Source organism: Hyla sarda, chromosome 6 (assembly GCF_029499605.1).
Source record: "Hyla sarda isolate aHylSar1 chromosome 6, aHylSar1.hap1, whole genome shotgun sequence".
Taxonomy (NCBI): Eukaryota; Metazoa; Chordata; class Amphibia; order Anura; family Hylidae; genus Hyla; species Hyla sarda.
This window is the reverse complement of record NC_079194.1, coordinates 137,772,986-137,845,074: the sequence shown is the minus strand read 5'-3', so window position 1 is coordinate 137,845,074 and position 72,089 is coordinate 137,772,986. Positions and strand designations below refer to the sequence as shown.

At 44.1% G+C, this 72,089-nt stretch overlaps 1 protein-coding gene across 1 annotated transcript; it reads left to right on the top strand.

The window, feature by feature from the left end:
- The first annotated feature begins 39,813 nt into the window (after positions 1-39,813).
- GNAT1 (G protein subunit alpha transducin 1) lies at positions 39,814-65,549 on the top strand. The gene is made up of 9 exons (XM_056525191.1): positions 39,814-40,289; positions 55,928-55,970; positions 58,738-58,879; positions 59,040-59,197; positions 59,388-59,516; positions 59,724-59,853; positions 60,196-60,349; positions 60,438-60,632; positions 64,679-65,549. Exons 1-8 carry the CDS (start codon positions 40,184-40,186, stop codon positions 60,626-60,628), a joined length of 1,053 nt encoding a protein of 350 aa, XP_056381166.1. The 5' UTR covers positions 39,814-40,183; the 3' UTR covers positions 60,629-60,632; positions 64,679-65,549.
- Positions 65,550-72,089: the final 6,540 nt, after the last annotated feature.

The window sequence follows — 72,089 nt, the reverse complement described above, 5'->3', positions numbered from 1 at the left end:
TGTATTGCCCGTCATTACATGCAGAGCGAACTTGCTCTGTGCAGTAATGATAGCGTGGTGCCGCAGCAGCGATCCCGGGGCTCCCCAGCAGCGGGACCGCGGAGATCTGATATCTTATCCCCTATCCTTTGAATAGGGGATAAGATGTCTAGGGGCGGATTACCCCTTTAAGGACAAAATGGGCTGAGTCCTTAAGGGGTTAATGGTGCTCACAAGCCTAGAAATCCAGGTCACAGGTTCATCAAATACGTAGTTGAAGATGAATGCAGTACACTTAAATCTAAGTGAAAATGAGGGAAGTTTTATTCCATTACTAGTGTTTCATAGGGCAATGTTTCAGCTGCATCCCACAGCCATTTTCCAGCAACTAACAGTGGCCTGTGCTCAATACATATATATAAGCAATTTATAAAGTGCAAGTAGACATAACAGTTAACCCCTTAAGGACCAAGCCCATTTTGGCCTTAAGGACCAGAGCCATTTTATGCAAATCTGACCACTGTCAATTTAAGCATTAATAACTCTGGAATGCTTTTACTGATCATTCTGATTCCGAGATTGTTTTTTCGTGACATATTCTACTTTAACATAGTGGTACAATTTTATGATAACTTGTATCCTTTCTTGGTGAAAAATCCCAAAATTTGACAAAAAAAATTGAACATTTTGCATTTTTCTAACTTTGAAGCTCTCTGCTTGTAAGGAAAATGGATATTCAAAATACATTTTTTTTTATTCACATATACAATATGTCTACTTTATGATTGCATCATAAAATTGGCGTGTTTTTACTTTTGGAAGACACCAGAGGGCTTCAAAGTTCAGCAGCAATTTTCCAAATTTTCACAAAATTTTCAAACTCAATATTTTTCAGGGACCAGTTCAGGTTTGAAGTGGATTTGAAGGGTCTTCATATTAGAAATACCCCATAAATGACCCCATTATAAAAACTACACCCCCCAAAGTATTCAAAATGACATTCAGTAAGTGTGTTAACCCTTTAGGTGTTTCACAGGAAAAGCAGCAAAGTGAAGGAGAAAATTAAAAATCTTCATTTTTTACACTCGCATGTTCTTGTAGACCCAATTTTTTAATGTTTGCAAGGGGTAAAAGGTGAAAATTTTTACTTGTGTTTGTAGCCCAATTTCTCTCGAGTAAGCACATACCTCATATGTCTATGTTAATTGTTCGGCGGGCGCAGTAGAGGGCTCAGAAGCGAAGGAGCGACAAGGGGATTTTGGAGAGTATGTTTTTCTGAAATGGTTTTTGGGGGGCATGTTGCATTTAGGAAGCCCCTATGGTGCCAGAACAGCTAAAACCGCCCACATGCCATACCATTTTCGAAACTAGACCCCTTGAGGAACGTAACAAGGAATTAAGTGAGCTTTAATACCCCAGAGGGGTTTCACAACTTTTGCAAATGTAAAAAAAAATAAAAAATTATCTAAAATGCTTGGTTTCCCAAAAATTTTACATTTTTACAAAGGGTTAAAGCAGAAAATACCCCCCAAAATTTGAAGCCCAATTTCTCCCGATTCAGAAAACACCCCATATGGGGGTGAAAAGTGCTCTGCTGGGGCACTACAGGTCCCAGAAGAGAAGGAGTCACATTTGGCTTTTTTTAAGCAAATTTTGCTCTGGGGGCATGCCGCATTTAGGAAGCCCCTACAGTGCCAGGACAGCAAAAAAAAAAACACATGGCATACCATTTTGGAAACTAGACCCCTTGGGGAACGTAACAAGGGGTAAAGTGAACCTTAATACCCCACAGGGGTTTCACGACTTTGGCATATGCAAAAAAAAAAAAAAAATTTTACCTAAAATGCTTGGTTTCCCAAAAATTTTACATTTTTACAAAGGGTTAAAGCAGAAAATACCCCCCAAAATTTGAAGCCCAATTTCTCCCGATTCAGAAAACACCCCATATGGAGGTGAAAAGTGCTCTGCTGGCGCACTACAGGTCCCAGAAGAGAAGGAGTCACATTTGGCTTTTTTGAAGCAAATTTTGCTCTTGGGGCATGCCGCATTTAGGAAGCCCCTATGGTGCCAGGACAGCAAAAAAAACACATGGCATACCATTTTGGAAACTAGACCCCTTGGGGAACGTAACAAGGGGTAAAGTGAACCTTAATACCCCACAGGGGTTTCACGACTTTGGCATATGCAAAAAAAAAAAGAATACATTTTACCTAAAATGCTTGGTTTCCCCAAAATGTTACATTTTTACAAAGGGTTAAAGCAGAAAATACCCCCCAAAATTTGAAGCCCAATTTCTCCCGATTCAGAAAACACCCCATATGGAGGTGAAAAGTGCTCTGCTGGCGCACTACAGATCTCAGAAGAGAAGGAGTTACAAAGTTTGCTCTGGGGGCATGCCGCATTTAGGAAGCCCCTATGGTGCCAGGACAGTAAAAAAAAAAAAAAACACATGGCATACATTTTGGAAACTAGACCCCTTGGGGAACGTAACAGTGTTACAGTGAGTACTTACACCTCACAGGTTTTTTGAACAGTGGGCCGTAAAAGTGAAATATTTGATTTTTTTGAACTATATTGATAGTGTTACCCCAAATGTTTCATTTTCACATTGGGTAATAGGGCAAAAGGCCCCCAAAATTTGTAGAACAATTTTGTCTGAGAAAAAAAATACCACATATGTGGATGTAAATTGCTCTGTGGAAGCACTGCAATGCTCAGAATAGAAGGAGTGAAAATTTTGTTGTAATTGAAGTCGGGGGTCATGTGCATTTATAAAGCCCCCATTGTGCAATAACAGCCAAAAAAAAAAAAACACACGTGACACCATTTTTGAAACTATACCCCTCAATGAACGTAACAAGGGGTACAGTGGGAAATAACACCTCACAGGTTTTTTGAACAGTGGGCCATAAATTGAAAAATTAGATTTTTTTACAGTAAAATGCTGGGGTTACCCAATTATTAACATTTTCACAAGGAGTAATATGAGAAATTGGGTTACAAATTTTTGAGGGCTTTTCCCCCTGACTATAAAAATACATCCACATATGGGGTAACGTGTTGGACGGGCGCACAACAAGGCTCAGAAGTCATAGAGGTCACTTTGTATTTGTGACCTTTGGCATATCAGTAGCTGACGGTTACATACATTCCGAGGAAAATACAAAAATTAAACACCTACATGTGACACCATTACAGAAAGTACCCACCCTGAGGAATGGGTATAGGGGTAAAGAGGACATTTTTATTGCACAGGTGTTTCCTAAATTTATTTTCCAGGAATGGATGAAGGGTAGCTTTTGAAAATTGCAATTTTCAACCTATACTCTGCTTCATTTTTCTGGGAACAACTAACATGTGACTCCGAATTGTCGCCTGGAAATACGACAGAGCTCAGGGAGAACTCTTCGCATTTGAGGCGGATGTTTGTTACGGACCTAACAGTTACATACATTCAGAGGAAAATACAAGAAAGGAACACCCACATGTGAGAATACTACAAACAGTACACCCCCTAGGGAAGGTGTATAGGGTGAAGTGGAGATTTGGAACAGACGGGTGTTCCCTTCATTTATTTTTCAGGAATGGATGAAGAGTACTATGGGGGGGAAGAAAATAGCAATTTTAGAACTTATATGCCAATTATTTTCCCACAATGATGACCCACAGTACAGCCAAAAGTAAAAATGATGCCCGCCCCAAACCCTATACTCTGAATCATCATTCTGGGAAGGGGATGTGTGGGGCCGTCCCTATTCTGTTACCTCAAATGCGCAACCCGCTCAGGTGGGGAGAGAGAGCGTTGCGCATTTGAGGCAACTGCAAACCTCCAATGCTGTTGACTCTGTGTCCCATAACCCATTTTATGGAGACAAAGATATTATGAGGGGCATTGGGAAAGAGGTTTTCGGTTTGATTTTTTGGGGGTAGGGTATTTTGGTATAAAATTTGGAAGATAATGTACCCTGGACTGGTACATTGGAGCCGAATTCTGGGGAATGAAATTTAGGGCAAAGGATGGAAAATTTTGTACTCCATGGAAGTGTGATACTCCCTGAAGCAGCCTATGCAGAGGCCCGGATGATCGGGGCAAGTGTCACACTGAGTGGTGGTGTCCCTCCGTCTCCCCTTCCTGTGACACACTCTGCATCTTTTCTGGGTTCGTCCCGACCTTCCAGTGTTGGGGATCACACCTGGAAAGTGTTGGCCGGGGACGATCCGGGGACCTAAAGTTCCAGAGGTGCTCTGACCCGCTCTTTGGCGGTCACCAAAGATGAGGGCCTTTAGAACTACCTCTTGGAACTCCAGGTATGTCCCTGTGTTGCCAGCGTTCTGGTACAGTATAAAAGAGTTGCACATGGCAACCTGAACCATGTAGACCGCAACCTTTTTATACCATACGCGTGTTTTCCGCATGGCATTATATGGCTTGAGGACTTGATCAGAAATATCAACTCCCCCCATATACCGATTGTAGTCCAGAATACAATCGGGCTTGATGACCGGTCCCGCGGTACCTCGCACAGGGACAGGGGTGCTGCCATTCCCATGAATTGTGGTGAGCATAAGGACATCCCTCTTGTCCTTATACCGGACCAACAACAGGTTCTCATGGGAAAAGGCACGGGACTCACCCCGGGGGATAGGAGCATGTAGGGGATGGGGCGGAAGGCCTCTTTGATTCTCCCGGACTGTCCCACAAGCGACCGTGGATCTGGCGGCGAGGGATGAAAAGAGAGGGATACTAGTATAAAAGTTATCCACGTAAAGGTGGTAACCTTTATCTAGCAATGGGTGCAAAAGGCCCCAAATGATTTTCCCGCTAACACCCAGAGTGGGGGGACATTCTGGGGGTTCAAAACGGGAATCTCGTCCCTCATACACTATAAACTTGCAAGTGTACCCGGTGGTACTCTCGCAAAGTTTATACATCTTCACGCCATACCGCGCTCGCTTGGTCGGGATGTATTGCCAGAAGCTGAGTCTCCCCTTGAAGCTGATGAGCGACTCATCAATAGAGACCTCCCGCCCCAGGACATAGGCCTCCCAAAATCTGGCCCCGAAGTGATTGATGACCGGCCTGATTTTATACAGTCGGTCATACGCGGGATCAGTTCGGGGGGGACATGCCGCATTATCAGCATAATGCAAACATCTCCGAATGGCCTCGAACCAGGAACGTGTCATGGCCATACTGTAGAGGGGTGTCTGGTAAAAGATGTCCCCACTCCAATATTGCCTGACACTGTTTTTTTTAACTATACCCATATGCAGCGCGAGGCCCCAAAAGGTCCTCATTTCGGCTGCATCGACTGGAGTCCAGCCGCCGGGTCTAGCTAAAAGTGAGCCCGGGTTAGCGGCGACGAACTGTTGGGCGTACAGATTCGTCTGTGTAACCATCAAATTAACAAAGTCGACACTGAAAAAATGACCGAAAAAGTCCTTTTCAGTGAACCCGGCGATGTTGATTTTGATTCCTGAGTCGCCAACAAACTCAGGAATCACGGGCTCGTGGTCCGCTGGCTCAGCCCAGTCAAGTTCTCTGGTACGAGGTACCAGTGACCTTGGCAGGGGGGCTTCACTAGTATGAGCGCCAGGGGGACTCATACTAGCATGGGGCACAGGGTCAAGGACAGAGGAGGTTTGCGGCACCGCATGGCTCATCATCTGAACTAGATGATGAGGAGGACGATGAAATAAGGAAGGTGGGGTCTTCATCGTCCTCTGAGGTCATATGCCTCCTCCGCCGAAAACACTCTGCGGGCCATTTCCCTACTCTAATGGGGATACGGGTATGTGTGTGTGGGGGGGGGGGAAACTTTATTGGTGTGTGGGCTGCGTGTGGTGTGGTGCGATACTACCTCCCTAACCCGCCCTAGCCTAACCTAACTAAACTAACCCGCCCTAACAGAAAAAAATATAAAATAAAAAGGGGACTTTAAAAAAAAGGGGGACTTCTAGCGCAAAAAAAACCCTGCGCCAAAAAAATAAGCGTTTATCTAATCAGTGGTGTGCGCACTGATTAGCGCTTGTGGCGGCAGAGGGCGCAGAAGTCAGTGGGGGTCCGGCCACTCAGCACACTGCCGGGATGTCTGCTGATAGAAATCAGCAGACATCCGGCTCCGATCCCCGCCCGGCGAGCGGCGGGGAACGGAATCGCAGCGCATCACTCGTCTGAATTGACGAGCGATGCGCTGCGACCGCCGACATGGGGGGTCATCATGACCCCCCTGAGCGATATGCCCCGATGCCTGCTGATCGATTTCAGCAGGCATCGGGCGCCGGCTCCGCTCCAGATGGTTGCGGGCGGCCGGTAAAGCACATGACGTTCATGAGAACGTCATGTGTCATTAAGGGGTTAATATATATATTCTGGCTTGGCATAAATCCCAATCAGTTCTGAGACTTCTTAAATGGAGCCTGAGCTGTTTTGCAGGACACACACTACCTGTGAAGGTGGTGTGGTGAGCTAATTAAAATTTGTATATATATAAGTATATATATATATATATATACATACATACATACATTAAAGTGCATAAACCCATGCTGTTTCATTTTATAAAAAAAAAAACTGTTACTATGAACAATATCTACAATAACCAGGGTGCTTGTTGTAGATTGTGCTTCCTAGGCACCTGGGCTGAATACACCCGTTTAGCATCATCTTTTTTCTACATACAGATCTTTCCAATGACTCTATATACTACAGAGGAAGTTCTTTTCTTTTTGAATTTCTTTTCTGTCTGACCACAGTGCCCTCTGCTGACACCTCTGTCCATATCAGTGTGGTAGCTTAGGGGGTGCAGGGTGAATAGGGTCTTACTGTGCAATGATGAAAGGGTGTAGCATTAACCCTTAACTGTCGTGACGCCAGGGTGCGGGTTCCTCTGCATATATATATCCTACCGCCACCCGTCCCAGGAACGATAAGGAGGAATAAAGGATTGTCCACAACCGGAATTGTAATAAACGGGAAATAACTTTACTGCAGATTTTATGCAGGATACAATCAGCAAACAGTCTATACAGAGGACCGGTACTTAGGCTCCTCACAGGTTGGTTGGGACTTTGTAGGGAATAAGCTTTGAGGCTTGCGTTACACTGTTCCACTGAATTTAGGGGTTTGATTTAGGTTCAGTAGTCACATAGAATTAGCTGGATTGGAGTTAGGTAGACTCAAGGTTATCAAGAAGTTGAAGAGATAGGCTTCAGGCCTAATTAGTCTTGTAGATTTGCACAGAGCTTCGCTTGCTGTCATATCCCGGGGGAAAGAGAGCGATGATTGGACACAGTGCCCTTATCTGAAGGGGCAGGCTCAAAGCTTATTGGTTCCCCAAACCTGTCAGTCCTATCACAAAGGATTGTGGTACATTACATGACTAAATCACATGACCTGAAAAGGTCCTTAACTTTAGCATAACACATTTGCTATGAATCACATGACCTAAGGTCCTGTAAGTAACCTTTATGTTATTAAATATTCTAAATATATACAATAAATTACAGATTTATGAGGCGACTGAGGGTTATCTCACTGAGAGAATCCTAACAGCACGGAGGAACTCTGACTATGGGGACTTACGACCAAAGGTACAGGACCATGTCCAGTACCGGGACACCACATCAGGAATTGTCCAAAGCTGGAGGAAATCCCTGTAGCAAACCTCTCCTTGTGTTTTATAATTGTATCTGTGTATAAACTAAGACCTGGGGGTGAGGGTCATTCAGACTGTGTATTGCATTTTATTGGGGGTCTGGCTGTTTGCTATCTCCTTTGAAGTTGTGCACTCTGATCCCATCATATAATCAAACAGATAAGGGGTCAGGAAGAGAGATGCCCCACCTGGTGGGATCAGAGGGGAGAGGGGGGAATGGAGTTTCCCTCCAAAGAAGGAGATAAGACTTAAAATGCTGGACTCAACTGGTGTTCAAGGCTGTGCCAAAGGCTGACAAGAGCTGGACTCTCACTGACAAGGATGGATATACCATCATGCTGTAAGAACTTCATTTTTGCTTTCTGAACTTGTCTTGCCAAACTCTTTTATATATTTTTGTACCTGTATGTCATTTGTTTCTGTATTTTTATATATATAGCACTGTGATACCTTTTATCAGATTAAATGTTTAATTAATCAGCTCTGGTCTTTGATCTCTAAATATAGGAGCTCACCTTTCTGAAGGAAGCTCTGGTGAAACACGTTTATCTAAGGGTTAATTTGGTGACTTGCTGGGACTAGTAGTGGATACCCAGAGGTCTGGCGGCTTTAACCCTTTCACCATCACACTCTCTCTAGCGTCTTAGCTGGACGGATAGGGTGTGATCGTGACAACTGGTGGCAGCGTCGGGATATATTTAGAGATTTTTAGTGCTTGCTGGATTTTACCTGTAAGGAAATCTTAGCACTAAAAAGAAATTGCATACATATTCTTGTGTGTAAATTCCAAAGACAGAGCTCAGTGCTGGTTTAGAAGACATACAAAAAGAGTGCAAGACAGTTCTGTCCTCCCCATCTCCTGTTTTACCTCCTCTGTCTCATTTCGGAAATATGGAGGCTTATCGCAAGCAGTCCAAGCCTGCACTGGAGCTAATGTGCCAAGAAAAGGACATCCCTACTGCAGGAAAGAACAAGGAACAACTTATTGCTGATCTTGTGGAGTAGGTCCAGCTAAGACGCTAGAGAGAGTGTGATGGTGTAAGGGTTAAAGCCGCCAGACCTCTGGGTATCCACTACTAATCCCAGCAAGTCACCAAATTAACCCTTAGATAAATATGTTTCACCAGAGCTTCCTTCAGAAAGGTGAGTTCCTATATTTAGAGATCAAAGACCAGAGCTGATTAATTAAACATTGAATCTGATAAAAGGTGTCACAGTGCTATATATATATAAAAATACAGAAACAAATGACATACAGGTACAAAAATATATAAAAGAGTTTGGCAAGACAAGTTCAGAAAGCATTTTAGTTGAGTCCAGTATTTTAAGTCTTATCTCCTTCTTTGGAGGGAAACTCCATCCCCCCCCCCTCCTCCCCTCTGATCCCACCAGGTGGGGCATCTCTCTTCCTGACCCCTTATCTGTTTGATTATGTGATGGGACCAGGGTGCACAACTTTAAAGGAGATACCAAACAGCCAGACCCCCAATAAAATGCAATACACAAAAACACAGTCTGAATGACCCTCACCCCCAGGTCTTAGTTTATACACAGATACAATTATAAAACACATGTATGTTTCCATAATCAGGCCTTGGGCTTGACATTCCTGCTCTAGATAGTTCCTGACATGGACAGAGGTGTCAGCAGAGAGCGCTTCCTGTGGAACACAGTAGCCAGGAGCAGTTGTGTGTGAAGCAGCTTTGGGTGTGTCCCTTTTTGTGTTTCTCCAGAGTTCCAGAGGCAGAGCAGGTGATTCACCAACCTTTCCCAGGGGTGTGGCAGGCTCCTTGGGAGAGTTTTCCCTGCATGGAGCCCCTGGCCTCCACTCCCCGTTCTTCCAGGCTGGCGGGGGGTGGAGAGAAAACAGCGACAGCCATTTTTCCGGCCGGAGGAAGAAGATCTGGCAGAGTCTGCAGCAATGTAGGCTCGGCTCCTCCGGCAATGGGTGCCAGCCAGAGATCCAGTGGAAGGAAGGCGAGGAGGCAAAGTATTGAGTTGTGGGCTGAGAGAGGGCCCGAAGAATCCAGCGAGACCTACTGCTCCCGCATGACCGCACGGTTTGCGGAATACGACCGCTGCGGTAGGGAGCTTAGGTTGATGAGAGAGGACCTGCGTGGAGCCCAGAATCTGGCATGCTCTGGGTCCAAAAAGAATAAACTGGAACAGAAAAAGAGGATTGCAGCCCTGAAGAAAGACATTGCAAAGATGGAGGAGAGGAGAGCAGAGATCCTGGAGGGAAGCGGTCTCTTCAGGGAGAAGATGGAGAACCGGGATCGGTTTGCCGCCATGAAATCCCCAGGTAAGGTGGAGGTGGATGATGGGGAGAGTAGTGGCGGTGAAGAAAGAGAGGATGATGGTGTTGGTGTAAAGGAGGAGGAGGTGGAGGAGAAGAAGTTGGAGGAAAGTGTACAGGTTGTGGAGGATGATGTATTGCCTGACCCTACTCCCTGTGACACCCAGACAACTAAGACTCAGGACAGCTACATAGAGCCGGCTCAGGTGGCACTACCGCTAAGCGATAGTGAGGATGATGATGTGGAGAGTGAGGCTGGGGGATTGCTGAGGGCTATAGTGATGCAGGAGTCCCCAGCCCACCTCCAGAATTTTACATTTGGTGATGACCAGTGTGATGACACATTAGTAAAAAGAAAGGCAAAAAAACAGAAGACCCAGGAAACTGTGCATTATGTGTTCCGTCCTTTCCAGCAGTCTGGGCCAGCTGCAAAGCTGGTTCAGGCTGCTGGGTCCTCTAAACTGCCAGACTCCGTTTCTGTGGTGGAACGGAGCCAGCATGGGGGATACAGCATGGCGTCAGTAAAAGCTGCAGACGCAATAGATGTGAAGCCCGCCCATCCTGCTGGTAGGGAGGGGCAGGATGGGCTCATGGTGGGCAGCGCGAGTTATGCCCCTGGGTGCTCGGGGGGCGGTTCCCCGAGTACTGTGGGCATTACCGGCACTGCAAGGCACTCCCCTGTGAGGGGGGGGAGTGTCCGGGCGCCGGGATTATCCACAGAGCCTGTGAAGTCGGGTGAAGCAGGTGCTGGCGCTGTGGGAGGAGCTGGGGTGCGCCCGGTGGGGCAGTCCCAGAATCAGGATGTGATAGCAGCCATGAAGGAGAAGCCATCGGCGTCGACCCCAGCAGCGGCTAAGCCAGCACAAAGGGCTTTACTAAAGCCAGCCATACTACAAGTCCCAGCCAGCCCAGAATTTGTTAGTCAGGACAAGAATGTAGGATGTGATATTGATGGGTGTAGTAGTGTTGTGGGTGAGAGGAGTGTATGTGGGAGTGTCAGTGGAGTGAATGTTGATGGGAGTGGTAATAGTATGGCTGGAAATAAAGAGGTTGAGAGTTGTGGTGTGAATGGTGTTGTAGGTGGTTCTGGCTCTGGGTCTGGTCCGGCTGCCCCCCCGGCAGTGACTGCTCCCAGGAGCTATGCTAATGTCGCTGCCGGGGGTTCAGGGGGGTCCCCGTCTCCGTCCGGCCCTGGGGGCCATTTGCAACAGCGCCTCCTGGAGGCTCTACGCAGGGGTGACAGGTCGATCCAGGTAGAGGGAAGGGGTGAGGTCGACCTGTCTTTCTGGATAGAGAGGCACGGTTTGGGGGCTTTCCGAGAGCGGAATGGGGAGGTGGTCTGGTCCCTCCCGACAACCGGGCAGGACAATAACCGTAGGAATGTGGTCCGTCTGATTTGGAGGGGCGAGGATGCGTGCCCACCTCGCGCTAAAGTGGTTGAGCTCCTCCTTCAGATGGAATTCAGGGCGAGTGACATCTTTGCCCTGATTCACCCCTACGGATCGTCTGAGTTTGACGTCAGTTTCGTTCGGCCGGAGGGGCTCGAACTCTTCTGGTCGAATTACGAAGTGGCAAAAAACGAGCCCGGCTGGCGGGATTTCGCCGTAAAGGCGATTTCCCGTCAGAATGCTGTCAAGAAGGTGACCGTTTTGACCCGTAACGAGTCACTTTCTTGTTATGACATCATGACCTGGCTCGGACGGTATGGGGATGTGACGGACATGCCCAAGAAAAACTTGGATGAGCACGGGATCTGGTCCGGGGCCTGGACGTTTTCCGTCAAACTCAAGCGTTCAGGGAGTACGGTTGCCCACATTCCGTCAGCCGCCTTCCTTGGACGTGATAGGATCCAGGTCTTCTACCAGGGGCAGCCTAAGGTCTGTCACAGGTGTGGCAGCCCCACCCACTTTAGTGCAGCCTGTACTGTACAGGTCTGCGCTTTGTGTGGTGGGGTGGGACATCTGGCCGCATCCTGTAGGCAGATCCGGTGCCACCTGTGTGGTGTCCTTGGGCACCCATTTAGCCGTTGTCCTAGCGCCTTCGCCCGTGCAGCGGCCGCTCCGGCTGAGGAGAGCTGTGAAGTTGCCTCGGCCGGGGAGGGTATGGGCAGGGATGGGGGTGCAACAGGGCTCGTGAGGAGGAAAAAGGGCCCCGCCAAACTAAGGCGGGAGGAAAATCGTAGAAGGAGTAGGGAGCTGGAGAGTGCCCAGGTGACGGGGGTAGCTCTGGCCTCTGCTCCTGAATGCGGCCCTGTAACCGCTGAAGCCCTGGAGGAGGATGTGCTGGATGGGGAGATCAGGAGGCTTCACAGAGAGGAAGGCAATATGGCCGACCCTTCCGATTCCTCCCACTATGAAAGTGTGGATGAGGAGAGTGGGGAGAGGCCTAAAAAGAAAGACAAGGGCAAAAGGAAAGGGAGAAAGAAGAGGTCAGAGCCCTCTGTTCCTTGTACTACGGGCCAGGTTCAAAACGGAAGCCTGACTGCCCCCCCTCTGGTTGACCTGTCAAACCGGTACCTCGTCCTCGATACCATCTCCTCCCCCTCCTTGGCTGGGGAGGGTGAGGGCGAGGTGCCTAGGGAGAAAGAGCCTCTGGGAGGAACTGGGCCCTGTCCTATTGAGGCACCTTCCTCAGAGGGCAGGGCTAGACCGGGGCCGGACGGAGACGGGGATAATATGGATCTATCTGAATCGAAAAAAAGATCCAAGAGTGGTCCTGCCCTCTCGTCTTCTTCGGGGGATGAGGGGGCAAAAAAGAAGGGAAAACAAAAGTAAAGGGTGTGGCCGTCTAATTTAATCACCCTGTATGGCGGCACTCACCCCATTGACGCTGGCATCTATTAATTGTGCCAGCATAAAGTCGGATACGGCTAGATTCGCAGCCTTTGATTTTCTTGGCCGCGTTGAAGCCGACATTTTCTTTTTACAGGAGACCAGGTTGTCAGATCTAGCCTCTCTGGTAAAAGCCAGAAGAGAGTGGAGGCGCGGTCCCTCCCACTGGTCTCTTGCGGCTGAGCCGTATAGTGGGGTGGCGGTCCTTTTTACCGCTCCTGTTGAATGCCGACGGGTTATTGAATTAGAAATGGGGAGGTGCCTGATCTTAGATGTCTTCATGAAGGGACAAGAGCTCCGGCTCATTAACATCTACGCCCCGCAAAGTAAGCGGGGCCGTAAAGATCTCTTTATGAGGATTAAGCCCTTTCTTTTTACGAGTCGGCAGGTGATCTTTGGAGGGGACTTCAATAATGTCACGAGGTCCCAAGATAGGAGAGGCTCCAATAGTCCGCTGACTTGCGATAGTGTGGCGCTGATTAGCATAACAAGAGAAGCTCGCCTAGAGGATGCCCACATCCGGAGCCCCTCGGGCCACGCGGGTTTCACCAATCATCAAGGTAGTCGCAGGTCTAGGATAGATAGGTTTTATTTAAAGGAGGAAGCCGTCTCTTCTGCAGTGTCCGTGGTTGAGGTGGAGTTCTCCGATCACTGTATGATTTTGTTTTCCCTGAATGTTTCAGAAACCCCCCGGATGGGAAAAGGTTATTGGAAGCTGAATTCGTCCCTCCTGGAGGAAGCGGAGATAAGACAGTCCTTTGAGGATTTTCTTCAGAGTCAGGTACCTTTACTGGGCCTATGTAGTAGTAAGTCAGAGTGGTGGGAGATATTCAAGAAGCGGGTTGCGGGGTTCTTCCGCCAGCTCTCGAGCCTCAGGTCCCTGAACAGGTATCGCCTGTATCAGGGTCTGAGGAGGAAACTCGAGCTTCTTGTCTCGACTGGAGGTAGCCAAGAGGATATCTCCAGAGTGAAGTCCTTGCTGATGAGGTGTCAGTACGATAGGCACGCATCTTTGGTTTTTGAGAGGGATTTCGGGAAGTACCGCTCGCCCGACCCTTACAGAAACTGTAAGATGTCAGTGAGTAGTAAAGTCATTTCAGGACTGATTGATAGTACAGGATCTCTGAATCGGTCCAGATCAGGGATCTTGGAGATCGTCAGATCCTTCTACTCTCACCTCTTAGGAAGGAAGGATCTGGATCGGGATGTGATGTCGGGTTTCCTGGCTGAAACCATTCCTGAGCCAGGGGTAGACCCCTCTCTTGGCGTTTTGGCAGAAGAGATCAGGGAAGAGGAAGTGAGACTGGCGATCGAGGGGCTTGCCCCCAAGAAGTCACCAGGTCCGGATGGCTTAACATCTGAGTGGTACAGGACCTTTAAGGAGTCTTTAGCTCCCCTCTTGACTGAGGTATTCAATGAGTGTCTCTCCTCGGGCACTCTGCCAAAGTCAATGAGGAGGTCAGCCCTGATTCTTCTCTCAAAGGGTAAAGATCCCAGCCGTATTGATAATTGGAGACCCATAGCTCTTCTCAATACGGACAGGAAGCTTCTGGCCAAGATACTGTTTAATCGGCTGGTGAAGTTTGCACCCCGGCTCCTTTCGGAGGCCCAGCACTGCACTGTTCCAGGCCGAAGCACCTTAAGTGCTGTCCTTAGTGTCAGGGAGGCAGTGGAGCGGAGTAGTGCGGGTTTCTGGAAGGGGTACTTGCTGTCCTTGGATCAGGCCAAAGCATTTGATCGGGTGAACCACGAGTACCTCTGGTCCGTCCTCCTGAGATATGGCTTACCGAGTACTTTTGTTAATTGGCTTAAGATCTTGTATGCAGGGGCAGAGAGTTTCCCACTGGTGAACGGGTGGTCTGGCCACTCTTTTGGAGTGGGGTCTGGAGTCCGTCAGGGTTGTCCTTTGAGCCCGCTGTTATATGTGTTCGCGATCGATCCCTTCCTTAGGAGGGTGAGTTGCGGACCGTTGGTGGGAGTCGGGATGAGTTTGGCGGAGCCGGGGGCCATCCAGGGGGTAGTGGCGTACGCCGACGATGTCACTATTTTCGTCTCCTCGAGAGAGGGGGTTGATGTGGTGATGTCGGAGGTGGAACGCTACTCGGAGGCATCCGGGTCTAAGATCAACCGGGATAAGTGTGAGAGTCTCTGGCTGGGAGGGGGGGATCCCACGTTTGATCTCCCGGACACCCTTCCAGGGCCCCAAGAATCAGCAAAAGTCTTAGGCATCACATTTGGCCAGGATGATTATCCCACCAAAAACTGGGATGGTAAGCTCCAGGATGCCACTCAGAAGGTGGACCAGTGGAAGGGTTGGTCTTTGACCCTCAGGGAAAAGGTACACCTGATCAAATCGTACCTGCTCCCCTTGTTTATCTATCTGGGCAGCGTATGTATCTTGCCAGAGGCTTACTACACTAGGATCTACAGCCTGTTTTTTCAACTGTTATGGGGGAACAGGATGAACCTAGTCAAGAGGGAGGTTACGTACCGCACGAGGAGACTAGGGGGTTTATCTATGGTAAACCCTGTGGTGTTCTTAACAAACACCTTTTTAAAAGCTAACATCTCAAACCTCTGGTCAGAGAGGGCTCCTCCGTGGGTACTCTCCTGCAGGGAATGGTTTCGGCCTTTCTTCCAGGAATGGGAGACAGGAGGGCAAGTGAAGGACCTCCGTACGCCCCATGGATATCTTCCGGCTTACGCTACCCCGACTCTGAAGGCGATACGTCGGTGGGGTCTGGGAGTGTGGGAGATCAGGACCCAGTCAAGGCAGTTCCTTGACAAACGGGTTCTGTTGACCCACTTCCAGAAGCCTCTGGCACTCAGGGACTGCCCAGGTCGGGATCTGAGGGTGGGGTTGTACCTTTTAAACATGAAAAGGATCCCCCAGAAGTTTTGGGACTTGGCCTGGCGCTGCTTTCAGGGGAAGCTATATGTAAGGGACAACCTGAAGTGCAGGAACTCTGATGACCGGGGATGTCCCCGAGAAGAGTGTGGGGACACGCTGGAAAGCATGGACCATTTCCTGCTTCATTGTCCCTTTAATATAGGGGTTTACAACCGGGTGGGCGCTTCCATCGGCTGGAGTCAACTTGCCGGCCTTACCTATCCGGAGTGGGCTTATGGGGCATTCAGGACACTGGGTGGCCGAGACCGGGGCACTTTATTCTTAGTTAGTTTAGTGGTTAGGTACTACACGTGGAATGCACGGTGTTTAGTGTCGACCCAGCAGAAAATCCTCTCCGAGGTGGAGGTCTGTAGGAATATCACCGGTGACCTCGGGAAGATCAGGTCTTTGGAGTATGGCAGTCTTGGTACCAGTAGGGCTTCTCTCCTGTGGAGAGGGTTTTCTTTTGATGTGCCCTAGGTACTAGATCTTTTGGGTAGAGTACCTTTATTTTGGATAGGGGAAGTGTGATAGGGATAGAGATAGGGTGAGAGTAGGGTTAGCTTTAATGGAGGGATAGAATTAGGGAGAATTGTAGGGGGAGTTAGGAAAAGAGTTAAAAATTATTTTGGTGTATCAAGTCTGCCATCCTTCTTTCTGGTGGTGGGCTAATGCATGTGCACGCTAGCTTTTTTGTTTTGTTTTAAGCTGATATGGCATGAAGGGCTTACAGGCGACCAAACTTGGGCCTAAAGTGGGTTGTGGTTCAGTGACTGTTAGTTAGTATGTATAAGTTTGTGTATAAGTTGGTTGGGTGGAGTGCTAGGTGGGGAGGGTGTATTTGTGGGTGGTGGTGTGTTTTCGTGTTTTTGGGGGACCTGACATGGGTCAGTTAAGGACAGAACTTTGTAAACTGTAGAGGAACGGTATGGACTCTGACCCATGTGCAGGAGGGGTGGTGTGGGTGAGGGCACAGTTCGAGTGTAGGGATTTCCTGTATTTTTTTTTTTTTTTTTTTTTTTTTTTTTTTTGTAGGTTTCTGTAAATAGGGTGCATATATTTATGTTTATATACTATAATTTATCAATTTCTATTAGTGATTTTGTATCTATTTGGTTTTGTATCTACATCGTTTTATATTGTCTCATATTATAGTTATGGCAGTCGGACCAGTTGTTGTGTTATGTGTTTTTGTTTATTTATTTAGATTTTAAATTTTTATATTTTTTATTTATTTATTTTCCCCTTTTGTTTTGTTTCCCGAGTATGGATGGTTTTGAGTCACAGCCGGGTAGTGCTAATTTTATGTTTATGTTTAAGCCAAGTTGTGCTGTTTATTTTTATTTATTTATTTCTTTATTTTTATAATTATTATTTATTTATTTATTTTTTTTTTTTATTTTTTACCCCCCCCCCCCCGAGTATGGATGGTTTGAGTTACAGCCAGGTAGTGCTAATTTTATGTTTATGTTTAAGCCAAGTTGTGCTGTTTTTATGTTCATTTTTGGTATGTGTGTCAGTGTGTTTTTGTTTGTTTGTTTTCTTTTTGCTTTGTAAAGCTGGGCTGGCCGGTTAGGCAGGGTTTTGTTTTTGATTTATATTATAGCTGGTTAAGCTTGTTTTTTGTTGTATTGGATAAGTTTTGTATTTTTATAATAAAAAGAGTGTCAGCAGAGAGCACTGTGGTCAGACAGAAAATAAATTCAAAAAGCAGCTCATAAGTACAGGAAGGATTCACATTTTTAAATAGAAGTAATTTATAAACTTTCTGGCACCAGTTGATTTTAAAAAGTTTTCCACCGGAGTACCCCTTTAACTTCAGATTTGTAGACACATCCCTTTTTGTGTTTGGGGGTGAGATAAACCATGAATCTGCAGCAAAATCCACATGTATCACATTTGTTTTTAACAGAGTATCTGGCTCTGCCCAATACTGAGAAGTATTGCGCAGTACCAGGGATAGCATAAAGGCTCTACTACAAATATACATGCAGGGGGCATGTCCCATTCCCAGGGAGAGCCAGGGTCCCGTGCAGGAGATCACAGCGGTCGCAATCTAAAACTTAACCCTTATCGTTTGGATGGGTGATACGTATTTCTGCATGATATATCTTCTTTAACAGACACCCTTGAAGAGGATAGGGGAGTAATCGGCAGTCACCAGGAAGCACAGGGGCCTGGCTCCTGCAATAAACAGGTAATGAAATATTACATATGGACACTCAGCTAGCTTTTTATACTTTATGTAGTGTGTAGATTTACAAAAATGTTATACGCATATATGTATAATATGTACAAACAGGGCGATTTAGCAAGAGTGTTTTGCTTTAAAAATGTTTTTTTTTTAAATGTTGTTTTAGACTTCAGAAAGTTCTGACCAATCTTTTTCTTGTTGAGATTCAGGGCCTATGGGGGACATGTATCATTATTTGTGTATGGTAGAAGCAGTTTACCCCTTTTCCCGAATTCTAAATTATGTGCAGAAGCGCTAAATTTATCAATCAAGTGCAATGAGCTTCATAAATTGCGGGTAAATATAGTAATCTCCTCAATCCACTCTTTGGAAAATAGAATCGATGATTTAGAGCATCTTGCTACGTTAAGTCCAAGATGGCTTATATTTGCGCAAAAAAAACAGCTCTTGCGGATACATTTTTGGTGTAAAGGAAAAGTACGCAGTTCATAAATCCATGTATACTATAGATGTCACTCCAAGGTACCCCGATTCAGCCACCTCTGGAGGACATGCTCTACCAAAACGTGCGCAAAAAAATGGGCAAAAAAAGGGCTTGCGCAAGAAAATACACACAAAACAGGGGTAACATTTTTGATACATGTCCCCCTATGTGTTTATATATGTCAGTATGCATGTTTGTGTGTGTTTATAAATATATCTATAAAACTTTTTTTATATGTATGTGCTATGTTTTTTCTGTTTTTTTTATATGTATGTATATATATATATATATATATATATATATATATATATATATTGAGGTAAAAAAAAAAGGGGGGTTGACCAGTGCTTCTCTCTTGTACCTGTTCTGACATTGGTATGGAGAGATGCTTCTGCCCTCTGTGCGGCACAGCTGTCAAAGAAACTGTCTGTCAGTTGTAATGCATATTTTATTATAAATAAAGTGTTACTGAGAACCACTGCAATTGTGAGTTATGGCTGGCTAAAGCGCATGGTAGTGCACATTACTCCCTGGCCGGCCCATCTGACTCATGCACTGCATACACTATAATGGAGTGCATGATTCGGGATGGTTGGCTATACCTCATCATCACAGCAGGTCTCAGGACTGAGACTAAGTGCAATCTAAACTTTTAACATGTCAGAAGAGTACAGTGCCTGCCAGGTTCTAGATGGGTGCTGCAGACATTGTCCTGCCTGGGGGGCAGTATGCAGGAGCATCTCTCCTAATGTCAGATTAGGCAGAAGAGAGAGACACTGCACAACCCCTTAAAGGTCCAATTGCATTGGTCTATTATCACTATCATCTGCTTATACAGGGGGGGTGAAATAAGTATTGAACACATCACCATTTTTCTCACTAAATATATTTCCAAAGGGACTATTGACATCAAATGTTCACCAGGTGTTGGTTAACAGCCCGAGTAATTCATAAATACACAGAAACAAAATAAATAAGCTCAGAAATTAAAGAGTACCTGTCCCCAAATAAAACCTTTAATATAGTGTTCCTTGTGTAATTAGCAGACACTTCCTCTTTCACTTGCTTTTAAAATTATCAACATAAATATGTTTAAAATGTAATATAATAAATGGCCTCTAGGTGGCTTTCTGTTCCCTGCCACAATTAATACAGCGAGTTCAGTCTCACCCCGACCTGGCAGGAGTCCAAACTCAGAAAGTGTTTCTTTGCAAGATACACAGCTTTTTAAAGCTCTGAAATAGTTTTTAAGGACAGGAGGGGTATTAGGAGTACAGTGGTCCCTCAACATATGATAGTAATCCGTTCCAAATGGACCATCGTTTGTTGAAACCATCGGATGTTGAGGGATCCGTGCAATGTAAAGTATAGGACAGTGGTCTACAACCTGCGGACCTCCAGATGTTGCAAAACTACAACACCCAGCCAACGGCTATCCGGGCATGCTGGGAGTTGTAGTTTTGCAACATCTGGAGGTCCGCAGGTTGAAGATCACTGGTATAGGAAGTTGTACTCACCTGTCCCTGCCGCTCCGGACCGTCACCGCTCGTCCCCGCTGCCTTGGATTTCGCCTTCTATCACTGTCGCCCTGTCCCCGGAGTGTCCCAGAGGCTCAGGCAAGGCCTCTGCTTCCCCGGCATCCTCGCTCTCTGTCGCTGTTCTTCGTCGCTGCGATCACGTAGCTACGCACGCAGCTCCTATTGGATGACGGGACGGCGTGCGCAGCGACGTGATGACGACGATGGAGAGCGCAGACAATGCAGGGGATCCCGAAGAGGAGGCGCCGGAGCCCCGAGGACAGGTAAGTGATCGTCAGCGGACCACATGGGGCACCGTAAACGGCTATCCGGTGGCAGCTGAAGCAGTCTGTGCTGCCGGATAGCCGTTTATGCGATGGCCCCGACATACAAAAGCATCGTATGTTGAAATGATTGTATGTCGGGCCATCGTAGGTCGGGGGGGTCACTGTAGTTATGGAACATGGCTTGAGGTAGTTGAGAATGGTTTATTTGGTGAAAGGTACTTTTTAAGTTATGTGTAATAATATGAAATGATACAAGGAAAAAATATTGAACATTTACTGATATGTATTTAATACTTTGTACAAAAGCCTTTGTTGGTAATGACAGCTTCAAGAAGCTTTCTGTATGGAGAATGCATTGTGCTGGTGTAATTCTGGCCCATTTTTCCGCACAAACATACTTCAGATCTTGAAGGTTCTATGTCGTCTACGCCATGAGGGACATTTATCAATGTTCGCTTATGTATTCCTTTTTTTAGTAATTTTTCCTTACTTTTTTTTTGCTGTGGGACTTATTTATCAACTGGTTTCAGCTTGTTGATAATTTTCTTTCACGTAAGCAATTTTTCCTTTTTTTACTTTGGTAGTAGCTTTTTCTGCTCCATGTTTGAGCTGGAGTAAATTTAGTCAATTTTTTACCTTGTTGCGACTTTTTTTTTGCGCAGTTGTGACTGTCACAGTTAATAAATACCAGTCTACCCGTAGTCCATTTTAAAATTATTACTACATAGTTAAGTTTTGGAAAACTTGCTTTTCTCGCTTTCCAGTCAAAATGTCGCACGAAAAATCGCGTAGTCGCAGGTGCGACATTCTTGCGACATTTTTAGTAAAGAAAAATTAACTAAATCGCTTGATAAATGCCTGTCATGATCTTTAGCTCTTTCTATAGATTTTGAATGGGCAGAAAGTAAGGTGATTTTCTGGGCCATTCTGGCAGCTTTATTTTCTTTTTTTGAAACCATTTGAGTGTCTACTTGGCTGTGTATTTGGGATATGGTCTTGCTGAAATGTCCACCCTTGTTTCATCTTTTTCATCCTGGTAGAGGGCAGCAGATTTTTGTCAAGAATTTTCCAAGAAATCAGTGGCTTATAGCCATCCAGACTGGGGTCCAGTCGTGGTCCCCTATATCGGAAGACAGGGAGAATTGTATAGGGGATAGGGTTAGTAGTATGGGGGACCTCTACTGTTATTGCCCTGTGGCTCTGCCTTCTGGGGGCTCATCATCACTGGATGATGACAGTGGAGGAAAGAGAAATGTGGGGTCTTTCTCCTCTCCCTCATTGGCGGTCTCGGTGTCAGAGGGAAGCGCATTGCATATGCCTCCCCCACTGAAAAGCCTTCGGGGTATTTATATTTAATGGGGGGGGGGTGTACGTGTGTGAATGTAGAGTTTTCACTATAAAAAGCTAGGACCACACAGTGGTCTCCAAAGTGTGGTCCTCCAAATGTTGCAAAACTACAACTCTCAGCATGACCAGACAGTCGTTGGCTGTCGGGGCATGCTGGGATTTGTAGTTTTGTAACATCTGGAGGACCACACTTTGGAGACCATCGGTCTAAGTGACCCACAGCAGTACCATGTGCTGCCAAAAAAAAAAGGGTCACAGACAGTGGTCTCCAAACTTTGGCCCTCCAGTTGCAAAACTACAACTCCCAGCATGCCCAGGCAGACGTTCGCTGGCTGGGCGTGCTGAGAGTTGTAGTTTTCCAACATATGGATGGCCACAGTTTAGAGACTACTAAACTACAACTCCCAGCATGCCCAGAAAGCAAATGGCTGTCTGGGCATGCTGGGAGTTGTAGTTGTGCAACTACTAGGAGGCCAGGGCATGAAGATCCCTCACCACTCACCAACGATCTTCTTCTTCGTAGCTGCCGGAGCTCCATGCTGCTCGCACACCCGCCGAATTGCACACGCACCGCCACCTGAAGCTGCCCGCTCCCGGACCAATTAGAGACCTCCGGGACCGAGACCACGTCTGATTGGTCCCTGGTCCTGATGGAGGACTTGCCTGCTGCCGGAGACCACTGGAGTGAGTAAGTTTAACTCAGGTCATTTAACTGAATGCCGTATATACACGGCGAGATGCGTGAACCCACTGCATCACCTGCCGTATATATATGGCATTCTGTGGTGGATTTTTTTTAATCAACTGGTACCATAAAGTAAAACAGATTTGTAAATTACTTCTATTTTAAAATCTTAATCCTTCCAGTACTTATCAGCTGCTGTATACTACAGAGGAAGTTCTTACATTTTTGAGTTTTTTTCTGTCTGACCACAGTGCTCTCTGCTGACACCACTTTCCATGTCAAGAACTGTCCAGAGCAGGATAGGTTTGCTATGGGGATTTGCTCCTTCTCTGGACAGTTCCTGACAAGGTGTCAGCAGAGAGCACTGTAGTCAGACAGAAAATAAATTCAAAAAGAAAAGAACTTCATTTGGAGAATACAGCAGCTGATAAGTACTGGAAGGATTAAGATTTTCAATAGAAGTAATTTACAAATCTGTTTAACTTTCTGGCACCAGTTGATTTAAAAAAAATAATTCCACCGGAGTACCCCTTTAATCATGGCTGGGCAAAAGTCCAGAAATAAATGCTTTTAGCAAACATCCACATATATAAGTCACTATCCCTCCCTGACCTGTGCAGCTGCTTGTCCATAAACAGGGAAAATCCCTCCATATTGATAAATTCCACCTGCGGACAGGAGAACATGAAAGTAAAAGGGTCTGAAGACTTTCGCACTGTATGTGGTGTTAATTGTAGTGGTCATGGTGAGACACAATTATTTGCCCCTTGTGTATATTGGTGTTATTGGTGATATTAGTTGGTGTATTTTATTTCAGAACAATATTATGCTATAATCACTGCAGAAGTGATATGTGGCCCTGGTGTAAAGGTATTTTATCTATTTTTTAATCCCAACCCTTAAGAAAATCCTGCGTGCGCCCCTGGTGAGCAGCGATGTATATACTTGTATGCATTGCCACTTTTTACATTTACGGGCTGGGTTGAGTAAGAAACGCTCATTACTTTGCCTTAAACCAGGTGCTGCCAACCTATGCTACACCCCTGTTCCTTAGTATAAATTAAAGGGGTAGTCCGGACCTAATACATCTTATCCCCTATCCACCACTGTTCCTTAGTATAAATTAAAGGGGTAGTCTGGACCTAATACATCTTATCCCCTATCCAAAGGATAGGGGATAAGATGTATAATCGTGGGGGTCCCACCGCTGGGGACCCCTGCAATCTGTCATAGCACACCTACCTTTGTGAGCTCTCTGCAGCACTGGAGGCTCCGAATGTGTAGCGTGACGACCACGGGGCCAGAGTATTGTGACGTCACGACTCTGCCCCCATGTGATGTGACGCCCCGCCCCCTCAATGCAAGTCTATGGGAGGGGGTGTGACTTAACCCTTATCCTTTGGATAGGGGATAAGATGTATTAGGGCCGGAGTACCCCTTTAAGGAAAAGCAAAGGACAAATCCTCTCACTGGCTATATCTAAACAGTGGATGTCACACACTTCTTGTGTACTTTAACTTCTTGAAGTCATTGGGCAAAATCTGCATTCAATTTCCAGTGTTTCTGCAGCACAGATTGACATGATAAAGATGTAATATCTGCACCACATGCCAATTTATAAGAAGATTTGGTACAGATCTGAGGAGGAGATTTCTACAAATCTCTTTGCTATCTCTTTATGAGCTGTGTGAGCATACCCTAACAGTTAAAGGGGTATTCCAGGAAACAAAATTATTTTTATATATCAACTGGCTCCAGAAAGTTAAATAGATTTAATCCTTCTAATAATTATCAGCTGCTGAAGCTGAGTTTTTCTTTTCTGTCTGACAACAGTGCTCTCTGCTGACATATCTGTCACGGGAACTGCGCAGAGCAAAATAGGTTTACTACATAATAGGTCTACTCTGGACAATCCCCGAGACAGGTGTCATCAGAGAGCACTTAGACAGAAAAGAACAACTCAACTTCAGCAGCTCATAAGTACTGAAAGGATTAAGATTTTTTAATAGAAGTAATTTGCAAATCTGTATATATATATATATATATATATATATATATATATGTATAGGAGAGCCGTTCGGCTATCTTCGGCTCTCCCATAGAGCTATCCTACATGAAGGGGGTGTGGCGGCCTGTGCTTGTTTCTTGAGGCCCCGCTCCCTGGGAGAGCCGGGGCTCTGTATAAGAGATCACGGGGGCCCCAGCAGTTGGATCCTGTGGATAGGGGATATGTTTTTCACCACAAGACTTCTCCTTTAAAATGTTTGCTGGATAGTAAAATGTGTATTTCAGGTGCTGAAGGCCTAAGTAACTGTACTTTTTATGTTGCAGATATCTTTCAGATTTTTCTGTCATAACATGCATACAGTTCTCCAGTTCTTCAGCTGCTGCTCCATTTTTTGGCCTTTGTATTCTCATCTGGTACACTTTGGTTGTGGATTTTCTATTCTCCTAATAAAGTTATAATTAAAAACTACATTTTATGCTGATCACTTTTTGGCATTTCTTTGGTGAGTTAAGTCAGGATTTTGCTGCCACCCAGTGCTATTCCAGAGAATTACAGCTAGGCAGCTGTACTCTTTACTGTCTTCTATAACTCATAGTTAAAGAAAATGTTCAGTGCTAAGAAATGTATCCGCTATCTGCAGGATAGGTGATAAATGTCTGATCACCAGGCGGGGGGTTCGGGGGCCTGGGGTTGTGGGGAGGGGGGGGGTGAAGGACCCCCGCAATCTCCCTTGACACTTTGCACACAGCAGGTCAGCTGGTACAAACAAGCCCCCTCCATTCATCTCTATGAGCCTAGGCCCCGTACAGGAGATCACGGGTGTCCCAACGATCGGGGTGGTCCTGCGGGTAGGGGATACGTTTATTAGCCCTGAACATCTCCCTTAAGTCAGACAATACTATAGTGTTATCATTTAGGAAGAAATCCCTGGAGTTAATCATTTTCCATTTTGATACTCTTTTTGGAATTGTATTGGCTTCATACACAAAAGCTGACAGTAACCCATGTTATTATAGTGTCTACTGACAGGATCCAGCATGTTGTGGAATTGTGGTGACCCACTGGTGGATGGCGGGACCACTGGTGAAGCATTGTGAGTGGTGGGATCAGATGGTATTAACCCCCGGGAGCAAGATGTTCTTAACCCCTAGTGTCCGTGACGCCAGTGTGGTTTTAGGGTTCCAGAACACCACACGCCCGGTTTCTCCGCTATCCCAGTAGCTAGTAGTGAAATGAGAGTGCACAATTAGTTATGGTCAAACGGAGGCTTTACTGAGTAGAAGACAGGTGTAATTATCTTCCCAGCTAAGGCCAGAATTCCCAGAGAGGTGGCCAGGACCCAGAAGGACCTCGCAGCTTGCTGGACCAATATACTTATAAATAACTTAACTCGAGATTGGACTTGACATGACTATATGCAGGACTTGACTAGTTTCAGTGACAGCAGACATAGACTTGAGACTTACTGGAATGACTGTAGCTTTTGGGGTCTTCCAGATGCTGATCACTTGCACTGAGACATCTGTACTGGCTGGTTCTCAGTAAAGGAGGATAGTTAATTGTAATGGCTACTCCTTTATATACTGGGGGTGTGGACTAAAGCCCATTGGTCAAGCTGCGGGCACTGTTGCAAATCAGGAAGATGAAAAATGGTTTGCCACTATTGTATAATAGTTTAATTAAAGATAATGATAGGAGAAAATGGTTTAAAGTTGATTGGTAAGAAGTGGGAAAAAAGGATATACAGCCCCTTTCTGAGGATAGTCAAAATGCACAAAAGGTATCATTAAACATGGAACATAAATTAAGCCAATTTCGTCTTCTGCACAAGGTGTATTATTCTCCAATGGATCTGTTTAATTTTGGTACGAGAAACACATCAGCTTGTCTGAAATGTGGGGCCCATATGGTATGGACTTGTACATATATTGGGGTTTATTTACTAAGAGTGGAGTGTAGTTTTGTTTGTGGGTTTTGATTTCCAACAGAAACTTTCCCAAGGTATTCACTAAGGTTTCCCTACATTTTGCACTTTTCCCTACATTTTGCTTTTTTTTTTTTTACAACTTTCCTGATCTGTATGGTATTCCTCAGCTCAAATCCCCCACATTTTCTGTGGAAACCTTAGTAAATATGTTGGGATTTTTAAAAACTATCTGGGACACGCCATTTTTTCTGGGACATGCCCACTTTCTCATGTGGCTGCCCACCCTTTCCGAGGTTTTCTTGTAAAATGGAGGGTTTTGGGTTTTTTTGGTCGCAAATTGTGTTGCATGAAACGTGCGACACAATTTGGGTGCAAAACCCGACAAAAAAGAGTCGGGATCACATTAGCAAATAAACCCCATTGTGTTCTAGTGGGAAAAGGTTGCAGAGGTACCAGAAGGAAAACCAGCAGAACTTTACCAAAAAATTGTGAAGTGTTTATATTGGGAGATATGAACAATTTGGGGATTTCAGCTGACAAGGTATGTAAAGTTCTCTTTTATGCCAGGTTGATTATTCAACGTAAATCAGGGGTCTCAAACTCCCGGCCCGCGGAACGAAAGTTTGTGGCCCGCACCAGGTATATGTAATTTGTATTGCCTGACGCCTGATATGCAGTTCCGGGCAGGTAACTTCTTCATGCATTTAGCCCTGCTTCGGGCAAGCAGCGCTAAATGCCAGAAGGCTTCACTTACCCCGCCCTCCTCCGCGTCTCCAGATGGCCGGCCCGAGTCTAATGAGGGATGTCGCGCATGTGACATCCCTCCACAGACCAGCATAGGAGGACGTCAGTGACGTCACTCGTCAGGCCGCTGCCAGAGAGGAGAAGCGCAGCGCAGGACAGGTAAGTATGTCTGTGTGTGCGCCTGTGTGTGTGTCTGTGTGTGTGCGTCTGTGTGTCTGTGCGTCTGTGCATCTGTGTGTGTGCGTCTATGCGTCTGTGTGTGTCTGTGTGTGTCTGAGAGTCAGGGGGGGGGGGTGACAACAATTCTACCTAATGTGGGGAACCCCCAGAAGTAGCACCCCCATCATCCGTCAGCTCATGCTATTACCACATGGGGTAGGGGGAATGGGGGGGTTGCTGGTGGATGATGGGGGTGCTACTGCTGGTGGGGGGTGTTGCTGGTAGATGATAAAGGGTGCATGATGGGGGCATTATATGTAAGGGGCGCATGCGGCCCAGCCTCACCCAGCTGCTACCTCCAGTGGCCCCCGGATAATTTGAGACCCCTGACGTAAATAGATAAGACCAGAATTACCAGAATTGAATGAATGGTTACATAAATTACATAATCTTAAATGGAAAGAACGTATATGGTTAAAGGGGATGTCTTATTGGGCAAAAAATTGGAAACATTGGTAATTAATTAGTCCATGGTTAATCTATCTCAGATCTTAATTTAACAGCATGGAGATAAAGTATTGATGGTTAATTTTTTTCCCCCTCCAGCTGACAATAAGGGAGGGGGTGGGGAGAAAGGGGAGCAACAGAAAAATTGTAGAAATTAAATGCACTAAATTTTGTGGCTTGAAAGGTATAACATTTGTAAAATTACTTGTTTTGTTTTATAAATGTGCATATACGATGTTCTGTAGGAAAAAAATCCTTTTTCTTTAATAAAAAGAATTTCAAATAAAAAAAGTCCCTTTATAAGCGTATATATAAGTGGTTTTGGTGATTGGCAGATAAATACTGTATTGCTGGATTTTAGGTTTGATATATAGTAAGCGAGTCTATATACTGATCACTGCCGAGGTTACCATATATTTTCAATAACTATCAGCTGAACTCTAACACATATCTCTCCCGGCCTACCCATACACATGAACATTCATATGTTGTCTACGAGGAAGGGTAAGCCACAGCCAGACAGCTCTGGTGCTGGCTTATTACTCCAAGAAAATAAGGGTTGGTTGGTAAAAATTTATACCCTTCTTATTTACCAACATTATCTGTTGGTGGAGAGTCAGGAGGCTGACATCCATTAACCCAAAACACAAAACATTCGCACAGGGGTATATTATAAGGTAATAAGTGGAAGTAGTCAAATACCGGTGATAAAGCCGGTGTGAGACCGGTGAAACGTAGTCCTCTGCACGCTATGGAATAAATCTATTTGTTTTGACTGCAACAGTGGTGTGCTGCATTCTATTTCACCAAATACCGGTAATGCTATAAACCCCTGTATGTATGGGCGCAGTACTATGTGAACTCCCACAACCAATCAAACCAAAACAATAAGAATAATGGAGTCACTGGCATAACTATTAAAGTGTGATTTTATTGGTATACATTAAAATAACACTATTAAAAAAGGAAGAAACAGGATCCAAAATACAGCGACATCACCGGAACACCTGTCTAAAAGAATGGATAGTGGCGCGTGGGTAGCAGTTACTGGTGCATAAGGGACAGCACATGGCACAGTATCTAACATCGATAGGCATCTGACGTCTGTTTCTTCCTTTTTTAATAGTGTTATTTTAATGTATACCAATAAAACTATATTATGCCAGTGACTCCATTATTCTTCTTGTTTTGGTTTGATCTTAGAGAGTCAGCAGAAGCCACCAGTTGTTACAGGTTCGGCCGACTTTAGTATAAGTTGTATGTGTGATGTTTCTGCTGCTAACTACTAAAGAGTTGTCAGGTGGCTGAGTATATAAAGGTTTGCTGGACATATGTCGTATATTTCAGGTACTATAGAATCTTGCAAATGTATTTTTGTGCATTGCACTTAATTTCATGCATACAGTGTACCCTGCACCATGGTAAACTAACCCATGAGGATCCACATCCAGTAGTTTCAATAATTTGGACTGAGAACCAGAGTGCTAGAGAACATCTGCTTTAGACATTTCACATATACATTGGGTTAATACCATACCACTGAGCTACAGGACACCAGAGACTAAAATTCTCATCATAACCCTCTATGCTTTCCATAGCCACCACGTTTTTTTTTTCTGGAGTTACAAACAGGACATGGCAGTGCACCATTCCAAAAAGACTGTGCTCGAATACCTATTTTTTATTTCATCTGTTATTTTTATAATGAGCTAGAAGGTTGTGTATACTTTAATTCACTATTATCAGATTTAAAATCTGCTCAAGTTGCAGTGAAAGGTTGGAGCGGCAAATCGGAGGTTAATAATGCCCCAGGATGCCCCAGTGTGCGCCAGCATCTCAGCTCTACATCCAGCTATCAGCACTGACCATTAGCACCATCGACTCAGATTGAACTGAACGAACTGAAGACACTGCCCTGTGTTGCACAGGGGAACGAGAAAGCGCCTGGACAAAACCGGAAATCTCACTGGGTGTCGCCATCTTGGAAAAGGAGTGTCAAGCATCATTATTGCTTTGTTCTTTCCACAGTGTTTCCAGCTGAACAAAGTGGTTCTTTGACATATTCTAAGGACACTCGTGTATTCATTGTGCCTCGACCATGGACTATAACATGAGTGTAAACAGAGACATTCATGGACATTAGTGGCAAAGTACCTGAAGAGATCATAACCAAAGCAGCCATACGTACCAATATCATTTGCATTAAGACATTTATTATGTGTAAAAGTATGTTGCCAAGTGTTATCTTCTGTTGTTTTCTCAAGGAGAATTACTACAGAAATGTTTATCTCAAATATAATCCTGTTCTTAAAAAAAATTGTCCAATTTAAAGGGGTACTCCACCCCTAGACATCTTATCCCCTATCCAAAGGGAATGGTTGCCCTGGTGTAAAATGCTGCCCTGGTGTACATTCCAATAGAGAACAGCAAATTTTTGAAAAATTCGATTCGGCCGATTCGACGAATTTTCCCCCAAAATTTGTTTCAGTCCAAATTTACTTCGGTGAATAGCTATTAAAAATGGCTATTTCTGGGCTACAGAGAGCCTTAATAGGGGAGTGTGCTGTGTTAATGAAATAATACTGTTATTCAGTATGAGATGCAGATTACAGACATCACTTTTAGAATCACTGCCACAGAGCGTCTGTATGTGGCATCAAAATTTAAGAGATTAAAGAGATGCTTTTATGTAATTTTTATTTTACTTAATTTAAATTTATTTAAAATTTTTTAGTACCCACTCTGGAGAGCATCGAGCTAGTGGTCCGCTGCGAGGCGACCTACCACCTGTTCCAGCCCCTGTCTTCCCTGACTGTCTTACTCTGTGTGGAACCGCAAATGGTTCATTTAATCAGTTATGGTTCATTGTTATAGCTCCAACCTGTTTCATTGGATTCTTGTGGTAATTCCAGAGGTAATATATGATGACGACTAGAAAGGAGTGAATTTTTTAAAAATTTGATTTGTCCGATTTGATTTGCTCATGGAGGGCAAGTCTGGTGCCAGCAGCTGCATTAATTCCAGCTGCAATAGTGTAAAATTTGCTGCAGTGTATAAGTTGCTGCAGTGAAAAAGCTCGTACTTGCATCTTAAAATTGAGCTGGTGGTCCGCAGCAAGGCCAGCTACTGCCTGTCCCAGCCCCTGCCTCTCAGCGCACCCCCATGCTCATGAATGAGTGTCCACTTCAGAAGGGAGGAACTGCAGCCCCAGAAACTTGGACAGGAGCACATTCAGCTTCTGTGCCATTGGATAATTGGGCGCATAAAGCTAGAAGTGGCTGCAGTGAAAAAGCTTGTACTTGTATCTTAAAATCTAGCTCGCGGTCCTCGGCCAGGCGAGCAACCACCTGTTCCTGCCCCTGCCTTAAGTTTCATTTAATGTGCAAGCAGCATGAGGAGAACACATGGCCACGGTGTGTCTGGGTCCTCTGTCTCGTCTTCCTCATCACCCTGTAGCTCCACAGCCTGCTCCTGCTCCACCTCTCCTGTCAGATGACTATTAAAACCAACCATTTCACAAAACCTTGCCTTTGCAAACCATGTGAAGGACAGTGTCACACCGCTATGCCCTGCACACATGGTATGCTGGAGGGGCATTTTTAATAAAATGATTAATTCAAATTCAAATTAATTTATTAAAATTAACTCCTTGGGGACGGAGCCCATTATAACCCTAGGGACGGGAGCATTTTTTGCACATCTGACCACTGTCACTTTCAGCATTAATAACTCTGGGATGCTTTTAATTTTCATTCTGATTCCGAGATTGTTTTTTCGTGACATATTCTACTTCATGTTAGTGGTACATTTTTGGCGATACTTGCATCATTTGAAATTCCAAAATTTGATGAAAAAAATGAAAATTTAGCATTTTTCTAACTTTGAAGCTCTCTGCTTGTAAGGAAAACAGACATTCCAAATAAATTATATATTGATTCACAAATACAACATGTCTACTTTATGCTTGCATCATAAAGTTTACATGTTTTTACTTTTGGAAGACATCAGAGGGCTTCAAAATTATAAAAACTGCACCCCTCAAAGTATTCAAAATGACATTCAGAAAGTTTGTTAACCCTTTAGGTGTTTCACAGGAATAGCAGCAAAGTGAAGAACGTTGCAGAACTACAACTCCCAGCATGCCTGGACAGTCTGGGCATGCTAGGAGTTGTAGTTATGCAACAACTGGGGAAGAACAGGTTGAAGACCGCTAAGTAGTGGTCTCCAAACTGTAGCTCTCCAGATGTTGCAAAACTACAACTCCCAGCATGCCCAGACTGTCCAGGCATGCTGGGAGTTGTAGTTCTGCAACATATGAAGGGCCAGATAATGCAGAACTACATGCCCAGCATCCCTGACTGTCTGGCCATGCTGGGAATTGTAGTTTTGCAACATCTGGAGGGCTACAGTTTAGAGACCACCGTATAGTGGTCTCCAAACTGTGACCCTCCAAATGTTGCAAAATGCTGGGAGTTGTAGTTTTGCAGCTTTTAGAAGGCCACAGAGAAGATCACTTACCACGATCTTCACTGCAGCCTTCTCCGCCGCACTTTCCGGCCGCCGCTCCTCCTGCTGCCGCTGCTGCTCCAGGATGCCGCCTCCGCCGGTCCGGGTAAGTCAGGCCATGCTCCCACCTCGCCGCCCGTGTTCCCCGATCGCGGGCAAATCGCTGGTCTGAATAGATATCAGCAGTCATCCCGGTCCGATCACTGCCCGGCGAGGGGCGGTGATCGGAAATGCAGAGGGCGTATGGATATGCCCTCCGTCCTTAAGTGACAGGACGCAAGGGCGTATGCATATGCCCTTCGTCCCCAAGGAGTTAATTACAATTATTTATTATTTAAAATTTTTATGTAATGTCCCAGCAGTATGAGGAGACCATAGGGCCTCACAATCGAAAAGATTAAAGATATATTTCCAAATTTAATTTGAAGATTTTAAATAGATTACCATAAACATTTTTAGGTAATGTCCCAGCAGCATGAGGAGACCACATGGCGGCACAATGACACAGCCTGGAGGTGGCAGGAGCATAAGGAGACCATATAGCGGCAGAATGACCAAGCCTGGAGGTGGCAGCAGCAAGAGGAGACCATAGGGCCTCACAATTGAAAAGATTAAAGACATATTTTCAAATTTAAATTGAAGATTTTAAATAGATTACTATAAAAACATTTATTTCCAAGCAGCATGAGACCATAGGGCCTCACATTAAAGATATATTTTGAAATTTAACCCCTTAAGGACTGAGCCCTTTTTCACCTTAAGGACTGGGCCATTTTTTGCAATTCTGACCACTGTCACTTTAAACATTAATAACTCTGGAATGCTTTTAGTTATCATTCTGATTCCGAGATTGTTTTTTCGTGACATATTCTACTTTAACATAGTGGTAAAATTTTGTGGTAACTTGCATCCTTTCTTGGTGAAGAATCCCAAAATTTGATGAAAAATTTGAAAATTTTGCATTTTTCTAACTTTGAAGCTCTCTGCTTGTAAGGAAAATGGATATTCCAAATAATTTTTTTTTTATTCACATAAACAATATGTGTACTTTATGTTTGCATAATAAAATTGACGTGTTTTTACTTTTGGAAGACACCAGAGGGCTTCAAAGTTCAGCAGCAATTTTCCAATTTTTCACAAAATTTTGAAACTCGCTTTTTTTCAGGGACCAGTTCAGGTTTGAAGAGGATTTGAAGGGTCTTCATATTAGAAATACCCCATAAATTACCCCATTATAAAAACTGCACCCCCCAAAGTATTCAAAATGACATTCAGTCAGCGTTTTAACCCTTTAGGTGTTTCACAGGAATAGCAGCAAAGTGAAGGAGAAGATTCACAATCTTCATTTTTTACACTCGCATGTTCTTGTAGACCCAATTTTTGAATTTTTGCAAGGGGTAAAAAGGAGAAAATTTTTACTTGTATTTGAAACCCAATTTTTCTCGAGTAAGGACATACCTCATATGTCTATGTTAATTGTTCGGCGGGCGCAGTAGAGGGCGCAGAAGGAAAGGACCGACAAATGGTTTTTGGGGGGCATGTCACCTTTAGGAAGCCCCTATGGTGCCAGAACAGCAAAAAAAAAACACATGGCATACCATTTTGGAAACTAGACCCCTCGGGGAACATAACAAGGGGTAAAGTAAACCTTAATACCCCACAGGTGATTCACGACTTTTGCATATGTAAAAAAAAAAAAAAAAAAATCCATAAAATGCTTGGTTTCCCAAAATTTTAACATTTTTAAAAAGGGTAATAGCAGAAAATACCCCCCAAAATTTGAAGCCCAATTTCTCCCAATTCAGAAAACACCCCATATGGGGGTGAAAAGTGCTCTGCTGGCGCACTACAGTTCTCTGAAGAGAAGGAGTCACATTTGGCTTTTTTGAAGGAAATTTTGCTCTGGGGGCATGCCGCATTTAGGAAGCCCCTATGGTGCCAGGACAGCAAAAAAAAAAACACATGGCATACAATTTTTAACCCTTTAGGTGTTTCACAGGAATAGCAGCAAACTGAAGGAGAAAATTCAAAATCTTAATTTTTTACACTTGCATTATCTTGTAGACCCAATTTTTTTATTTTTGCAAGAGGTAAAAGGAGAAAATTTTTACTTGTATTTGTAGCCCAATTTCTCTTGAGTAAGCACATACCTCATATGTCTATGTTAATTGTTCGGCGGGCGCAGTAGAGGGCTCAGAAGCGAAGGAGCGACAAGGGGATTTTGGAGAGAACATTTTTCTGAAATGGTTTTTGGGGAGCATGTCACCTTTAGGAAGCCCCTAGGGTGTCAAACCAGCAAAAAAAAAACAGATGGCATAGCATTTTGGAAACTAGACCCCTTGGGGAACGTAACAAGGGGTAAAGTGAACCTAAATACCCCACAGGGGTTTCACAACTTTTGCATATGTAAAAAAAATAATAATAATAATTTTACCTAAAATGCTTGGTTTCCCAAAAAATTTACATTTTTACAAAGGGTTAAAGCAGAAAATACCCCCCAAAATTTGAAGCCCAATTTCTCCCGATTCAGAAAACACCCCATATGGGGGTGAAAAGTGCTCTGCTGGCGCACTACAGGTCTTAGAAGAGAAGGAGTCACATTTGGCTTTTTGAAAGCAAATTTTGCTCTGGGGGCATGCCGCATTTAGGAAGCCCCTATGGTGCCAGAACAGCAAAAAAAAACACATGGCATACTATTTTGGAAACTAGACCCCTCGGGGAACGTAACAAGGGGTTAAGTGAACCTTAAAGGAGTAGTCCAGTGGTGACTCAGTGGTGAGCAACTTATCCCCTATCCTAAGGATAGGGGATAAGTTTGAGATCGCGGGGGGTCCGACCGCTGGGGCCCCCTGCGATCTCCTGTATGGAGCCCTGACAGCCCGCGGGAAGGGGGCGTGTCGACCTCCGCACGAGGCGGCGGCCGACACGCCCCCTCAATACAACTCTATGGCAGAGCCGAAGCGCTGCCTTCGGCAATCTCCGGCTCTGCCATAGAGATGTATTGAGGGGGCGTGTCGGCCGCCGCTTCGTGCGGGGGTCGACACCCGCTATCTGGGCCGAGAGCCGGGGTCCCGAACAGAGAGATCGCAGGGGGCCCCAGCGGTCGCCCCCCCCCCGCGATCTCAAACTTATCCCCTATCCTTAGGATACCCCCCAAAATTTGTAACACAATTTCTCCCGAGTATGGCGATTCCCCATATGTGACCCTAAACTGTTGCCTTGAAATACGACAGGGCTCCAAAGTGAGATCGCCATGTGCATTTGAGGCCTAAATTAGGGATTGCATAGGGGTGGACATAGGGGTATTCTACGCCAGTGATTCCCAAACAGGGTGCCTCCAGCTGTTGTAAAACTACCAGCATGCCTGGACAGTCAGTGGCTGTCTGGTAATACTGGGAGTAGTTGTTTTGCAACAGCTGGAGGCTCTGTTTTGGAAACCGTGGCGTACCAGACGTTTCTCATTTTTATTGGGGAGGGGAGGGGGGCTGTGTAGGGGTATGTGTATATGTAGTGCTTTTTACTTTTTATTTTATTTTTTGTTAGTGTAGTGTAGTGTTTTTAGGGTACAGTCGCATGGGCGGGGGTTCACAGTAGTTTTTCTGCCGCAGCTCAAATTTGCAGCCGGATACTTACTGTAAGCCTCCGCCCATGTGAGTGTACCCTGTACATTCACATTGGGGAGGGGGGGGGGGATATCCAGCTGTTGCAAAACTACAACTCCCAGCATGTACGGTCTATCAGTGCATGCTGGGAGTTGTAGTTTTGCAACAGCTGGAGGCACACTGGTTGTGAAACACCGAGTTTGGTAACAAACTCAGTGTTTTGAAACCAGTGTGCCTTCAGCTGTTTCAAAAGCTACAACCCCCAGCATGTACGGACAGCGGAAAGGCATGCTGGGTCTTGTAGTTATGCAACAGCTGGAGGCATACTACTTTGGCTGGGGATGCTGGGGATTGTAGTTATGCAGCAGCTGGAGACACACTGGTTTGCTACTTAACTCAGTGTGCCTTCAGCTGTTGCAAAACTACAACTCTCAGCAGTCACCGACAGCCAACGGGCATGCTGGGAGTTGTAGTTATGCAACCAGCAGATGCACCACTACAACTCCCAGCATGCACTTTAACTGTTTGTGCAAGCTGGGAGTTGTAGTTACACAACAGCTGAAGGTACACTTTTCCATAGGAAAAATGTGCCTCCAGCTGTTGCAAAACTATAAGTCCCAGCATGCCCATAAGGGCATGCTGGGAGTTGTGGTGGTCTGCCTCCTGCTGTTGCATAACTACAGCTCCCAGCATGCCCTTTTTGCATGCTGGGAGCTGTTGCTAAGCAACAGCAGGAGGCTGTCACTCACCTCCAATGATCCACGCCGCATCAGGTCAGTCCCTCGTCGTCGCCGCCGCTGCTCCTGGGGCCCCGATCCCAACATTCACGCCGGGGATCGGGGTCCCCAGCTCCCGGGGTGCACGTCACGCACCCGCTCACGTCCTTCGGAAAAGGGGCGGAACGGGTTGCGGGAGTGACACCCGCAGCAGGCGCCCTGATTGGTCGGCCAGGAAACCGGCCGACGAATCAGGGCGATCGTGAGGTGGCACCAGTCAGGGACGGCCCCGAACAGCCTGTAATTCAGGGTCACCGGGTCACTGGAGACCCGATTGACCCGGAATCTGCCGCAGATCGCTGGACTGAATTGTCCAGCGATCTGCGGCCATCGCCGACATGGGGGGTCATCATGACCCCCCTGGGCGATATGCCGCGATGCCTGCTGAGCGATTTCAGCAGGCATCGGGCACCGGCTCCCCTCCGGCTAGCGGCGGGGGGCCGGGAATGGACAGGACGTACTCAAACGTCCTAGGGCCTTAAGGACTCGGAAAAGGGGCCGTTTGAGTACGTCCTGCGTCCTTAAGGGGTTAAAGACATTAGAGGGCAGCGATGTCCCGCCTAGGCTGGTGATAGGCTGAAGCTCCGTGTGACGTGCCGGGCTAACAGGAAGTGAGAAGAATACAGCTCGGGGACCAAACACCTGTACCGGAGTGTACCGGAGCTCCGGGGTCTCGTTGGCAGGTAAGAGAAAGTTTGTTTTCTTTTATTTTGCAGCCCGAACGGGATAAAATGAGAAAAATGTGCGCCAGACTACTCCTTTAAGTTTCAAGTGTATTTGAGGGGCCTTTCTGTGAGAAATACCCCATAAATGACCCCATTATAGAAACTACACCCTCAAAGTATTCATAATGGCATTCAGAAAGTTTGTTAACCCTTTAGGTGTTTCACAAGAAGAGAAAAATCTAAATCTGCATTTTGTACACTAACATGTTGTCACGATGCCGGCTGGCAGGTAGTGGATCCTCTGTGCCAGAGAGGGATTGGCGTGGACCGTGCTAGTGGATCGGTTCTAAGTCACTACTGGTTTTCACCAGAGCCCGCCGCAAAGCGGGATGGACTTGCTGCGGCGGTAGTGACCAGGTCGTATCCACTAGCAACGGCTCAACCTCTCTGACTGCTGAAGATAGGCGCGGTACAAGGGAGTAGACAGAAGCAAGGTCGGACGTAGCAGAAGGTCGGGGCAGGCAAAAAGGATCGTAGTCAGGGGCAACGGCAGGAGGTCTGGAACACAGGCTAGGAACACACAAGGAAACGCTTTCACTGGCACGATGGCAACAAGATCCGGCAAGGGAGTGCAGGGGAAGTGAGGTGATATAGGGAAGTGCACAGGTGAACACACTAATTGGAATCACTGCGCCAATCAGCGGCGCAGTGGCCCTTTAAATCGCAAAGACCCGGCGCGCGCGCGCCCTAGGGAGCGGGGCCGCGCGCGCCGGGACAGGACCGAGGGAGAGCGAGTCAGGTACGGGAGCCGGGGTGCGCATCGCGAGCGGGCGCTACCCGCATCGCGGATCGCATCCCGGCTGGAAGCGGAATCGCAGCGCCCCGGGTCAGTGGATCTGACCGGAGCGCTGCAGTGGGGAGAGTGTAGCGAGCGCTCCGGGGAGGAGCGGGGACCCGGAGCGCTCGGCGTAACACATGTTCTTGTAGCCCCATTTTTTTTAATGAACTGATGCCAGAAAGTTAAACAGATTTGTAAATTACTTCTATTAAAAAATCTTTATCTTTCCAGTACTTATTAGCAGCTTTATGCTACAGAGGAAATTCTTTGCTTTTTGAATTTCTTTTTGTCTTGTTCACATTGCTCTCTGCTGACACCTCTGTCCATGTCAGGAACTGTCCAGAGTAGCCTTGGTTTGCTATGAGGATTTTTTCCTGCTCTGGACAGTTCCTGATACGGGCATCAGGTGTCGGCAGAGAGCTCTGTGAACAAGACAAAAAAGAAATTAAAAAAGCAAAGAATTTCCTCTGTAGCATGCAGCTGCTAAAAAGTACTGGAAGGATAAAAAAATTTTAATAGAAGTGATTTACAAATCTGTTTAACTTTCTGGCACCAGTTGATTTAAAAACAAATGTTTTTCACCAGAGTACCCCTTTAGGGTTGAAAAAAGGCCATCAAGTTCAACCTACAACCCTTTGTTGACCCTACTGTGTTGATCCAGAGGAAGGGAAAAAACCCTTATGAGGCTGATGCCAGTTATACCAGGGAAAAAAAATATTTCCCGACTCCCTGGATTAACATTCTGTCCCTATAAATCTAGTATCCATAACCTGTAATGTTCTTACTCTCCAGAAACGTGTCCAGGCCTCTTTTGAACTCTTTTATTGAGTTCACCATAACCTCTTTCTCTGGCAGAGAGTTCCATAGTCTCACTGCTCCTACAGTAAAGAACCCCTCCATCTGTGCTGGTGTAGAAAACCTCTTTCCTCTACATGTAGAGGATGCCCCTTGTTATAGATACAGTCCTGGGTATGAATAGATTATGGGAGAGATCTCTGTACTGTTACCTCATATATATTCATACATATTTATTAGGTCTCCCCTAAGTAGTCTTTTTTCTGAACTAAATAACCCTAATTATAATAATCTTTCTGGGTAATGTAGTCCTCCCATTCCCTGTACTTCTTCCTGGGTTAGACATGTGACCTGTACTGGGAAGTTTACCTTATCCCACAGTATTTTACCTGACATTTCCTTTTCCTCTGTGAATACAGTGGAGAAGAATCTGTTTCATATATTTGCTTTTTCTTTCCCATCTAACTTTATTACTTTTTAAAGGGCCAACACTTTCATTTTTAACCTTTTTTTTACTATTTCTATAGTTAAAGAACATGTTGGTTTTTTTGTAATTTTTTGCCCCATTTTTTCTTATTTATTGCCTCTTTTACATTTTTATCCATCCACACTGGTTTTCTCTTATGCCCATGTAGTATATACTTCTTACAGTGAGAATTTAAGATATTTTTAACAGTCTTCCATTTAGTGTCTACCCTCTTGTTTTTTAGGACATTTTTCCAATTTATTTGTTAAGGACAGTTGGCACAATGTAGTCAGGCAAGTAATGTGCTCCTGGCATTCACCAAACTTAAACTTGTCCATTAGACTACCAGATAGGAAAGCATGATTCGTCACTCCACAGCTCGTTAGAATGATCCATTTTTCACAAATGTTTGTAAAGGCAGACTGTATTAGTGGATGCTTTATTTTGTACTCCTGTGGCAAAGGGACTAAATGAAACACCTGAATTCAATTACTAAGAGGTGGAGCCAATAATTCTGTTCATATAGTATATGTCATAGAAGGATATGGACATATATTGCATAGCTTGTTAGTAACATTCAGAGAAAGCAGTTGTGTGTGTTATTTGTAGATGTGTTGGTAAAGGTGCAGGACACAGAGGGATCAGTGTAAGTCTTTCCTCCCTGGACTCAGCGTATACAGAGATTTAAGATAAACCTCTTCTATGGATAAGAATGCTTCTGTGTGAGGTTATGGACTTCAGCTGAGCTCAGCAACACATACACCTGTCTAACCCCTTTACCTGTCCTTGGTTGCTATAGGCCCTAGGAATCACATGACAAGATATGGCAGTAAAATCCTATTGAGAACTTAGAGCAGATGAGATTTGGAAACAGGGCAGGGGGATAGGACTCATTCCTCCGGCAGTCCAAGTGGTGGTCACACAGCCAACGCACCACTCCTGGGCTCCCAGAAGGAGGATCACAGCAGTAAGTAGGAATATTCTGCAGTACGGTTTGACCTCCCTCTTGGGATACCTGAAACATGGGAGCCGGAGCCAGTGCCGAGGAGAAGCATTCTCGAGAACTGGAGAAGAAATTGAAGGAAGATGCAGAAAAGGATGCCAGAACTGTGAAACTGCTCCTACTGGGTAAGTGGCATAGACATCAATAAAAATCTGGAGCCAACATAGTCTTCAGCACTGAACAATCACAGGAGGATCAGACAAAGGGACAAATGGTATAAAAACATCTTTTAATAATGAAAGGAAAAAATATATAAAAAGAAATCAAAATTATTTAAATAATATCTATTTCTCTATCTTGTATCTATACCTTAATGGAATGTGTGCAAGCCTTAACACACAAACCATTAGGGGAGCAAGGGGGAAAATAAGCTTCCTTATGGGGTTATCCAGGAATAAAAAAAACAGACTTATTTTCTTTCAAAGACTGCTCCCTCTCTATCTCCACTTTGGGTGAGGTATTACAATTTGGCTCCATTCACTTCAATGGAACCGAGCTGTGGAATCACACCCAACCTGGAAATAGACAGGGAGAGGTCTTTGAGAGAAATTATCTATGTTTTTTCAATTCCTGGATAACCCCTTTAATAATATCAATATTATCATCCATCTATCCATCCATTATCTCTCATATTTATCTATCTATCTCTAATATCTATTTATCTGTTTATCTATCTCATATTTATTCATCCATCCATTCAATATTTATCTACTCATATCTATCTATCTCTCTTTGTAGCTATCCATCTCATATCCATTTATTTATTCATCCATTCAATATGTATCTACATTTCTTCTAGAATTCTATGAAACTTCTAATTACTATACCCCAATGATATGGTGACTAGTTATCAAGCCCTCAAGCTTAGCCCCCCCCTCGCTGTCATTATTCTGCTGGTTTGGTCACTTACCATAGGTGTTCAGCTCTCAGCCGGTTTCAGATTTAGGTTAGGACATTAATCCTCTGCTTAATACCAGGTTTACAAATAGATTAAGGACAGAAAAGTCCAATGTTCTAGACGTGGCACCTTGGGGACAGTAATCTGAGCGTATTAGAGTCATCTATGCCATCATACATCTGCAAAGAACACACAGTGTACAGGGATATTACATGTGTGCAGCCATGGGCACCGTATATTAGGTCACATGACATTAGGCATTCTATATTATATGACACTATATTGCATGATGTTACATCAGGTTATATTATATTAAGGGTAACACTGTGGACAAAGTTACTTGGATGACTGGTTTATGCTACAACCAGGTCCATCTACCCCCTCCCTTTGCAGCTTAGGCCCTATTACATGGCCAGAACCCTCACTGCAAACTAGCGCAGATCTTGTTTATCCGTGCATGTTTATACAGCTTTTACACAGCTCGAATGTCGCACAGAAAGAGTCAGATGAACAATCGACAGATCGCATTTGCGACGCTTTCAGTCAGCCGCCAGCCACACATCCCCATTACACAGAGAAATGTGCATCCAATGGCAGATGATTTTGTGACAGGTTAAAACGGGCCTATAAGGCTGTGTTCACACGTTGCGGTTGCATTGCTGTGCGGTTACTGTACTGCATAATTACAGTGCAAACAGTGCTGTACCGAACTGTACTGCATTGTAACTGCAATGTGTGACTATAGCTTTACACATCGGCCTGTGCCCCCCAATAATAGCCCTATGTAATAGGCACCATAGTCGAGCTGATGATATACATTAACTGTCAGCAGAACTCCAAAGTGGACAAAGCCCACCAACAATCTGATGTATGGCACCTGCCCTGTTGTCTCCTCATATCAGCCGGTGGGAAACAAGAATATGTTGTACTTTCATACATCAGATCCAAGAATGGGGTATGGGGTACTTTTATACATCAGATCCAAGAATGGGGTATGGGGTACTTTTATACATCAGATCCTTAATCCCACCCCAGGTAAGCAAAGGCAAAGGTTTCTGGCAGCTGCTTATACCTATCCCTATTTCAATAACAATGAACTCTCAAGGTCTGGATTTTATTTAGTTAGCAGTGCAGAACCGGGAGGGGACCATGGCATAGATACAAAAAAAAAAAAAGGCACACCATATGAAACCTGAAAGCTGAGCCTCCTCTTTTCAACAAGTGCAAAAAATGCTGTGTCTGAAGGAAAGACGAAGGTCTTAGTAAATATAGCTGCATATGCTACACTATCATTCCTGCACTCATTATAAAACGAAGTAAAACAATAAAGTATTACAGACAGTGGTAGGGGTGTAGGCATGAGTAAGTAAGAGAAGACCGCCCAAAACCTGTAGCTCGGTAAATATGTTACCATTCTGACAATGGGCCCCTAGGCTGTGTTCACACTAGCATCATGGCTGATGTTTATAACAAAAGTAGTGATATAGTGTTGAATAAGCTATATTGATCCAAGAGGGGAGGGATACCTGTCAGCTGATCCTGGATACACTTCTATCCCATTAAACCTGCTCCATCCTTATAAGCGAAATCTTAAGATTAACTGCAGCACAAGGTCAGTGGAGTAATCAAAGTTGTGTGCCGAAGTCGCACACGTTTGGCACCGAAAAATTTCAGACAGGCACCCACAATATAATCTATAGTGCTGGACTGTTACCTTAAATACACATAATACATCAAAAGAGAAAAAGGAAAGCAGGTAACTTGCAACAAGCTACAAATCCAAAAAATATATAGAAATAAATCTTTTTATTGAAGTTACAAATTCATGTTATTACACATACCTGGTGCACAGTCTAGTAAATCAAGTTTATGATAACCAACAATGTTAAAGTGTACCTCCAGTGTTTTATTGATTTTTATGAACAACTTCTATATTGCAGCACTGTGCAGGATTGTTTTTTTTTTTTTTTTTTCTAAATAGATGTGATTTTGAATTTGGCAGAATAGCTTTACCGAGCCCCTATTCTTCCATGGCATCCGACTCCAGCGCGAAACCCAGCGATGCGAAGTACAATCAAGATAGGTGTTGCGCTGGAGACGGGTGCTATGGAGACAGAGTAAGAAGCTCCTTCCTTCTCCTATTTAAGAGTTATATGCAAAGGAAGCAATGTGAACTCCCCCTCTAGCTCCAAATTCAAAATCAAAGATATCTAGAAAAATATGCCATAAGGGGAGCAATGTGAACTGGCACTCTGTAAAGCTATTCTAGCGCCAAATTCAAAATCAAAGATATTTAGAAAAATATACCATTAATACAAATAGCACAGTGCTGCAATAAAACACTTAAAGGGGTACTCCGGTGAAAACCTTTTTTCTTTTAAATCAACTGGTGGCAGAAAGTTAAACATATTTGTAAATTACTTCTATTAAAAAATCTTAATCCTCCCTGTACTTATTAGCTGCTGAATACTACAGAGGAAATTCTTTTCTTTTTGGAATGCTCTCTGATGACATCACAACCACAGTTCTCTCTGCTGACGTTATGATAATAATAATAACGCTTTATTTATTGTTGTCCTTAGTGGGATTTGAACCCAAGTCTGCTATGCATGGTTGCTAAAATGGACAGAGATGTCAGCAGAGAGCACTGTGTTCGTGATGTCATCAGTGTTCCAAAAAGAAAGGAATTTCCTCTGTAGCATTCAGCAGCTAATAAGTACTGGAAGGATTAAGATTTTTTAAAAGCAGTAAATTACAAATATGTTTAACTTTCTGCCACCAGTTGATTTAAAAGAAAAAAGGTTTTCACCGGAGTACCCCTTTAAAGAGGCACTATCATTATGAAAAACTTTTTATACTTTGTAGTACTACTGATCAGATGACTTTTTTAAATATACATTTATTTAAAAAAATTAAAATTTTACTAAAAAATCTAAAATGAAAATAGCCACCACTAGGGGTCATCTATCTTTATGCAGACAGACTACTCTGTATTTTGCAGCATACTGAATACCGGCCGTAAAGTGTGTTGGTATCCAGTATAGGAGATCACCACTGCACCACTACAGCCTTCCGTTCCTAAACTACAACTCCCATGCAGGGCCTGTTTTAGACCAAGTGTGGCTCTGGGCAAAATTAAATATGAGGCACCCGAATTGCATGACCAAAGATTTTCCTGGTTTCCTTTGTTTTGTGATGCAAAATACACAGCACTAGGTTCCTGATCACGCACCACGTGAATACGGTCTAAGATCCCAATGAGGGGAAAAGCATCCAAGGCCATAACACAAACGTATCAGGATCCAAATCTAAGATCTATAGTAAATATTTTCTGTGTTTAAGAGAACATTCACACGTTTGTAACTAGCAGTAGGTTTCCACTGCGAGTTACACTACCATGCGCTTGTTTGGGCACATGGACAGTCCGTAATAATGGCAGGTTTGCAGACCCATTAAAATGAACGGTAGCGTAACCCGCACAGGTTTTTCTGCAGTGGGAAACTGGCTGCTAGTTACGAGTGAATGAATGGACCCTGATGGAGAACTTCAGTAAAAAAAATAAATGTATCCACTATGTCCGGGCTTCCAGAATAAAAATAAATAAATTTTAACTAACCTTTTACCGCTCCCCTGGTGCTGCCAATATCGCAGTCCCGTCCTCCGGTCCTGGTCTTCTTCTGGCTTTTGGTGCCCGATTAAAATAATATATAATGTTAATGATCCCGTACAGTGAACGGTGTATACATAAAAGGAAACAAACAACCTCAAATTGCTGCTTTTTGGTCACATCATTTATTTCATAAAATAAAATAAAAAGTGATCAAAAAGTTACATATATGCAAAAGTGAAACCAATAAAAACTACAGATAACAGGGGTCAGAATAGGGCAAGTTTACATACTGATTTAAAAAATAGTAATAATAGTAAACCATGTACCTATGGGTATCATTTTAATCACATTGACCTACAGAATAAAGAAAATATGGACTTTTTCATGTAAAGTGTACTGCTTAAAAATGTTACACCCTAAAAGCTGCAAAATTGTGGTATTCTTTTTAATTTCCCCACAAAATAATAATTTTTTGGGTCCGCTGTACATTTTATGGTAAAATGAGTAATGTCATTAGAAAGTACAATTGGTCACGCAAAAAAACAAGCCTCAAATGGGTCGGTGGATGGAAATAAAAGAGTTATGACTCTCAGAAGATGAGGATGAAAAATAAAAATGCAAAAATAAAACCTGGCTGTGTCCTGAGTGGTTAAATCACACCCCACTCCCCATTTCTAAGGTGTAACTGTACACTGCGCACTATGGCAGACCCCCCCCCCCCCCCCCCCCCCACCTCTTACCTTCTACTCTCCTCTCCTATGTTTGTTAAACCCATAGACAGCATACATAGACTTAATGTGTATCTTCCAAGACCTGGGATGACTCCTATTTGCTTAGAGTCCGGATGATGTCACCAAAGGTCCTAGAAGATCCAAATTAAGTGTGTGTGCTGTTTATGGGCTCTGTGCATCCCGGACAGCTTTCGGGCTATATTCTCACTACTGTATTCAGGAACGGACTGGGAATAAAAACCAGCCCTGGAAATAATTGCAAACCAGCCCTACAGCAGGGCTGGTTTGCAATTATCTCCAAGGTTGGTTTTTATTCCCAGTCTATCCCTGAATACAGTATATATACACACACTGTCTAAATCCTGTATATTGAGACCAATACTACCACCACTAATACTACAGGGTGGGCCATATACACCTTAGTAAAATGGGAATGGTTGGTGATATTAACTTCCTGTTTGTGGCATATTAGTTTTTGTGAGGGGGGAAACTTTTCAAGATGGGTGGTGACCATGGCGGCCATTTTGAAGTCAGCCATTTTGAATCCAACTTTTGTTTTTTCAATAGGAAGAGGGTCATGTGACACATCAAACTTATTGGGAATTTCACAAGAAAAACAATGATGTGCTTGGTTTTAACGTAACTTTATTCTTTCATGAGTTATTTACAAGTTTCTGACCACTTATAAAATGTGTTCAATGTGCTGCCCATTGTGTTAGATTGTCGATGCAACCCTCTTCTCCCACTCTTCACACACTGATAGCAACACCGCAGGAGAAATGCTAGCACAGGCTTCCAGTATCCGTAGTTTCAGGTGTTGCACATCTCGTATCTTCACAGCATAGACAATTGCCTTCAGATGACCCCAAAGATAAAAGTCTAAGGGGGTCAGATCGGGAGACCTTGGGGGCCATTCAACTGGCCCACGATGACCAAATCCACTTTCCAGGAAACTGTTCATATAGGAATGCTCGGACCTGACACCCATAATGTGGTGGTGCACCATCTTGCTGGAAAAACTCAGGGAATGTGCCAGCTTCAGTGCATAAAGAGGGAAACACATCATCATGTAGACATTTTGCATATCCAGTGGCCTTGAGGTTTCCATTGATGAAGAATGGCCCCACTATCTTTGTACCCCATATACCACACCATACCATCAATTTTTGTGTTCCAACAGTCTTGGAGGGATCTATCCAATGTGGGTTAGTGTCAGACCAATAGCGGTGGTTTTGTTTGTTAACTTCACCATTGACATAAAAGTTTCTCATCACTGAACAAAATCTTCTGCGTAAACTGAGGGTCCTGTTCCAATTTTTGTTTTGCCCATTCTGCAGCACCTGAAACTACGAATACTGGAAGCCTGTGCTAGCATTTCTCCTGCGGTGTTGCTATCAGTGTGTGAAGAGTGGGAGAAGAGGGTTGCATTGACAATCCAACACAATGGGCAGCACATTGAACACATTTTATAAGTGGTCAGAAACTTGTAAATAACTCATGAAAGAATAACGTTAAGTTAAAACCAAGCACATCATTGTTTTTTCATGTGAAATTCTCAATAAGTTTGATGTGTCACATGACCCTCTTCCTATTGAAAAAACAAAGGTTGGATTCAAAATGGCCGACTTCAAAATGGCCGTCATGGTCACCACCCATCTTGAAAAGTTTCCCCCCTCACATATACTAATGTGCCACAAACAGGAAGTTAATATCACCAACCATTCCCATTTTATTAAGGTGTATCCATAGAAATGGCCCATCCTGTAGTATACTTAGCAAGAGGATTGCAGCCATTGACCGAAGTGGGATATTGGAGGCACCGCGGGAGCACTGGGGGTATGAAAAGGTTTATTTTTTTCATATATAACATAGAATGGGCATGCTTCTAGAAAAACCAAACCCTCCATCTGGATAATCCCCTTAAGCCCCCTGTGCTCCATATACATCACACCAAGACTATATATATAACACCACCGTGCCATGACTAAATAACGCCACCATTCAGTGATTCAGGTAAAAACAATTATAGGAATACCAATATTGCCACCATACTGAGACTTGATACACATACAATATATCAATATCAGATAGTACATGGTGGCCTGTAGAGTGTCCCCCCAGTCAGTGCTGGATAAATGAATATATTTCTGATCATACAAATTCAGAGGCAGAACGATCTTAACTGTTAAGGTCTATTTACATGTACAGTATCCTGTGCATATTTGATGCACAAGATTTGGAAATGCAGATTTGAAGCTATGTTCAATTAGTTTACATTGAAATCTGCAGCATAAAATCTGCAGCTTCAAATTATGTGGATCAAATATGCGCAGGATACTGTTAGTGTTAATACCCCCTCAAGTTATTTTCTTTTCCCATCTTCTCACACCCCAAACCACCATGATGACTACAAAACCTCTGAGTTTGCAAAAAGAACTAAATACATTTCCAAACTGCAATACAGCAAAGGAACCTCTATACCAGAGAGCACCCAAAAAAGTCAGCCAGGGAACCTCTATACCAGAGAGCACCCATAAAAGTCAGTCAGGGAATCTCTATACCAGAGAGCACCCATAAAAGTCATCCAGGGAACCTCTATACCAGAGAGCACCCATAAAAGTCAGCCAGGGAACCTCTATATCAGAGAGCACCCATAAAAGTCAGCCAGGGAACCTCTATACCAGAGAGCACCCATAAAAGTCAGTCAGGGAACCTCTATACCAGAGAGCACCCATAAAAGTCAGTCAGGGAACCTCTATACCAGAGAGCACCCATAAAAGTCAGCCAAGGAACCTCTATACCAGAGAGCACCCATAAAAGTCAGCCAGGGAACCTCTGTACCAGAGAGCACCCATAAAAGTCAGCCAGGGAACCTCTATACCAGAGAGCACCCATAAAAGTCAGTCAGGGAACCTCTATACCAGAGAGCACCCATAAAAGTCAGTCAGGGAACCTCTATACCAGAGAGCACCCATAAAAGTCAGCCAGGGAACCTCTATACCAGAGAGCACCCATAAAAGTCAGCCAGGGAACCTCTATACCAGAGAGCACCCATAAAAGTCAGCCAGGGAACCTCTATACCAGAGAGCACCCATAAAAGTCAGCCAGGGAACCTCTATACCAGAGAGCACCCATAAAACTCAGCCAGGGAACCTCTATACCAGAGAGCACCCATAAAAGTCAGCCAGGGAACCTCTATACCAGAGAGCACCCATAAAAGTCAGCCAGGGAACCTCTATACCAGAGAGCACCCATAAAAGTCAGCCAGGGAACCTCTATACCAGAGAGCACCCATAAAAGTCAGTCAGGGAACCTCTATACCAGAGAGCACCCATAAAAGTCAGTCAGGGAACCTCTATACCAGAGAGCACCCATAAAAGTCAGCCAGGGAACCTCTGTACCAGAGAGCACCCATAAAAGTCAGCCAGGGAACCTCTATACCAGAGAGCACCCATAAAAGTCAGCCAGGGAACCTCTATACCAGAGAGCACCCATAAAAGTCAGCCAGGGAACCTCTATACCAGAGAGCACCCATAAAACTCAGCCAGGGAACCTCTATACCAGAGAGCACCCATAAAAGTCAGCCAGGGAACCTCTATACCAGAGAGCACCCATAAAAGTCAGCCAGGGAACCTCTATACCAGAGAGCACCCATAAAAGTCAGCCAGCTGGCACTAACTTGATAGTGCACTTAATTCTCACTGAAGCCAAGTGGGTAATGCTGAGTCTTTTAATCCCACAGAAGTTAAATCGCAGTAGAGCTACAAGTTAACTTTGCATTTCAGAGTGTTAAAATGTATCTCTATAGTTCTTTTCACATATATGACGCAGCACTGTGCATGATACTCATTTGTCTAAATTTGATTTATTTTAAAATCAGCACCTAAAAAGCCAAATAGTAAGATTTCTCCTGGATGCCTTCAGCTGTATATTGCTGTGCCGTGTAAGAAGAGGTAACCACTGTGTCTCTATAGGACCCATCTCCAGTGATGAGAACCATCATAATGTAATTCTACGGCACTGGGTCTCATCACTGGAGATGGGTCCTATGGAGATGCAGTGGTAACTTCTTCTTACACGGCACAGCGATATACAGCTGAAAACATCTAGGATTAAAGCTTACCGTTTGGCTTTTTAGACGCTGATTTTAAAATTAATCATATTAAACAAATGAATATCATGCACAGTGCTGCGTCATAGTCATATGTTATAAAGAACTCTAGAGGTACAATTTATTATACTACATAGGACTACAACTCCCAATGTGGTTTCCCTGTCTGTGCCTCCTCCCCCAGCCTTAAAGGGATATAGTGAGTAATTACATAGGCCACACAGAAAGACCACACTGGGAGTTGTAGTTTATATTGTACATTTATAGTCTGGCAAGCAACATTAACATAAGGCTCTGCATGCACTATTTCTCCCGTTACTTTCTCCCATCACAAAATAACGTCCGTTATTAATAACGGGCTATGACGGGTTAAAACGGATAATGTAAAAATCCCATAGACTATAATGAGATTTTGTAACGGCCATTTAATGGCCGATTGTCAGGGTTTTCATAACGGAACATATAACGGATCTTTAAAAACGGATGAATGTATAGTGTGAAAGCAGCCTTAGCTGACAGGATGATAGCACTGGGTAACTTGTAAAGAGCAGAAGGAGTAGAGTTGTAATCTCCCTCTTGCTCTGCAGGCTCTCCTAAGCACTCCTCTCTTCTTCGTGTCTTCCCACAGACTGGACAGTCTGGTTTAGACCTGCAGTCTATGAGACAGGGGGAACATGCTGGTGACCTCTGAGATCCGACACAGAGGGTGCAATGAAGAGATTACATCCTGCTTGCCTGTGTCGGACCTGTGATGTCATCAACGCACTCCTGCAGGTCTAAACCAGCCTGTGGCCGTAGAGCATAGGGATGTAAGTGCGGCCAAGGGTCCCATAGCTGCTGCCAGTCAGGGTTGTAATCGGCCCTGCTAGTGCCTGAAAAATGACAAATCCTGCCCTGGCTGTATTTTGTCGCGATTTGCGCAAAAATCATGGTACAAACGCTGCAATTTTGCAAGTCGCGGCAAAATACAGTAATGTGAGTATGGATGTAAATATGTTCAGGGGCCCTCTTTTGGACGGGGGCCCTGGGCAAATGCCCAGGTTGCTCCGCCCTAACGCCGGCCCTGCTCCCATGATGGGAGGTGTAGTTTAGCAACAGCTGAGGGTACAATCTTTGTAAAACTGTTTTAGAGCTGTGTATTCTCCAGCTGTGTGCTTCCAGCTCTTGCAAAACTACAGACAAAGGATGTGTGGGCATGCTGGGAGTTGTAGTTTTGCAACAGCTAAGGGCAACATGGCTCTAACACAGTGCTTTACAAACACTGCAGCTCCAGCTTTTTCTGACTCCTGAATGACAAAGAAGCTGATCAGACATTCAGGAGTCTGTGAAAGCTGAATGACACACATAGTGATAGCTATGTTGATTAGCTGTGGTGTCCGTTTATTTGTTTTTGTATTTTTCTGTTTAGGTGTGTATTCACACACTAGGATGTTCAGAGCAGTTTTCTATTCTCCCTGGATGGGGATAGGTTGGTGCTCTGGACGAATGGGAACTCGTGTGTGTCTATTTTGAGCCAGACTTCACCTGCATTCAGTGCTGGTTATTAAGTTTATTGCCACAATGTCTGTTTGTGCAATATTCTGTCTATGTCTGCTTAAGCACTTACCTTGTATTTGTCTTGTCATTTTAGAATCCTCCTTATCTGTGTTATATTAGTCGGTTTTAGGATCTATGGGGGAGATTTATCAAAACATGTCTAGAGGAAGAGTGGTGCAGTTGCCCATAGCAACCAATCAGATTGCATCTTTCATTTTTACCAGGCCTCTCTAAAAATTAAAGAAGCAATTTGATTGGTTGCTATGGGCAACTGAACCACTCTTCCTCTGCACAGGTTTTGATAAATCTCCCCCTATGTCCTTTCTGATTGGTTTGGTCTGTGTTTACACTGTGATAATCCTGTCCTGTGTTCCTAATCTTAGTGGAGTTTGGTTTTGAATTTATCCTGTCTTGTATCTTGAAATATATCCTGTTTTGAATCTTGAGAAATATCCTGTCTAGTATCCTGACCAGAGTTCCTCTACATTGTAGAGTTTGGTTTTCTTGTATCCATTTTTATAAAGTTTCGTGTATTATATATTTTTCCCTACTGGGTCAGCATCCTGACCACACTGTGGAGTGTGCCCGCTGGAGAGTAGTCTACTTGGCTTTATTATTAATGGCTACTCCTTTTGTGGAGTGGAGTATCCAGTTTGTTTGCTCTGTGTCCAAGTGTGAACAGTGTCCTATGTTTCCTTACCAGTTTTCCTGTTTATATTCTGCCCTGTTAGTATTTGTATCCTGTTTGGTATATCTGGTTGTTTAGTAGTTTTTCGTTTCTGTTCTGGCCTGTGACCGTTTATGTATATTATGTGACTTTACGCCACTGCACTTTAGCGAAGGCAGGGACTGGCTCCAAGTTGTCAATTCACCGCTTAGGGTGTATGGGCAAGTAGACATGGAGAGTGTTTTTAGGTCCCACTCTCCCTGTCCCCCAGTCGATCATGACATTAGCATCCAGCTTTACTAGGAACAGATAGAAAATGTATGCATAAAAACTACTGTGTAGTGATTTGCAGGCTGCTCCCAGACTCAGAGCAGATGAGTCCCCACAGTGAGGGAGAGAAACAGACACAGAGAGAAACATTTCACTTTTTTTTTTCACTATGACAGGTACGCTTTAAAGTATACTCTAAAACTCCTTGAGCATCAAAAAGTATCACAGCGTGAATAAAAGTATGTAAGAATGCATAAGAGACCCACCATACAATTGTACAGCATAAACGTGTCAGAGAAGTTAAAGAACACAAGGCATACATTTTTACTTGTCAAATCAAAATAAATATTTGACAAGAATTTTGTGCCCTATGTACAAGAATATAGCTACTATAATACTGCCCCCTAGGCACAAAAATATAACTATTATATTGTCCTCTATGTACAAAATAATTGCTACTATACTCAGGGTTTAAAAGGGTCCTTAGGATCTCCCTTATGCCCCAACTTTTTTCATCCACTTAGCATTCGTTGCTGCATTATTTATTGTGTATTTTGTAAAATTCATATCATGTCCTGTTATTTTTGCCAAATAAACCCCAAAATGGTAAATGCATAAATAAAAAAATAGCCTTTTGCTCAAAGAAAATAAAACTGTTCTTCCCCCATCATTCTGCACTGAATGCTCCATAAAAACTGAATGTTACAAATATTTGCTAATTTATTGTGGAAAAAAAAGTACAATATTCCCTTGAAATAAGTATTCAGACCCTTTAGGGTACATTCCCACACGGCGTATTTGCTGCGTATTTGCTGCTGCGTATTTTATTTTCTCTGTTGAAGTCAATGGGTAGAAAAATACGCAGCACCAAATACGCAGCAAATACGCAGCAAAATACGCCGTGTGGGAACGTACCCTAACTCAGGACTTAGTTGAAGCACTTTTAGTATGATTACAGCCGCCAGTCTTCTCTGGTATAATGCCACAAGGTTTACACACATGGAAATGGAGATTTTCTGCTATTTTTCTCTGCAGAACCTCTCAAGCTGTCAGGGTGGATGGTGACCATTGGTGGACAGTCACTTTCAGTTCTCTCCAGAGATGTTCGGTTGGGTTCAAGTCAGGGCTCTGGCTGGACGACTTGAGGACATATACAGCGTTGTCCCTAAGTCACTCCTCTTGGCTGTGAGCTTAGGGTCAATTGGGGGAGATTTATCAAAAACTGTGCAAAGGAAGAGTGGTGCAGTTGCCTATAACAACCAATCAGATAGTTTCTTTAATAACGGCTGATATTTTGTGACGGGCGGTAGTAACGGGAGAAATAGTGCATGCACTATTTCTCCCGTTCATTTGCCGGTCACAAAATAACATCCGTTATTAATAACGGGCAATACCGGGTTAAAACAGCAATTATAAAAATCCCATAGACTATAATGGGATTTTCTAATGGCCGTTAGTGATTTTGCACCGGCTGTATAACTGCCGATTTCCAGGCTTTTTATAACGGGCGTTCATAACAGAAGTATTTTTATAGTGTGAAAGCAGCCAAACTTTTTCATACTTACCATACCGACACACATACATGAGGTCCTTGAGAGTTTAGTCCACTTTTGAACACATACATATATGCAGGCACATATATACATGTAGACACATATATATACACAGACACATATATACACCATGAAATATATACAAGAAGATTTAGCCAACAGGCACATCATACAGACACACGCATACATACATTCACTCACATATAAACATAGGAGATTTATCAAAACCTGTGTAGAGGAAGAGTGGTGCAGTTGCCCATGGCAACCAATCAGATTGATTCTTTCCTTTTTCACAGGTCTCTTTAAAAATGAAAGAAGCAATCTGATTGGTTGCCATGAGCAACTGCACGACTCTTCCACTGCACAATTTTTGATAAATCTCCCCCATAATTACTTACAGTAAGGGCCCTTTCCCTCTCTGCACAGGCTGGAGTGTCTGTCCAGTACAGACTATAGGCAGAGCTTTTTTTGCAAACAATTGCTGGAAGGGCACAGCACCCTGCATGAAACATTTATCCAAATCTCCAGCAACGGTTCTTCTTACTGCACCTGTCACTCTTTTTGTGAGGACATTAACCCCTTAAATGGGCACTCTCATTAAAACTAATTTTTGCTATTGCACTCCTTATGGTAAATAAAAAATATTTCTAAAATACTTTGTTTAAAAAAAATGACGTTTTCGATGTTTTATTTGTGCTTAAAAAAAGCTCAAGAGCACATTTTCCCCCCATCTCATACACAGACTTTGGACCGAAGCCCAAACACAGGAAGTGCAGCCTGGAGTGCTGAGGGGGGGGGGGGGTGTCCAACCAACAGCATATGGCAGTTAAGTGTGAGAGGAGCTATGATTGGATTAGGCTGCACACACACCCCTCAGCATTCCAGGCTGCACTTTCTGTGTTCAGTCTGTGTATGAGGCAGGGGGAAAATGTGCCCTTGAGCTTTTTTAAGCACTAAGAAAACTTAATTTTCTTTAAACAAAGTATATTGTGTGCAATAGCAAAAATTAGTTTTAATGAGAGTTACCCTTTAAGGACTCAGGGTTTTTCGTTTTTTGCACTTTCGTTTTTTCCTCCTCACCTTTTAAAAATCCTAACCCCTTAAATTTTGCACCGACAGCCCCATATGACGGCTTTTTTTTTGCACCACCAATTCTACTTTGTAATGACATCAGTCACTTTACCCAAAAATCTATGGCAAAACCCTCAAAAAATCATTGTACGACAAAATTGAAAAAAAAAAACGCAATTTTGTAACTTTTAAGGGCTTCCATTATACAGTGCATTTTGTTGGTAAAAATTACACCTTCTCTTTATTCTGTACATTCATACAATTAAAATGGTACCCTACTTATATAGGTTTGATTTTGTCTTACTTCTGGAAAAAAATCATAACTACATGCACGAAAATGTATACATTTAAAAATGTCCTCTTCTGACCCCTGTAACTTTTTTTTATTTTTCCGCATACAGGGATGTATGAAAGCTAATTTTTTGCGCTGTGATCTGAATTTCTTAGCGGTACCATTTTTGTTTTGATCTGACTTTTTGATCGCTTTATATTGATTTTTTATGGTAGAAAAATTGACCAAAAATTACACTATTTTGAACTTTGGAATTTTTTTTACGTGTACGCCATTGACTGTGTGGTTTAATGAACAATGTATTTTAATAGTTTGGACATTTACGCACGCGGAGATACCACATATGTTTATATATTATTTTTTTTTAAACTTTTTTTTTAAAACTTTTATTAGGGAAGAGGTTAAATCACATTTATTAACTATTTTTTTTACACTTTTTTTTTGTAATGTTATAGCCCCCATAGTGGACTATAACATGCAGCACATTGATTGCAGACACTGATCAATGCTATGCCATAGCATTGCATTGATCAGTGTTATTGGCGCTCCACTGCTCCTGCCTGGATCTCAGGCACGGAGCAGTGAATCGATGATTGGACAATGAGGAGGCAGGTAGGGACCCTCCTCATGTCCTAACAGCTAATCGGACACTGTGGTTTCACCGTGGTGGTCCCGATCAGCCCGACTGAGCTGCCGGGAAGGTACTTTCACTTTAGACGTGGCGATCAACTTTGATCGCTGCGTCTGAAGGGTTAATACCGGGCATCACCACGAACGATGATGTCCGGTATTAGCTGCGCGTTCCTGGCCATGATAGCCGCCGGGACCGACCCGATATGACGCGATCACCGCGTGACCCTGCGTTATATTACGGGAGCCGTTAATATACATCCTGCGTCATTAAGGGGTTAAAGGGACAGGTGCTGAAAAAGGGCAGGAGTTCACATGTCCCTGCCCAACAACATAAATAAAAGATTAAACTGTGAAGACATTGTACCTAATATGCCTTTTCTTGCTATTACAGGAGCCGGAGAATCAGGGAAAAGCACCATTGTAAAGCAGATGAAGTGAGTATAAAAGACATCTCATCTCTCTATCTGTACATGTTCTAACCTCTTTCTGGACATGGTAATAGGTGTATCAGTTACCCTAGTAAAGGTGCTTATACACTTTCATTTGCTGTCAGCTGAACATTCGTATGGCTGACAGCTCTCTCTCCCAACCTCACCATATACATGAATGTTCAGCACACGTGTCCTCTATGGAGAGTGAAGGGGTAAGCCTCTGCTTGACAGTTCTGGCAGTGGCTTATATCTTCTAGAAAAATAAAGCCAGTTGGATAAAATCCAACATGCCTGATTCTTCTCTCCTCTAAAATAAACTGTTGATGGAGAGTCAGCAGAAAAGGCGTCCATATACTTTAGACCAGGGGTCCTCAAACTTTTTAAACAGGGGGCCAGTTCACTGTCCCTCAGACCATTGGAGGGCCGGACTAAAAAAAACAACTATGAACAAATACCTATGCACACTTATATATCTTATTAGTGGACTACCCCTTTATGTGTGCAGCACAGTTCCCCCCACATTAGGTAGGCAGCATAGTTCCCCCCACATTAGGTTGGCAGTATAGATCCCCCACATTAGGGTTGGCAGTATAGTTGGGGGAACTATACTGCCAACCCCAATGTGGGGGAACTACAACATTAGGTTGGCAGTTTAGTTCCCCCCACATTAGGTTGGCAGTATAGATCCCCCCACATTAGGTTGCAGTTCCCCCACATTAGGGTTGGCAGTATAGTTCCCCCACATTAGGTTGGCAGTATAGTTCCCCCACATTAGGCTGGTAGTATAGTTCCCCCCACATTAGGTTGGCAACATAATTCCCCCACATTAGGTTGGCAGTATAGTTCCCCCCACATTAGGTTGGCAGTATAGTTCCCCCCACATTAGGTTGGCAGTATAGTTCCCCCCACATTAGGTTGTAGTTCCCCACATTAGGTTGGCAGTATAGTTCCCCCACATTAGGTGCAGTATAGTTCCCCCACATTAGGTGCAGTACAGCTTCCCCACATTTAGTTGGCAGTATAGTTCCCCCCCACATAAGCCTGGCAGTATAGTTTCCCCCACATTAGCTGCAGTATAGTTCCCCCACATTAAATGCAGTATAGTTCCCTGCACATTAGGTGCAGTATAGTTCACCCACATTAGGTGCAGTATAGTTCCCCCCACATTAGGTGCAGTATAGTTCCCCCACATTAGGTACAGTATAGTTCCCCCACATTAGGTGCAGTATAGTTCCCCCACATTAGGTGCAGTATAGTTCCCCCCACATTAGGTGCAATATAGTTCACCCACATTAGGTGCAGTATAGTCCCCCCCCCCCCCCCCACATTAGGTGCAGTATAGTTCCCCCACATTAGGTACCATATAGTTCCCCCCACATTAGGTGCAGTATAGTTCCCCCACATTAGGTGCAATATAGTTCCCCCACATTAGGTACCATATAGTTCCCCCCACATTAGGTGCAGTATAGTTCCCCCACATTAGGTGCAATATAGTTCCCCCACATTAGGTGCAGTATTGTTCCCCCACATTAGGTGCAGTATAGTTCCCCAATTTAGGTGCAGTATAGTTCCTCACATTAGGTGCAGTATAGTTCACCACATTAGGTGCAGTAAAGTTCCCCACATTAGGTGCAGTATAGTTCCCCACATTAGGTTGGCAGTATAGTTCCCCCCACATTAGGTTGGCAGTATAGTTCCCCCCCACATTAGGTTGGCAGTATAGTTCCCCCCACATTAGGTTGGCAGTATAGTTCCCCACACATTAGGTTGGCAGTATAGTTCCCCCCACATTAGGTGCAGTATAGTTCCCCCACATTAGGTTGTAGTTCCCCCACATTAGGTGCAGTATAGTTCCCCACATTAAGTGCAGTATAGTTTCCCACATTAGGTGCAGTATAGTTCCCCCCACATTAAGTGCAGTATAGTTCCCCACACATTAGATGCAGTATAGTTCCCCCACATTAGGCGCAGTATAGTTACCCACATTAGGTGCAGTATAGTTCCCCACATTAGGTTGGCAGTATAGTTCCCCACATTAGGTGCAGTATAGTTCCCCCCACATTAGATGCAGTATAGTTCCCCCACATTAGGTGCAGTATAGTTCCCCACATTAGGTGCAGTATAGTTCCCCACATTAGGTGCAGTATAGTTCCCCACATTAGGTGCAGTATAGCTCCCCCACAGACATCCAGCCTCCAGCCATACAGTGTATGGCTGGAGGCTGTATGCCTGTGTACTGCCCCACTTCAGTGCTCCGACCACCACTCCTCTGGTCCGGCCATAGCAGTAGGTCCCGGGGCCGGGGGAGCGGTGTTTGGAGCACCGGAGCTGACGTGCCGCTGGTAACACTTACCAAGCTGGCCAGCGCACGTCCTGCTCGCTGTTCTGCTCCTCCACGCTCCATTGCTAAGGGCGCACGCACGGGACATCAGTGACGTCCCTGCGTGCGGTACCTCCCGGTGGTCCTTGCGTTTTTAAAGTAAACGTGGGTCCCGCAGAGAGTTAATAGGGGCATCCCTGTGTCCCAAAAACATATTTCGGGACACAGGGATGTCCTTAGGCAGCGGCGGCAAAAACACCCGGCGGGCCAGATAAATGTCCTCGTCAGGCCACATGTGGCCCGTGGGCCGTAGTTTGAGGACCCCTGCTTTAGACAATCGGCAAAACCGATTGAAGTGAGCAGGTTCAGGACTTTTGTCGTATATGTATATGTGCACCCATTGTTTATTCTATTATCATCTTATGTGTTGTCTTTTATGATTTACCCCAGAATTATTCACCAGGATGGTTACTCCCTTGAAGAATGCATGGAGTTTGTCTCCATTATTTACGGTAACACACTTCAGTCCATGCTGGCCATCGTCAGAGCCATGAACACACTGAACATCCAGTATGGTGACCCTGCCCGACAGGTAAGGACATGTCTGAAATTTTTTGTAAAGGAGAACTCCTACAGTGAGTCCCCAGTGTAGAGTGTCATTGGGATTGGCAATTGATTGTGATCTCATTTATTCCTACTTTGAAAGTAGTGACAATAGTCAGCTCCACATCTTCCCCAATATTAATTTCCAGGATGATGCCCGAAAACTTATGCATCTGGCAGACACCATCGATGAAGGCTCCATGCCCAAAGAGATGGCAGACATCATTGGACGCCTGTGGAAAGATACTGGTATCCAGGCATGCTTCGATCGTGCATCTGAATATCAGCTCAATGACTCAGCAGGATAGTAAGATATTTATCTATTTTAACTCACTCACTGTAAACCTCCTCATGTTTCCACATTGCTGGTTGACAACATAATGTCCACTGCATCAGCTTGGCCCTCCAATAAGGTGGCCCACTCACTACAGATATCCCATGTAGACTTGTAGAAAGAGTGTTATTGAGTATCCTAATGGATTTTTATTTTACTTCAGCTATCTGAATGACCTGGAAAGACTGGTGACCCCGGGGTATGTCCCCACTGAACAGGACGTCCTCAGGTCAAGAGTAAAGACCACTGGTATCATTGAAACACAATTTGGATTCAAAGATCTCAACTTTAGGTAGGTTCACCATGTTGTATAGGCCTTGGGTGGTATCAGGTCAAGCCTCTTACATGAGGATATAAGATGATAGAAAACGGCAAATACCACTTGGACCGATATCAGAAAGGAGGCCCAGTGATTATCACCTGTCCTCAGGCCTTGTTAGACATGATTCATTGTTAGCTGAGTTCTCTTGTTCAGCTAATATATTCTACTTTGTCACAGGATGTTTGATGTGGGAGGTCAGCGATCCGAGCGTAAGAAGTGGATCCATTGCTTTGAAGGAGTCACCTGCATAATCTTTATTGCTGCACTGAGTGCATATGATATGGTCTTGGTTGAAGACGATGAAGTGGTAAATAACACCGATAAATTTATAGACTTTACAGTGAACTTGCCACTGGAGTAGGCCCATTTTTATCCATTGCTTCCTTTAGACATAATAACAAAAAATTAATAGTTTCTGCTGAACGGCCTCCTAAAATGCCATCTTAGCTGGTATAAGGTATTGTTAATGAACACAATTGTACTATATTTCCGCACACGGCCGTAATGTAAAGTCTATCTAGTTAACAGGTTCCCTTTTAAATAATAGGTCCAACAGTTCCTACAATAAGAACTTTTCCTTTCACTTTCTAGACAATGGTAGTAATACTAGGCGTAACTTCAAGTCTCCTCTTTATTTCTTTCCTTGCAGAACAGAATGCATGAAAGTCTGCACCTCTTCAACAGTATCTGTAACCACCGTTACTTTGCCGCAACTTCCATTGTTCTTTTCCTCAACAAGAAAGATGTCTTCACAGAAAAGATCAAGAAGGCCCATCTGAGCATTTGTTTTCCAGACTATGATGGTGAGGAGAGGGGAAAGGGAACTGGGAACAGTTTTACACTCCAATCATGACCCCGCACTTTCATATCATAACTTCTATTATAACCTAGGTCCAAACACATATGAAGATGCTGGGAGCTACATCAAGACTCAATTCCTGGAGCTGAATATGCGACGAGATATAAAGGAAATTTACAGCCACATGACCTGCGCTACCGACACAGAGAACGTCAAGTTTGTGTTTGACGCGGTCACAGACATTATCATCAAAGAAAACCTGAAGGACTGCGGTCTGTTCTAAGCCGGTAAGAATCCTTACTATTCTGCTCCTCACACTTTTCTTTACCTAGAGAAAAAAAAATGTCACAAGTGTCCACCAATTTACACTGAGGTATCCCTTTTAGCAAATAGACCTTGATTTATAAAGTGTACCTGTCATTATAAATAAAACTTTTGACATGTCAAAAAGTTTTTATCAGTCAGGGTCTGAGTGTTGAGACCCTGGCCAGTCACTATAATAAGCAGGGAAAGAATCACTCAACCATATGCTTCTCTCCCTGCTCTGTGCAGGAATTAAAGGGGTACTCCAGTGGAAAACTGGGGTACTCCAGTGGATCTGCAGCTGACAGGTTGCCTTTAAATGGACACTGTCATATTGCTACAGATCCTTACTGACCCCGACTGATCAGTAGAATGTGTGAGAACTATGCGTTCTCTCCCAGCTCTGTGTCAAATGACTGAAACAGTCTCATAATGTAAGTCTATGCTTACATTTAAAGGGGTACTCTGGTGGAAAACTTTATTTTATTTTTTAAATCAACTGATGCCAGAAAGTTAAACAGATTTGTAAATTACTTTTAATTATAAACCATAATCCTTCCAGTACTTGTAAGCGGCTGTATACTACAGAAGAAATTCTTTTCTTATTGGATTTCTTTTCTGTCACGACCACAGTGCTCTCTGCTGACACCCCTGTCCATGTCAAGAACTGTCCAGAGAAGGAGAAAATCCCCATAGCAAACATACAGTCATGGCCGTAAATGTTGGCACCCCTGAAATTTTTCTAGAAGATGAAGTATTTCTCACAGAAAAGGATTGCAGGAACAAGTTTTGCTATACACATTTTTATTCCCTCTGTGTGTATTGGAACTAAACCAAAAAAGGGAGGAAAAAAAGCAAATTGGACATAATGTCACTCCAAACTCCAACAAAATGGCTGGACAAAATTATTGGCTCCCTTTTCCAAATTGTGGAAAAGTTAAGTTTTGGAGTTTGGTGTGACATTATGACCAATTAGCTTTTTTTCCTCCCTTTTTTGGTTTAGTTCCAATACACACAAAGGGAATAAACATGTGTATAGCAAAACATGTGTTACGGCAATCCTTTTCTGTGAGAAATACTTCATTTTCTAGAAAAATTTCAGGGGTGCAAACATTTACAGCCATAACTGTATGCTGCTCTGGACAGTTCCTAAAATGGACAGAGGTGTCAGCAGAGAGCACTGTGGTTGTGACAGAAAAGAAATCCCAAAAGAAAAGAATTTCCTCTGTAGTATACAGCCGCTAATAAGTACTGGAAGGGTAAAGATTTTTTAATAGAAGTAATTTACAAATCTGTTTAACTTTAAAGTTTACCCCTTTAAATGTAAGCATAGACTTACATTATGAGACTGTTTCAGTCATTTGACACAGAGCTGGGAGAGAACGCATAGTTCTCACACATTCTACTGATCAGTCGGGGTCAGTAAGGATCTGTAGCAATATGATAGTGTCCATTTAAAGGCAACCTGTCAGCTGCAGATCATATTACAATATACAGACACTGTTAGTTAGCTGTTTTGGCAATAAGATACATGGTACCTTTAATAGTGTTGTCCATGCTTTCAAAACCGAGAAAAATGCATTTTCATCTGCAGCCAAGTGTCAGAGAGGTAGTCCTTAATCACATTTTGAAAACACAGACACAGGCACAGATTTATTGCCATAACAGCTATCTAACATTGTCATGTTGTATCCATTAATGTCAGTTGCATGGGGTGGAGCTTTAACAACCTCTCCGGCCGCGTTCCCACATGCAGCTGAAAGCATTAATGAACACATGGAGCGTAGTATAGGCCGCATGCATTCACCTGCAGTGTTATCGTCATCAGCTGCTGTAGGTCCTTTACTAATGTTTTCATTTCTCCAGCAGACTATGATCTCCGGTGTGTAGCTGTTGTTGCTGTTGTATGAAGGCTGGCCCCATTGAGCAGACACCCAGGGTGCCCTTTTGACCCTTTTAATCTATTTCAAATAACCTGTCCTGCCAAACAAAATGTGTTGTCACCTATGCGCATGATGGGATATGTATTCATGCAATAAGCCTGTAGTTATCTTGGAACATCATGATCTGGACATGTTCTTCTGTCAGCAGGCCTCTATTCATTTCACTTGCCACAAATAAAAGAATCAGAATTACACAAGTTTTCTGCTGTTGGACACAAGGGCCCAGATTTATTCATAAGCCTGACGCCTAAACTGTCTTTTTTTCCAGAAAGCAAACAATCACAGCTTAGCTTTCATATATTAAAGAGCTCTGGTAAAATAAAATCTGAGCTGTGATTGGTTGTTGCGGGAAAAACCTGACAATTTGGGTTTCGGGCACATTGATAAGTCTGGCCATGTTGGACAAGACAATGGTCGCTCTGCTGGAAGCAAAGCTTTTTTAATCTCAATTTACTAAGAAGAGGAGAGAGGCCTGTAATTTTCATCATAAGTATACCTCAACTATGAGAGACATAATGAGAAAAAAAAAACATAAAATCAAATTATGGTGGAAAATAAGTATTTGGTCACCTACAAACAAGCAAGATTTCTGGCTCTCACAGACCTGTAACTTCTTCTTTAAGAGTCTTCTCTGTCCTCCACTCATTACCTGTATTAATGGCACCTGTTTGAACTTGTTATCAGTATAAAAGGCACCTGTCCACAACCTCAAACAGTCACACTCCAAACTCCACTATTGCCAAGACTAAAGAGGTGTCGAAACACCAGAAACAAAATTGTAGACCTGCACCAGGCTGGGAAGACTGAATCTGCAATAGACAAGCAGCTTGGTGAGAAGAAATCAACTGTGGGAGCAATTATAAAAAAAATGGAAGACATCCAAGACCACTGATAATCTCCCTCGATATGGGACTACACGAAAGATCTCACCCCATGGTGTCAAAATGATCACGAGAACAGTGAGCAAAAATCCCAGAACCACACGGGGGGGACCTCTTGAATGACCTGCAGAGAGCTGGGACCAAAGTAACAAAGGCTACAATCAGTAACACAATACACAACCAGGGACTCAAATAATGCAGTGCCAGAGGTGTCCCCCTGCTTAAGCCAGTACATGTCCGGGCCCGTCTGAAGTTTGCTAGAGAGCATTTGAATGATCCTGAAGAGTATTGGGAGAATGTCATATGGTCAGATGAAACCAAAGTAGAACTTTTTGGTAAAAACTCAACTTGTCATGTTTGGAGGAGAAAGAATGCTGGGTTGCATCCAAAGAACACCATGCCTACTGTGAAGCATGGGGTGGAAACATCATGCTTTGGGGCTGTTTTTCCACTAAGGGACCAGGACAACTGATCCATGTAAAGGAAAGAATGAATGGGGCCATTTGTCGTGAGATTGTAAGTGAAAACCTCCTTCCATCAGCAAGGGCATTGAAGATGAAATGTGGCTGGGTCTTTCAGCATGACAATGATCCCAAGCACACCACCTGAGCAACGAAGGGGTGGCTTCATAAGAAGCATTTCAAGGTCCTGGAGTGGCCTAGTCAGTCTCCAGATCTCAACCCCATAGAAAACCTTTGGAGGGAGTTGAAAGTCTGTGTTGCCCAGCGACAGCCCCAAATCATCACCACTCTAAAGGAGATCTGCATGAAGGAATGGGCCAAAATACCAGCAACAGTGTGTGAAAACCTTGTGAAGACTTACAGAAAACGTTTGACCTCTGTCATTGCCAACAAAGGGTTTATAACAAAGTATTGAGATGAACGTTTGTTATTGACCAAATACTTATCTTCCACCATAATTTGCAAATACATTGTTTCAAAATCAGACAATGTGATTTTTTGGATATTTATTTTTTCCCATTATATCTCTCATAGTTGAGGTATATTCCCTCATCTTTTTAAGTGGGAGAACTTGCATAATTGCTGGCTGACTAAATACTTTTTTTGCCCCCACTGTAAATGCAGCTCTGAAAATGACTGGAGCAGTAGGCATATTTTATACTTCATCATTATTATATGTAATTTCATCCTGTGATATCGTATGTTTTGACATTAAGTTTTCTTACATTCATATTTCTTCTTTCAGATCCCAGCAGAATTTCTATTGAGGGCTTTGCCTGCAAAATCCTCTCACCCTTCTACCCCAAAGAGCCTCAAAACAAGGAGCACTATACTCTCCCCCTCCTAGAAGGAGGAATGAAACTGCACATCATATTGTTTGATCCAACAGAAAGTTTAGGGGTGTAGAGATGACAGACCTCAATAGCCCCCACCGCAATGTCATGTACACAGCCCCCGTACCACAGGCTTCTAATCTTTCCCAGTAAAGGATATTTAGGATCTCTATGTCTAAACACAGGACTTCAGCAACAGATACTTTACCCTCCATCATTGTCAAGGCAGAGGATGGGATGACTGCAAAGCAGTGAAGAACTCAGGACACAAGAAGCATTTCCCCAATACAGAGACCATCAGTTCTGGAGACACTGGTGACCTCACTAATCCTTCAGTTAAAGGGACATCTCCGAGTGGGGGCTGCCAGTCTGTTTATTAATGCACTTTTTAGCAGTCTGGAAAACACCTCCAGATGTGCCCCTGTAATTGTCCAGGAGGGTCAGTGTTGGTCAGTATAACCCAGGGGCCCCATCTTCAGGAGCCTCAAGACAAGGCATCTCCATGCTATTCCAATATCAGCTTCCATATTATAGAGACCCCTCTATTCTCTATCGGCAGCACCTCAGCATCTCCACCATTCTGTGTATTACATTTCACTGGCTGTAAATCATTGGGTGGACCCACTGCTTCTGTAGATGGTTAACACCTTGCTCTTTTTCAATGTATGTATTTTTATAAAGTAAAATCACTTTACCCTAAATTAGCCCATTTAGGGTCCACAGCCCATTGTACAGTTAGTATGTAGCTGTTTGATGCCAGGCTTCACATACAGTAAATGCCAATGTTAGGCGGAATGAAGTCACAAACTGCTTGTTTTCTTATTGGCTGGAACCATCTAAACCTATTGCTGGGTAGGAAAACAGAGAGTAGAAACTCAATATACACAGTTTGTTCAGGATGGGAGATATAAGATTGCATTTAAAGCACAACTGTCATCATATCTTGACCATCCAGATCACTATAATGGTGTTCCAGATGAGTATAAGGTGACTGCAACCATACCTTTATTGCTGTTTGTTCTTCTTTCTTACTAATAAAAACCTTTTATCCAAAAGTTATGCACATGTCGGATAGTCACCAAGCCCTGCCATAGCCACGCCTATTCTGCCTTCCAGTGCTGGGACCACTGTCTCTTCCTACACGGTGTATTCACAGCGCATGCACCCGTCCCGTCGGCTCTAACGTGCGCGTGCCGCCGCGTCCTGAGTTCACAGAGCGAACACTCGCTCCTGACGTCTGTAGTAAGACACAGCAGTCCCAGCGCTGGAAGGCAGGATAGACGTGGTGGCGGCAGGGCTTGGCTAACCCCAAGCCACGCCTATCCGACTGTGCCTGACTTTTGGATAAAAAGTTTTTATTAGTAAGAAAAGAAGAACAAACAGCAATAAATGTATGGCTGCAGTCACCTTATACTCATCTGGAACACCATTATAGTGGTCCGGGGGGGTCAAAATATGATGACAGTTGCACTTTAATACTGCTGCAGGCAGGAGTGAACACCAAACCGCAGTGAAAAAACAGCGTATGAGTCCTTGTTCTCTATTAGCTCAGCAATGAGCCCCCCACCACCACTCACCTGTATGTGATAATCAATGCGTAATTGTAAGACATGAAATTCATCAGCTTAGTCCATTACATGCAATGTATGAGGCAACATGGTGTCTCTGTTAAGGTGCATGCACACGTATGGTATCCAGGATACTGTACATGTAAACAGACCCTTAAGGAGACACATATAGTATGTTTTCACCTGGCTAGGAGTAGAGTGGGTATTGTAACTACTCCTGGTAGACAGGAGGGAATATAGAAGAGAACAGGTTATCTTATCAGCACTCTTAGCAGTCTTCAATACTACATATTTCCACTAGATGGCAGAAGAGCTTGTGTGATGTTTTTAGTGGGTCAATGTTGTGAAACTGTTGCTCGGTCTGAGAGTGATCTGCTCTGCACTTAGGGTACGTTTACATGGTGGAATGTCTTCCCGAAAAATTTCAGAGGCGGAAATTCTGCAGAACATGCTGGCGCTAGTACCTCTTGGACATGCACAATCTCCAAAGACGGCAATGCATTTCTGAGCGGATTTCACTGAAAGAATTGATATGTTAATTGTTTCTGAGGAGGCTAAAGTCAGAGTTTCTGCAGCAGATATTACATCTTGGAAATTCTGCTGTTTGCAGGGGCAGCAGAATTCCATTGAAAACAATGGGACTCTGCTGCAACTGAATTTTTTTGCTGAATTTTTGCCTCAGATTCCACTTGTAAATTCTGCTCTGTGAACAAGTCACACACAAACATATAATACATTCTGACCATTAAAGGGTTATTATGGAGATCTAAATTTTTTATATTTGGCCCAGGGTGCTTTAAAAATAAAAAAAACAACCATGCTCATCTGCCCCAATCTCCTGCCACTGCTGTGGCGACAGTCTCGGTTCTCTTTGCTCTCCACTTCTTCCTGCTTCTTGTTAAAGGCCATATCCAACCAAAAGTGGTAAAAATAAATAAAAACTTAAATAGGTTATATTTATGTTCACTATGACTTTACAAGGCATCCCAGCTGATTTGTTTTAAAATTGGACCCCTTTAGCCCCCATAAACAGCCTTTGAAAATCCATCTGGGAGCTGCACACAACTACATGTGGTAGAGGGTGTGTGATGGAGGGCAGATGGCATTAACCCCTTGTATTCGTGACAACAGGGCGTGGTTTATCCTCAATACCACCCGAAGGTATACCGCTGGATCCTGGGCTAGGCACAGGGGCAATAATGACTCCGACGCCAAGTTACGGACAACAGTAGCTTTACTGAGTGACAGGTGGGACAGTCTATACAGTTCAGCCAGGGCCCACGGAGGTGACCAGTGACCCAGAGACCTTAAGGGCTTACTGGGACTTGCATTAGATTTGGACAATTTTAGTGCAGGCCACTCTGACTTGACAATGGATGTGACTGTAGCTTACTTGTAGACTTGAAGGCTTGTGGCTGCAGGACTGACTTGAGGCCTCCTATGGACTCCAGACACACTCTAGGACTTGACTGCACTGCTACTCAGCAACAAGAGAGAGAGAAGAGGCTCCACCAAGGGCTTATATGGGAGAGACTCTGGTGGGGTCCCATAGGTCACCCTTAGGTCACATGGTCACTGATACCTCTTGGGGTTACACTCACATGACAACTGGTGATCACATGTTAACATTTCTTAACCCCTTAAGGACCCGGGCTTTTTCCGTTTTTTCATTTTCAATTTTTCCTCCTTAACTTTAAAAAATCATAACTCTTTAAAATTATCACCTAAAATTCTATATGATGGCTTATTTTTTGCGTCACTAATTCTACTGTGTAATGACATTAGTCATTTTACCCAAAAATCGACGATGAAACGGGAAAAAAATCAATGTGCGACAAAATTGATGAAAAAACACTATTTTGTAAGTTTTGGGGGCTTCCGTTTTTACGCAGTACATTTTTCGGCAAAAATAACACCTTATCTTTATTCTGTAGGTCCATATGGTTAAAATTATACCCTACTTGTATAGGTTTGATTTTGTATCACTTCAGAAAAAAATCATGAATACATGCAGGAAAATTTATACGTTTAAAATGGTAATCTTCTGACCCCTATAACTTTTTTATTTTTCTGTGTTCAGGGCACTATAATCTGAAGTTTTTAGCGGTACCATTTTTGTTCTGATCAGACTTTTTGATCACTTTTTATAAAATTTTTTGGCATAAAAAGTAATGAAAAATGCGCTATTTTGGACTTTGGATTTTTTTTCGCGTACGCCATTGACCGTGCGGATTAAAAAGCGGTATATTTTTATAATTCGGACAATTCCACACGCGGCGATACCACATATGTTTATTTCTATTTTTATTTACACTGGGTTTTTTTTTTTATTCTTGGAAATGCCGGGTGATTCAAACTTTTATTAGGGGAAGGGATAATTGAAAGGGTTAATGATTTTTTTTACACTTTTCTTATGCAATATTATAGCTCCCATAAGGGGCTATAACATTGCATTAACTGATCTTTAACACTGATTGATGCATCTCCATAGGAATGGATCAATCAGTGTTTTCGGCGATTGATTGCTCAAGCCTGGATCTCAGGCTTGAAGCATTCATTCGGCGATCGGACAGCGCAGGAGAAAGTAAGAAGACCTCCTCCTGTGCTACAGCTGTTTGGGATGCCGCGATTATGCCGCGGCGATCTCGAACAGCTCCCTGAGCTAGCCGGGCACTTTCACTTTCGTTTTTAGCTGCGCGGCTCAGCTTTGAGCGCGCGGGTAAAGGGTTAATAGCGCGCGGCACCGCGATCGGTGCCGCGCGCTATTAGTGGCGGTTCCCGGCTTCACTATGACGCCGGGCCCGCCGCGATATGATGCGGGGTCGCCGTGTGACCCCGCATTATATCACAGGACCAGGACTCATGACGTACGCGTACGTCATGGGTCCTTAAGGGGTTAAAGCAATAACACTCTTATATACATTTTACAGTATAACACATGTCAGAAAATATATACATGAGGGGACAGGTGTAAAGGGAGCCCAGGGGTCACTGTAGGGAGGCTGCCGGACAGGGCAGCAGGGGTACAGGGGTACAACTCCCATACTGGGCCACCACATACACAACCCCTCAGCCCCTGTGCTTGTTTTCTCTGTAACCTGCAGAAGGGGCTTCCTTGAAAGCAAGATGAGCAGGTCATATGGTTAGAGAAGCAGTGAATATAGATGAGGGAGATGTGTGGGCCTCAGCCAGTTAAGAACACTTACACATGGGACACTGCAGCTGAGGAGAAGGGAGTGTGATGTTACAAAATGAGGTGTTGGGCCCAGCAAGTGGTGCCCGACAGTCATCATGTGTGCTAAGAAATACTGTGCTTCCTGCCTGAAGGAAAAACTGAGAGAAACTGGGCATATGCTCAACAAATATTACACTTTACATTGCAAAGATATATAACTTTATCACGTGACGCAATATATAATAAGGTAATTTTATTTGGCTGGAGTACTTCTTTAAATGGGCACTGTCAGATTCAAAAACATTTTATATGTTGTACATATTGGCAAAACATTAACCTTTCTTATATACTTTATAAGAAAATGTTATTTCCTTTTTTTTTTTTTTATTCTTTTTAGAAATCATGGCTTAAAAAAATCATGGCTTTGTCTAAGCTGAAGTACAAGCATGGACAAAGTCCAGCAAGTGAGGGTGGGCTAGCACTCCTATGTCCTCTCTCCTGTCTGTTAGTACTCCTCTGTGCTCTCTCCTGTCTGATAGCACTCCTCTGTGGTCTCTCCTGTCTAATGGAAGCAAAAAGTGAGGATCTAAGATCCTCGGAAGAACACGGTGCTCCAAAAGCGCTCCTTTTCAAGATGAATAATAGCCGTAGGTCTGGTTTTCAATAAAGCAGTAAATACTTTATTCATGCAGGAATGTGCAGGGATAACGCGTTTCGAGGGGTGGAGACCCCCTCTTCGTCAGATCCAATGCATTGGATCTGACGAAGAGGGGGTCTCCACCCCTCGAAATGCGTTATGAATAAAGTATTTACTGCTTTATTGAAAACCAGACCTACGGCTATTATTAATCTTGAAAAGGAGCGCTTTTGGAGCACCGTGTTCTTCCGAGGATCTTAGATCCTCACTTTTTGCTTCCATTGACCAGACGTCCAGGACAGGTTCCCAGGACGGTGAGGTGCCAGCAGCCCTTTCTAGATCGCGTGTCCCCCAGAGGTCTGGGATCAAAGCTGATTACGGTGTTGTGCCTGGGACACAACACGCTCAGGTGAGCGCAACACCCTTCTTCTCATCTCCAGACTACTGCACAAACAGAATCATTATTAGTGCTCTTTTTCTCTGTTTCTTTTTTCATACATATATTGAGTCTAATAGCATTCCTCTGTGCTCTCTCCTGTCTGATAGCACTTCTCTGTGCTCTCTCCTGTCTGATAGCACTCCTCTGTGCTCTCTCTTGTCTGATAGCACTCCTCTGTGCTCTCTCCTGTCTGATAGGACTCCTCTGTGCTCTCTCCTGTCTGATAGCACTCCTCTGTGCTCTCTCCTGTTTGATAGTACTCCTCTGTGCTCTCTCCTGTCTGATAGTACTCCTCTGTGTTCTCTCCTGTCTGATAGTACTCCTCTGTGCTCTCTCCTGTCTGATAGTACTCCTCTGTGCTCTCTCCTGTCTGATAGGACTCCTCTGTGCTCTCTCCTGTCTGATAGGACTCCTCTGTGCTATCTCCTGTCTGATAGGACTCCTCTGTGCTCTCTCCTGTCTGATAGGACTCCTCTGTGCACACTCCTTTCTGATAGGACTCCTCTGTGCTCTCTCCTGTCTGATAGTACTCCTCTGTGCTCTCTCCTGTCTGATAGCACTCCTCTGTGCTCTCTCCTGTCTGATAGCACTCCTCTGTGCTCTCTCCTGTCTGATAGTACTCCTCTGTGCTCTCTCCTGTCTGATAGCACTCCTCTGTGCTCTCTCCTGTCTGATAGTACTCCTCTGTGCTCTCTCCTGTCTGATAGCACTTCTCTGTGCTCTCTCCTGTCTGATGGTATGCATCTGTGCTCTCTCCTGTCCCATCAGACACAGAGAAGTGCTAGCCCACCCTCACTTACTGGACTTTGTCCATGCCTGAGCTTCAGCTTGGACAAAGCCATTGTGGTAAGCCTCGGGGGGTGTAGGGTAGCTGCGGTGTTGCTGAGCAGGTATCAGGGGTTTATTAACCCTTGTCACTCATGACGCTAGGGTGAGGGTTAAATGCTGAGGTAATGCTGGGCCTATCGCCACCCTATCCAATAGCAGCAATAGGTGAGTGCAGAATAACGGATTGTCCACAACCAGTGCTTAGCTGAAAACTTGTTGAAACTTTAATGAAGATTTTCTGTAACATGCAGTAACCGGTAACAGTCCAGATAACAGAGTCTATATACAGCTGAGCAGCGATTGACAGTGGTTGGGACCGGGTAAGTTCTCTTTAGTTTAGGAGGATTTTGTAGCATAGATCTGCTGGATTTAGGGGTAGGTTTAGGTCCAGTGATCTTGCGGAGTGAGAGGGGAATTGTTACGCCGAGCGCTCCGGGTCCCCGCTCCTCCCCGGAGCGCTCGCTACACTTCCCTCACTGCAGCGCCCCGGTCGGTTCCACGGACCCGGGGCGCTGCGTTACCACCTCCGGCCGGGATGCGATTCGCGATGCGGGTAGCGCCCGCTCGCGATGCGCACCCCGGCTCCCGTACCTTACTCGCTCCCCGTCAGTTCTGTCCCGGCGCGCGCGGCCCCGCTCCCTAGGGCGCGCGCGCGCCGGGTCTTTGCGATTTAAAG

What these genes read in the sequence shown, in the direction of transcription:
- GNAT1 (XM_056525191.1), top strand. Translation starts at nt 40,184, where the DNA reads ATGGGAGCCGGAGCCAGTGCCGAGGAGAAGCATTCTCGAGAACTGGAG. An exon ending in ACCATTGTAAAGCAGATGAA is followed by an intron (nt 55,971 to 58,737) that starts GTGAGTATAAAA and finishes GATTTACCCCAG; the next exon opens with AATTATTCACCAGGATGGTT. An exon ending in TTCAAAGATCTCAACTTTAG is followed by an intron (nt 59,517 to 59,723) that starts GTAGGTTCACCA and finishes ACTTTGTCACAG; the next exon opens with GATGTTTGATGTGGGAGGTC.